This window comes from Engraulis encrasicolus, chromosome 3 (genome assembly GCF_034702125.1).
Source record: "Engraulis encrasicolus isolate BLACKSEA-1 chromosome 3, IST_EnEncr_1.0, whole genome shotgun sequence".
NCBI lineage: Eukaryota > Metazoa > Chordata > Actinopteri > Clupeiformes > Engraulidae > Engraulis > Engraulis encrasicolus.
This window is the reverse complement of record NC_085859.1, coordinates 47,827,856-47,899,944: the sequence shown is the minus strand read 5'-3', so window position 1 is coordinate 47,899,944 and position 72,089 is coordinate 47,827,856. Positions and strand designations below refer to the sequence as shown.

At 42.9% G+C, this 72,089-nt stretch overlaps 2 protein-coding genes across 2 annotated transcripts; both read right to left on the bottom strand.

Annotated features, from left to right (window-relative positions):
- Positions 1–21,963: 21,963 nt before the first annotated feature.
- Positions 21,964–42,919, bottom strand: npffr2a (neuropeptide FF receptor 2a). The gene is made up of 4 exons (XM_063195555.1): positions 42,562–42,919; positions 41,503–41,845; positions 34,262–34,361; positions 21,964–23,692 (listed from the first exon to the last, which is right to left on the bottom strand). The coding sequence occupies exons 2-4, from the start codon at positions 41,831–41,833 to the stop codon at positions 22,801–22,803; spliced, it is 1,323 nt and encodes a 440-aa protein (XP_063051625.1). The 5' UTR covers positions 41,834–41,845; positions 42,562–42,919; the 3' UTR covers positions 21,964–22,800.
- Positions 42,920–43,557: 638 nt separating this feature from the next.
- On the bottom strand, positions 43,558–48,240 carry LOC134445484 (uncharacterized protein K02A2.6-like). Its single transcript, XM_063194546.1, has one exon. The coding sequence runs from the start codon at positions 47,934–47,936 to the stop codon at positions 43,914–43,916; it is 4,023 nt and encodes a 1,340-aa protein (XP_063050616.1). The 5' UTR covers positions 47,937–48,240; the 3' UTR covers positions 43,558–43,913.
- Between the last annotated feature and the right edge of the window lie 23,849 nt (positions 48,241–72,089).

Here is a 72,089-nt window from a genome sequence, read left to right as displayed (position 1 = left end):
GACACACAGACACACACACATGCACACAGACGCACACACACGCACACACACACACGCACGCACGCACGCACGCACACACACACACACACACACACACACAGGGATGAGAGCTAAGAACAGTGAGGGACAGATAATAAAGAGAAAAGAGATAAAGTCGCAGGCGGGAAGAAAATGAGAGAGGGGAAGGGAGAGGAGAAGGGAAAAAAGAGAGCTGTAGAAAAGAGAGGAGAGATGCGTATCACATTCAGTTACTTTAATGAGTGCAGAGAAAAGACATGGATTTCCCCCGGGGGGGGGTTCTCTGCTGGAATGGATTAACACACTCTTACCGTACCACTGTCTACTACATTACCACACAGTCAACTTTTGGCTCCTGTGAAAACCTTAGTTGTGTCTCCATTGACTACTGCTTTGCTCTGTGCTGCATTTTGATCTTTTGTACGTATACTTCCACTATGAAGTCTTTGGCGAGGAGGAGAATATGGCACCTTTTCAAGGAAATTATCAGATACTACTGTAATTAAATGCTCTTATTTTGCCTGAAGCAGACTTTTTGAAATTTCCAAACGTCCAACTGCTATTTGCCCTAATTCTGTTAATTAGTGACAATCTGAAGAAAACTGTCAGAGTGTTAGGCTACTTCAGCTGGTCTATAGGCTTCAAAACCACAACCAATAATCCTTTGACTTTTCAGATTAGTAACATTGTAGGCCTATGCCTTTGTTGAACTGAGAGCCCCAATGACTGACAGCCCCAATGACCAAGTGCCAAGCTGGAGAACCGTAACATAGAAGATCAATGAAAGGCGTCCACAGAGACTGCTTAAGTGTAGGCCTCAGAAGTTTTTTTTTTATTATCTCACCTGGATGACTGCTTGATGCTAAAATGTACGTTTGACCCAGTAGCTGGCCTTGGTCCTGGAATGTTTTGAAGCAGAGATAGTAGAGAACTGTCTGCTTTGCTTGCACCCCCTGTGGAGAAGAGGCGTGGTGGTAAAGCTGGTGAAATGAAGAACAAAGGGAGGGAGGGATCGCGCCTGGTGTTACCTATATCTTCACAGAAAAAAAATGACACATGAAAGATATGTGTCAGACCAGCTCAGTTTTTTTTCCTTTCAGACTGAGTCGTTTGAGTCTTTTTCACCACCCCATGGACACCATGCGTATCACGCATGCTAAGTGGAAATAAAGGAGTAGGCTGCTTAAAGAGCGTGTTCAACCACATTGGATTCAGCAAGTAGAAGTTTCTACATGGTTAGTCAGTCAAGTTTGTAAATCGTACGTGTATGATACAGATGATGTATTTGACGTGGCATTGCATAGTGTATTATCATGTCATGTCCTGTCCTAGCATGCTCTGCTATCTTGCATGCTGCTCTGGCAGCTTGGCTAATGGGAAGTGATGCAGTACGATTTAATCTCACATGGATTGATGATATTTTCCAACATTGTGCAGCTGCTGCCGACAGTGGTACATACTGTACAGTTCATGTGTTTCATGGTCGTTTCTGTACGCATAGTGGGCCATCTAAAAATAATATGATACTGCAAAGCTGTTAGTTAGTAAATTCTTTCTGCCTTGCTTTTGTGAAGTTAGAAACTGGGATTTCAAAATTCGTCCTGTCCCACAATGTTCCTCTTGTCATTTCCAAAAACGTATCCTGCTGACAGACAAACAGACAGACAGACCAACCAACGCGACCGAAAACATACCTGTAACCTCCTTGGCAGAGGTAACAAAGTCGTAAAATAAACAATAGGGCCTAATAAACGTGGCATAAAATTCACAACTCAGTATAGACTGAGGGGAAAAAACAATTAGGAAGAAACCTGAAGCAGACTGATGAGCACCCCAGTGGAGCCCCTTGCCAGGGCTGATTACAAAAGCTTACGTGGGGTTTGAAACAGATCAGAGGAAGACAAGAAAAGAGAGATGGACACAATGTGTGTAGAGGAAACATAGTCAGGGAGGTATTTGGGGCCTTTCCCATTACTAATCTCTACCCTACCCCTACACCTTCCCCATGCCCCTCGTGCTTTCCAACGAAGCTGTAAGGTGTAGGGCTTGAAACGCAACCGCTACGAATAGGGATACCCCTTCAACAATCATGGAATGACGTGCACAGCTGTCACTAATTCCATGCATTAGGTTGACGTCAATAGCGATTTTTTTTCATGTGCGTTTCACGGAGAAAAGGGCCATCACACATTAGGACAATGTTAAACTTAGTACAATGGAATGATTATTACCACTTAAAAACCTTCAATTGTGGCGAAAATACTTAAACTTGTGTGCTGTTGTGTGTTTGGAGGGTTTGCCGCCAATTTTTAAATGAATTTGCAATGCATCCAGGGAAACCTGTCGTAGCCCTCCGTCGTGAAGCCTGGTGGTGTCCGCACGGAGGGGTGGAAAGCCCTTCGCCGTACCCCTACCCATCTGTCTGAACGTGAATCGGGATGACACTACCCCTACACGTGGACGCGCAAAACGGAGGCAAAGGGGAAAGGCGTAGGGCTAAGGGGTGTAATGGGATTCACCGTTGGAAGGTTTGCGTATAACAGTACAAGTTACAAATGCAAAGATAAAACCCCAAGTCATATATTTACACCCTTTTACACCCTTACCCTTTCATTTAGGATCAGAATGTCATTCAGGGTTTAAATATAGCATTTCAATCTCAGAGCTCAATAATATGCTGCTTTTTATTTCCAACACCAGGAAAGACAAGTCATGGGGAAGATGGAGGATAAAAAAATGAATTAATCATTCAAGGATTGAATTTTGCCATGGGCTAATCTATTTTTATATTTCATGAGAATATTTAAATGGACGTTCTGGGTCAAGTCAAATAGGATGTGCAGAGCATCCTATTTGATATGGAATTTCATTTGAGCTTTGTTTGCCCATAATATGGCTTCATCACTTCAATAGCTGGCCTTGAGACAGCAGCTAAAAGTAATGAACCATTTCACAAAAAGCATCCTTGAAGTTTTGCTCTTTGCTGTCTTGCCTCCTTTTTTCTGAGAGAGAGAGAGAGAGAGAGAGAGAGAGAGAGAGAGAGAGAGAGAGAGAGAGAGAGAGAGAGAGAGAGAGAGAGAGAGAGAGAGAGAGAGAGAGAGAGAGAGAGAGAGAGAGAGAGAGAGAGAGAGAGTCAAAAAATAGTGAAGCCTATCCCTAGAGGTCAAAGTGGAGGAGTTGAATGCGGACAGGCGATTGATTATGCTGCCTGCCTGCCTGCCAGCCCTGTGTAGCTGCAGCCCCCCTCTCAGTCCCTGGTGACCCACATAGGCGTGCAGCTGCAGGCCCAGCCAGACCACCACCATGCCACACAGCACAGCAGGGCCGCCGACAGCTCTCACCGGGCCGGGGACAAAGTGATCTGCAAGCCCCCCTCCTGTCAATACATACAATGCAATGCACCTACCCAATTTTGGCTTCCCCGCAGCACAGCACAGTGCACAGCAGAGCAGCATGATGACAAGGGCTGAACACCAGCCAGAGTCAGTGTGCTGCCACGATGCGCTGTGGCCACAAGGCAGTCCATGGGCGGCCATGCACAAAGGCTTCCTTCCTTCCATTGCTCACTGTGGCGCACACACTGTAGCACTGGGTGGGACAGAGAGTGTGTGGAGATGGCACGCACACAGGGCCCTGTGTAGAGAGAGACAGGGTGCAGAGCAGGAACAATCCCCACCAGCACAATGCTGCCGCACTTTCGAAAGACACAGTGAGAGATTTTCAGGCTTGGAGAGGCCATGAGAGGATTGAAACATCGATTACAGCATGGGAAATGAACTTTAAAAGGTAGCAACAGAAGAAAATGTTTACTGCCAAAAAAGGTTGATGCTTAGGTGCATTATTATAATCGTAATCGTGAACTGACATAGTGGGATACATGATTATTAACCCAGTAAGACATGGCCCCTGTGATAAATTATCTGTTACCAGAATGGCAATGACCACGTCATAATGTAGGCCTATTACTAAAGGCCCTGTGCACTGTCATAGTGGCGTAGTACAAACCCCAACTCCGATGAAGTTGGGACGTTTGGTAAACAGTGAATAAAATCAAAATGCTATCATTTTCAAAACATTCAATCTATTCATTAGATGGAGAATAGTGAAAAGACAACATATTAAGTGTTAAAACCGAGAAAAAATATTGTTTTGGGGGACATATGTACTCATTTCTAATTTGATAAATCCAACACGTCTCAAAAGAGTTGGGACGGGGACAATAAATGGCAGCAAATGTCGAGGAAGACTAAAAACAAAACAAAAGACAACACTTAACAGTTAAATACATTAACCGATGAGATGATTTTATATAAAAAACAGTGTTAATTCCTATCTTGGACATGATTTCACCAGCTTAAATGGTGGGTGTATTCCTTGTCATGTTTTGCAATGTTTTCCTTTCTGTAGTGCTTACAGTGTGACAGGTCTTGACCAAAAACCCACCATTTTATCACCTGCTGGTCCTTATGATGGAGCCAAACTGTTAAAACATAGTAGAGAATGCAATTTGACCTTACTATGTGGCAGTAATCGACGATCTCCCTTCAAAATATAATGCACGAGTGGCTTTTCATGCTGTTTAAAACCCATTTATTCCATTCAGCACTGTATTTAACTCTACAGATGATTGAGAACATCTTAACCAATACACTACTGCACCCGCATGCCATCATGGAGGCTGACTTTTGAAGCTAGCACTAACACAAGTTGGATGGTCCATTTTCACTGTAGCACAGGATGTGCCATGTTCTATTATTGTCAAAAAGAATGGACTTCTACAACTTCTGCTGACTTCTGTAAGCAAAGGACAGTTTCCCATGTCTTCTGGGTCTATTTCAAGTGAGCTCAGGTGCTTAGGAGAATGTTACACCCCTGTATCATTTGCACGCATTAAGCATTCTTAATATGGTTAAGTTTCAATAGCTCTAGCACTCCAGGAATTAGAGTGAGACTACAGCCAATATATATTTCATGATGTCATGAACCTATACAATGATTTTATTAACAAAAATATGTCTTATATACACTCAATCGTGGTAAATCAAAGGGAATTCAAAAATGTATGTAATAACTATGGTAATTATTCCCTTTGCATCTTTAATTCTGAGTGACTCAGCCTCTCTGTGATGATCTTATACCTGGACACGTATATTGTCCGTCAGTACAATTCATTTTGAAATGTTCTTCTTTGTTGTTTTATCTTATTCGGATGTTTACTAAATTTCACTGATCCCCTTCACTGTTGGATTTATCAAATTAGAAATGAGTACATATGTCTCCCAAAACAATATTTTTTCTCGGTTTTAACACTTAATATGTTGTCTTTTCACTATTCTCCATCTAATGAATAGATTGAATGTTTTGAAAATGATAGCATTTTGATTTTATTCACTGTTTACCAAACGTCCCAACTTCATCGGAGTTGGGGTTTGTACTATGGTAGGTAGGCTACGTTTTTTTCAGTGACTATAACAGCGTTGCACTGGAGGAACGATGTGCATTTAGAGGCTGCGATTTGAATAGTACCATTATGTCCCAATACTGTAGTCCCAAATAGTCCTCCATTATGTGAAAAGATGGCCTTTACCATTCGTGAAATACATGATACACATGTAAAGCAGTTAGAATCCATCATTCTCTGCACTACCACAAGCCACACTAAAGCATTATTTTTTTTCTGTTTGTAAAGACCTACTTGATTTTATTGGAGCTCTTCATTTTAGTAGCCTCTTACTGCAGATGGGCCCGTCGACGGGCCTATTCACTCTTTGCTGAAAACACTCAACCACTGTTCATCATAGCAACATTGTTATGACAATGCAGAGAGTCTTAACCCCTTGAGACACGGCATTATAAATGAGCTGTTACCAGAATGGCAATGGCCAAGTCGTAATGTATTACTAAAGGCCCGTGCACTGTCATAGTGGTGTAGTATAGTAGTTCACTTTCAATGTCTATTACAGCGTGCCACAGGAGCTACGTAACCAATTAAGACTTGGTCATTACCATTTTGGTGACAATAAGGTTCTGCAGGCTCTGCGATAAGGGGTTAAATAAATAGTTTCAAAAGAGATTCTGAGTGATCTCTGTAATCAGCCTACCCTTCAATTACCACTACATTAAATTCATCAGCCAGTCGCCAAACACATACCTTCACCTTCACATCTTCAGAACAATCAGTGCAATCAGTCTCTTCCTTTTAATCTGAGCGATACACTCTAGTTGAAGATGTGCCTCTAACATTGTTATGGTTTCTGAGGGTTAAAAAGACAACCTGGCAAATCACAACAAGATTTTACTGATGTGAAATGTTATCAAGAACATACCCCACTTTCCCTCCACAAATCGAGATTACTTACTCTGATGTGCACACAGAGCTATTTAAATGTGGATCACGAATCACAGAAGTCAGTGACACACTATTTGAGATTGTGAAGAATGCCAGATCAGAGAGGTCTTGGGGATATCTAGGGACATGATCAGAGAAATCCATTGTTCTTCAGGAAACAGGTGTGGACGTAGGCTTAGACTGCTTTCATTCTTATTTAATGAGGATGGCCAATTCAGCACCTTTGTGTGTCAAATCAAGTATGACATCCCGAGCTCTTGCGCAATCCAGCCAAGATAAATGAAAGCCTTTCCTTATTTGCCCTTCATATTGCACTCCAGATGTGGCTAGATGGGGATGTGAGCAGGCCTTTACCTGTAGATGAGAAAGTCACAGAGGTGTCAACTCAAAAGTAATAAAAGCAAATATAAAAAAGAAGTTTCCTTCCAACTCAGGTAAATATGGGTAAAATGTAGACCTGTGTACTTCTCTTATGATCAGCTGATTGTGCTGGTTTGATCAAGTCAAATTTACTTACTTTTGACACCTCTCAGTCATTGTGCAGAGGACAGAGGCATGGCAGAGGCATAGCATAGCACATAGCATAGGCAAAGCATAGCTAACATAGACATTACTCATCTACAAACCCCAACTCCATAGACGTTGGGACGCAAGGTTAATTGTGAATAATAACAAAATACTGCAATTTCAGAAGTCTGGTTCTGATATTAGTTGGAGAACGGTAAAAAGAAAACATATCAGCCATCAAAACTGACCAAAATTATTGTTTTGGGGGATATTCATGAATATGTAAATCCAACGTGTCTCAAAAGAGTTAGGACGGGGACAATAAAAGACAGAAAATGTTGAGGAAGACTAAAAACAAAACAAAAGACAACACTTAACAGTTAATAGCATTAACCGATGAGATGATTTTATATAAAAACAGTGTTGATTCCTATCTTGGACATGATTTCAACAGCTTAAATGGTAGGTGTATTCCTTGTCATGTTTTGCAATGTTTTCCTTTCTGTAGTGCTTACAGTGTGACAGGTCTTGACCAAAAGCCTGCCATTTTATGTCCTGCTGGTCCTTATGTTGGAGTTAAACTGTTAAACATAGTAGAGAATACAATTTGTCCTACTATGTGGCAGTAATCGAAGATCTCCCTTCAAAATATATTGCACGAGTGGCTTTTCATGCTGTTTAAAACGCATTTATTTCATTCAGTACTGTATTCAATTCTACAGGTGAGTTAGAACAGCTTAACCAATGTACTACTGCACCCCCATGCTATCATGGAGGCTGACTTTTGAAGTTAGCACTAACACAAGTTGCATGGTCAATTTTCACTGTAGCACAGGATGTGCAAGACTCTATTATTTTCAAAAAGAATTGACTTCTGCAACTGCTGCTGACTTCTGTAAACAATGGACAGTTTCCCATATCTTCTGGGTCTATTTCATGTAAGCTCGGGTGCATAGGAGAATGTGAAAGCCCTCTATCATTAGCACACACAAACCGTTCTCAATATGGTCAAGGTCTAGGCGTCAGCCTTTTTGTCATACCATGTACCAGCTCACTCATACTCTGTCTATTTTCCTCATGCCAATGACACAATTCTCCATACATAAGTTTTTATTACATGTTCCCACCTACCCCCTGGGCTTGCGTACCCCTTGTGGTACACGTACCCCTGGTTGGGAATTGGGAATGACTGATTTAGGGCCTCAGTGGAGTCTGTAATCCTCCCCTATAGTCGCAGGTTTGATACCTCTACCAGCCGGAACAGTGTGAGTGGGGGCGATAATAACCAGTGCTCTCCTGCGCCAGCGTCATGCATGGTGGAGGTGCCCTGATGCTCAAGGATAACTCAAGGTGCTGTAGAGACCCATTTAGCTCCAGGATGATTATTGCTTTAATGCACTCTGGAGAAGACTGATCGCCTAAGCCAGAAAACATTCAACAAACTAACACAGATTTTCCATTGCTTGAGATACAAAATGCCCTTGAGGCTCACTCATACTTTAAAATGCTCATTTGGCCAAAACCCACAAATAATTTCACACAAATCTAACTGTAATGGACTAACAATAGTGCATGTCAGCTGTAACCACAGAACTTTTTAAAATACAGACAGTAGATTCTGTAGATTTTCCCTCTCTTTTGTGTTTTCAGTGATCATCAGTAGTATCACATTGGCCCTAGCATGTGACTGGAAGCACATTGTGCATGGCTGTGAAACACTGTCAGATGGCCAAAGATATTATCAACAAACTGCCGAGCTCACAGCATGCCATGAATACAGTAGATCTGAGAATATGCATGGACCCAGGGAAAGACTTGCAGTCGTGAACAGACTTCATAAAGGAGATAGCATTTCACCTCAGGAAACCCTCGTTAATTAAAACAACAATCAGAGTCTTAATTATTACCAGGGTCAGTGTTGGATGAGCACAACATGAAAACAAAGTGCTTGAGACCTGGAGACCATCCATCCAAATGACCAGCAAGCTATAGAGGTAAACGGCACATGTGTTTCGAGACAGTATTGTAATAAAGGAGATAACATTTGCTTCACCTCAGCAAACTCTCATTAAAAAGTCGGTGTTATATAGGCTATAACCTGTCACATGCAAAAGTTCTCTGACGACACTGCTATCGTGGCATGCATTAAGGATGGACAGGAAGGAGGGAACTGGTGCAGAACTTTGTCAGATGGTGCCGGTGTTCTGTCGAGATTAGTTGCCTCGTCGAGATGAGCGACCGGTAGCCTTACTCGATAGGATGTTCTATCGATTTGCGCTGCCTCATCTAAATGAGCTACCTTGATTTTCCGTGGAAGACGCTTCAATCGGCCATGGTCCACGTAGGACTGTTTTAATAGGCCTACTTTATTTATTACACGGACAGGGGTGTGCAATCGTTCGTGCGGAGTTTAATAAGAACGTACGGCTGCTGACCACTTAAAAAAACGTGAGCATCTTGTTTGAGCAAGTTAAGAAATGTGCCATATGAAAGAGACTGAGCTGAGTTGGCGCAAATACAGGACTTGGACTGGAGAAAGTATTTGGGATCAGGGCCTGGCTACGGGTTGTTTAATGAAGCCATTCAATGCGACGTGGGCCTGTCTCGCAAGGCAACATTGCCATATGAAATGATGTGCTATGGGGATAAACAAGCGCGGTTTAGAGATTCCCAGATAGCAGATAGCGTATTGTGGCTTTGTTTTGGCAGATGTCTGTCAATTTATGGGAATCATATTTTCAAAACATCCCCACCAGTGCATTTCTTATTATTGTACCAAACCAGCCTTAGGCTACTTAACCCATACGAGAGTCTATGCAATTTCCAAACCAGTAGGCCTAGTCTACTGCCAATTTCAATATGCTGCTTGATGAGTTTTGATCAGCAGAGTGCTGCTGTGCGATGCGTAGGAAGGAGGCTGACGACTTCTCTCCTTTCAGGATATTTATTCGACTGAACACAGAAATATGGCCATCTACCAGTTGGGTTGAGCCCGGACAAGTTTGTTTCGAGTTTGTAAACTGCGGTTGCACAATTCGATGGGTAATCACCCGCAAAAAAACGCCGCGAGGGTGTGCGCATGCGTGGGCATGCTCAGTAGCGAAAAAGATCACATCTCAACAGGTAGCTCATATAGACAGGACACCGGGACAACCAGCTGCAGGTGAATACCACCAAAACCAAGGAAATGGTGATTGACTTCAGAAGGACCACCCCATCACTGGTGCCTGTCTATCGAGGGAGAAACAGTGGAGACAGTTGGCACCTACAAGTACCTAGGGATACGGACAACAAACTGGACTGGGCTGCTAATTCAGATGCTCTTTACAAGAAAGGGCAGAGCAGGCTCTACTTCCTACGGAAGCTTAGATCCTTCAATGTCTGCAACAGGCTCCTGCTGATGTTTTACCATTCTGTCATGGCAAGTGTCCTAACCTATGCTATCGCCTGTTGGAGAGGTAGCATTAGGAAGAGGGATGCTGGACGCCTTGACAGGCTGGTGAGGAAAGCTAGGTCTGTGATGGGCATGGAACTGGAGGATCTCACTACTACAGCCGAAAAAAGGAAACTTAGCAGATTTGACTCAATACTTGAAAATGACAGACACCCCCTGCACCCGTTTTTGGCCAACCAGAGGAGGCTGTTCAGCTACAGACTCCGGGCCTTCCCCTGCCGGACAGACAGACTACGGAAGTCTTTTGTCTCCAGGGCCATCCAGCTCTTCAACACCACACAGAAAGAGACAATTAAAGAGATTGTCATTGGTGACTGGACTGCATATACCAGCCCCCCACACTTGCAAACTGAATCTGCAGCCACTACCCCCCCCCCCCCCCCCCCAATCCGGATTCTTTTTCTCTACTGAACAGTTACATTTCACCCCACCCCCTACCCCATGGAGCAAGCACCTGCACTACCTTGGACACTTTAAGGGTTGCCCAATACAGGAGGAGAATAACCCACTACACCCCACCTCAGCTACCTCACCCCTGGAATAGCTGCTGTGACCGACTCTGTTTTTGCATTTTTATTCTTTATTGAACAGAGGGACTTCTAGCATGGACAATAATTAGAACTATTTTGGCTCTTTTATGTTTTCTTGACATGTTTATTTGATTTTTTGTGAGCGTGAATGTATGTGAGTGTGAATGAGTGTGAACATGATACCCTACCAGGACCTTGGGTGTGTGCAGCGATGTGTGTGTGTGTGTGTGTGTGTGTGTGTGTATGTGTACTCAAGATATACTTTTACTGTAATGTTCAATTATGTGTATAATGTCTTTGTGTATGTTTTGTATTTGTGCATTTATGTAAGCTGGCAGACACCTTAATTTCCTTCGGGATTAATAAAAGTACTCTACTCTACTCTACTCTACTCTAACCAAGCCTCGCGAGCCATCCTACGTACTTCCGCCAAAGGATTGGCTCCACTACGGTAGGCTGGCCTTGCTCTTCTGTGGAGTATCCAGATCGGTGGGATTTTCTTCGCCACGCCCCCCCCACAGATCTAATCAGAAAACAGCCAATAAGCGAATAAGCGCCCCACGTGGGGGAGAAAGGGGGAGGACGCTTGTGACGATGACGAAAACGTCTGCGCCAATGGCGCGCTATGTTGTTGTTGAGTAACTGTCGGCGATTGGGTGAGAGCTGTCCAATCACTTGAAACCATAACTGAGTCAAACTTCCCGCTTCCTGCAATCGCGTCAGATCACACAACTTCCAGACCATAAATACGAAATGAAATTGTAGTATTATGGTGTGGTCAGGACCCGGCTAGGTATAACCAGCTGGAGTTCCAAAACTTGTTCCAACACTAATACCCCATCTGAGCAGTTGTGAGTGGGGAGAATGCTGCCACAACTCAGTGGGAAGCTTGACGGATCAAGATTGTTTATGGTCAGTGTCGTATGTGCACAACATGAAAACAAAGTGGTTGAGAAGTGGAAACCACCCATGGGTGCTGCTAGGGGGGAAATGTGTTACAGATTCTAAGGGCCCAAGCAATGGCAAAATTCAAATCTCATGGGGCCCAAAATTTCTGGCGGCGCTCACCCATCCAAATGACCAGCAGGATAGGGAGGTAGTATAAGGCTAGTGGTGTCAACAATGATCGATCCGGCAATGCAATCCAATGCGGGGCATGGACGATCCAATTCAATGCGGCAAGTTCCAGAATCAATGCGTCATTTTTTTTAAGCTTCAATTACTTCCGTGGATAGTTCGGGAGCAAATGAATGTTAAATTAAATAAAAGTACTTCAAAGCATTGCAAGACTGATACAGACTGATACAGAAAACAGCCAATAAATTGTTGCTCAGTATCTGACTACTTGTATTGCCTCATCATGACTGATGAAACATTTGCTTTGCTTTCGAATCGGATAGAATCGAATCGAATCGCATCGCTACCTCCCGAATTGTGATCGAATCGGATCGTGAGGGCAGTGCCAATCCACACCACTATATAAGACACATGTGTGTTTCGAGCCAGCATTGTATGAGGTGACCACGAAGGCCATCTGAAATGAATGTTGACTCATTGGATGCACCACGTGTCTCTGAATCCTCTGCTTGTGGCCTTACCTCCCCCCTCCATCCCATCAACCTCTCCCCAAAACGACAATACACAGCGTGTGATTCTCACCCGCTGCCAGCTGCCACTTCTGCTTTGGCGGTACTTGTCCATTTCACAGCGAGAGATTCATCCCTCTGCTCCAAGGCTGGATGAATTGGGGTAGTTTCTTTGACTCTGACCTACGGGGTGAAGTGGCATTAGTAATTGAGGAGAGGAGTGGTCTATTCACATCTTTTGGTCTATGTGTGCAGCTCTCATTTGCTTTTGGTGAGCAGAGTTCACTTTGACCTGGACAAACCAGTATGCTGCCTCTGATTTAGGACATGCATCTTTCATGTCCTCAAAGGCTTTTGCGGCTTCCTTTTTATGTCTTCAGCTTGACTTGTTGAGCTGTATGTCAGGCTCCTCTGCAGGAGTTTCTAGGTGGTACTTATAACTCCCAGATAGATCACTCAATTCAGAAAATCATGTAGCCTCTTTGTGCAGATGGTCCCACTGGCGGGCCTGCTCGCTCTTTGCTGCAAAAAACTCAACTTTCCTTTAAGAAAATCAACCATGGTTTTACTGTAGTAACCATGGCTTTACCATGGTACTCTGAACCAACCATAGTATTACTATGGCTTATCCATGCTATTTTGGGTAACCATGAAAACCGTGGTTCCTGAGTAACCATGGAACATGCTAATTCATCGTTTAACCTTAGTCAGAAACCATGCTTAAAAAAACATGTTAATTGTGGGTTTCATGGTTACCAAAAAAAAACATGAAATCTTGTTTACAGCTGTGGTGTAATGGTTAGGGAGTTGGTCTGAAGATCTTAGAGTTGCAGGTTCGAATCCCACCCTTAGCTCTCCCTACACCTCATCCATGTCTGAAGAGCCCTTGAGAAAGGCACCTAACCCTACATTGCTCCAAGGGCTCTGTCACCAATATATGTGTTGGATAAAAGAAGCAACAGCTAAGTGTAACTTAATGAGTAATTATAAACCGTGGTAAAACCATGGTTAGTTTTATATCTAAACCATAGTCAAACCATGATTGAACCATAGCAAAAGGGAACCGAACCATGCCCTGCCGAACCATGCTTAGAAAAAAAACATGGTTGAGCATGGTCCATTTTCGTAAGGGATATCATAACAACTTTGCTATGATATTACAAAGAGCTGTAAGTAACAGACTAAGGCATGGTCATTACAATTGTGTTGAAAGTAATGTTATAACATGGGCTCTGTGCAAAGGAGTTAATATAACACAGCCAGAGTTCCATAAGGACACTCATTTGTGAACTTGAGGGCTTTCTTATTGTTGCGGTTTGATCTCGGTGTCTCAATTAGTGCAGCTCAATGCACATGGATGTGCATGTTAAATAGCTTTGAACTGGTGCTGCATCAAGTGATGATGTCTGATGTCTCATCATCACTGAGCTCTATTGGGGTTGACACATTGACCCACACTGTGTGCATGCACAAACACATGCTTGAACACATGCTCATACATATACTACAAACAGCCATGCAACCAAAGTAAAAGGATCCTTCACACATAACCAGACAACCAAATTGTGTGGGTGTTTTGTGGGAAAGACAAAGCAGTGTTGTTGCTTTCTTGATCCAATTAGAAAAATGCAATTCATTCACTATTTAAACAATGTCAATAAAAGACATGCATCCTTGCATTGTTGTCTTTCCCTTCATTGGAACACATCTTCAAAGCACCACACCATTCACTCTGTTGTTTTTCACCGAAGAATCGCACACAGAATGCATAGGTCCTCACACAGTAGGTGGATGCATGAATTATGTTGTGATATATGATTTTTGAAATGGTGATAACACTATCCATCACTTCAGTGGCCCATCGGAGACAGGCAAGGGAAATAGATTGCCACGATTTGGGCCTATATTTGATGGAAAGTGAAGGGCAGGAAATAATTTAGGAGTGAGTGTGGGTGTGCGTGTGTGTGTGTGTGTGTGGGGGGGGGGGGACTTGAACCTGGGTTTGCATGGGTATGTAGTCCGTATGGCCAGAGCCTTACCTTACCACGCCGCCCCACAGCACCCCCAGACTGTACATTTTATGTGTTTTATCACCCGAATTCCTATGGACTGTGTTGGATGCCCTCATAGATTAGATTAGATTAGATTAGATTAGATTAGATTAGATTAGATTAGATTAGATTAGATTAAACTTTATTTATCCCCGAGGGGAAATTCTTTTCCCAGTTTGTTCTGTAGATTAAAAATAGAAGTAATAATAATATAAAAATAAAAAAGTAGATACAAAATATATAAGGTGATCAAGCACAAAAGTCCAGGAGTATGTCATATGTACCTGGTATACATACCATGTGGAACTGCTCAAGAGTGCATCACAGGATTCCCAAAACATAAAAGGAACCACTCAAGATAGATAATTATTGATCAGTGATTCTGGAGATAAAAGGCCTAAACAACGAAAGGAAGTCGGGATGGTTGAGAGCCACTGACCTGTATATACAGTAGCCTATGTCATTGTTGAGATCTGAAGAAGGGGTCAGGTCAGAAACATCCCAGGTTTTGTATCTGTCTGTTATTTATTGATGTATTTTGTTGTTGTTGTAATGAATTAAAGGTCACAAATAATTGCTATTTATCACTGTTGTTTACGAAAATTATTTCATAGGCTATATTTACCAAAAACTTGCGACACTTTATGCACACTTTTCCTTCTGTATTTTTTTGCCCTGTTCATTTCAAACTTCTGGCCTGAAAAGAAATGATGAAGTCTGGGTCTTTTCTGTGGTTTTCTCCCCCATTGAATCACCTCTCTCTTTCTGTCCCACAGCGCCTGGTGTCTTCATGGATCACAGCACATTCACTCAGCCATTTAAGCCCAAGCTGCCGTCGTGGTGGGCATCCTGAAACGGCCTCGCCTCGCTGCCATCAAGTCCAACGGGTTCTGATAGGTCGCCTTACCATGTGACTTCCTTGTTTGTCCTGTCTTATTTGTTTATCGCTCATCACCCCCTGGAGTCCTAACTTGTCAAGTCAATCAGCCCTTTGCTTGTTCATATGAACGGTGATTAGAGATGCACACAGTTGAAGACTCACAAAAACCAGGCCTATACTGAACTGACAAGGCGTCTGGGTTGAAAAGGTTGACAATTGAACGCATTTATGTTGGAATGAAGGGCTCTCTGACCCTGACTGGTGCATTGTCCCGAGTCAAACTAAGGTCCAAGATCCTGGGTCCAATAGGTTCTTTCTGAAAACGTTTAGGAACCACTGGCCTAGGGTTTTTTTTTTTGTCAAAGCAAAACATAGTGCTATATTAACTAGTGCACACACCCACTAATGCAAACCACTAATGTAAAGCAATTTCCACTCTCATGCAACCACGTTTACTCTATCGTGATAGGCCTACATGTTCCCTCGAATATTTTTTCATTCTCCGTCATCACAGGTGATTTGTTTCCGTTCCCATTGTTATTGGGCAACATGTCTCATTCTGACAATGGAAATCACCATCATTATGCAAATGATCACGACCATCTTTTGTCAAATTTGTCATCGCCAAGTAATTAGGTCTAATCAAGACACATGGAGCGGGTTGTGTAGTCTACAAGCAGTATTAAAGGACCAGTTCAGTCAATTTCAATATGCTGTTGTATTGCTCACGCTACCCTTGACTTGTCAGTACTCGGTGATGCCACATTTTTTGGCTAAGCCCTTTCCGAGATATGAGTTATTCTAATGGGGGCAGCGTTTGTTTACATTTTTTTAAAAATTAGCATAGGCCTACTCCAAATATTTTCCCAAAAGGTGCCACTGTTTGCTAGTTGTCTGCTGATGTTGTATAACCTTTCGGATGTTTTTGGGAATAAATAAAAATGTTTTTTTGAAATGTAAACAAAGCGCTGCCCCCATTACAATGACCAAGATCTCGGACAAGGCTGAAGAAGAAGAAAAAAAAAACTCAGGTACTGACAAGTCCAGGGTAATGTGAGCATTACAACTGCATGTTGAAATTGACTGAACTGGGCTTTTAAAGGCACAGTCCACCTCATTTCCGGAAATTGCCCATGTGTAGTTAAGCCCTGGTAAAATGTGAGAATACATAAGATTTTTTCTCTATGTGTTTGCATTGCCTAATTTAGCAGTATAGCCATATTTAGCGTATCAATGGAAGTCTATGAAACTAAACTAAACATCATCAAATATACTTATAAACCTGAGAAGAAACAAAAGGGGCTCAAGTGCTCAGGAGACTTTGCAAACAATATTACTCATGTGCTCATCTGTACCAGGTTAAGTGTACGTCCAAAAAATGAGGAAAGAGCAGAGGCACTCTGAGATTTGGGGGAAAAATATATAAAATGCCTTTGATATGACATGGCAATTCTGTTTAAAAACACACAGGCCTATGCGTTGCGGTCATATTGGCCTTCATCAGGGAAACCCATCAGGGCATCAGGGCAAGGCTTTCACTTATTCATGATGGCGCATTGTTTCTACTGGAATACTAACCAGTTGAATGGAGATATAGAGGTCTCACACTATGTATGTGACTGAAAAGGAAAACATTAGTTCCTTTGCATCGCACCACAGTACCTACTTCATCCCTCTGGCTTTGACATTTGTTCAAGGTGAAAACGAAATGTGTGGACAACCCGCTTCTTTCTTTCTCTCTCTCGCTCTCTCTCTCTCTTTCTCTCTCTCCCTCTCTCTCTCTTTCTCTCTCTCCCCCTCTCTCTCAATCTCCTGGTATGCATGTGTCTATGTGTCTCTTGAGTGAGTGTGCACGAGCATGCAGGAAAGCTGACAGCTTTGGCTGGACCCAGGACAAAGTCATCTGATAGGGCCCCTACCCAATACATTCAATGCAATGAGGACCCAATTATGGGCCCGCCCATCTCCCTGGGCCCGGGACAACTGACCCCTTTCCCCCCCTTGTCGGCTTCCCTGCGTGCGTGTGCCCATGTGTTTGTGTGCAGCAGTGCATGTGTGTCCTTGGCTGAGAGGGAGACTGAAAATATGCTTGCGAATATGCTTTGATCTGTTATATATTTCATCTTTCCCTGATAGTTCCATTAACAGAGTGATTTTCTGATGACACCAGTGACCTTAAACAGGAAGTAATCCGCACAATAACACACTGCCGGCTGCTGACTCTAACTCTGGGTCCCTTTCTCCACCAGCTCCGTCAGTTGCATTGCAGCAGACGTGTGCAGTGGGCGGGCGGCCGGGTGTGAAATAGCAGTTTCAGGGGCTTAGTCAACTGTGAATAGATGTTTAAATATAAGCATGCCAAATCTACCATCATTCTGGCTTTTCATACCATCTGAGGCATTATCTAAAAACACAGTGGGTAGATAGCAGGTTTAGGTAGTGTTAATTCAACACTTAGAGGGTCTATATTGACACCCCCTTGACTTCATTATAAACACTAGTGTATAGCAAAGCATTGTGGTTCAGCAGCCTCCAGAGGTGCAGAGGTACAGTAATAAAAAATGATAATAAAAAATGGGCAAATAATATGCAATAATAATGAAGACACAGAGTGTAGATAGCAGGTTCAAGCTGTGTTATTTCAGCACTTAGAGGGTCTATTTTGACACTCATCGTGTTGGTCCTACTCTTTTTTAAAAATAATTTGTTTTGGCTTTCCTGCCTTTATTTGAGAGGACAGTCAAGAGAGAGGAGAGATTGACGGGGAAGGGTCGGCAAAGGACCCAGCCGGAATCGAACCCGGATTGCCAGCATAGCAGCCCAGTGCCCTACCATTAGAGCCATGGTAAGGCCATCATTGACCCTTTGAAATGCAATGTGTTGAATAGAGGTTGCAGGGAATGACTCACATGGGTTCTGGAGACGGGATTTGTGATGCAGGACACCGACACTCCGCACTTGTAACACCTTGAGAATTACCAGGGACTACCATACCAGCATTCTAAACAGGTGAATCAATGGATGAAACCTTATTGCCCCCAAGGGAATTTGCCTTGTGTTTAGGAGCCATAAAGCAAATACTTGGACATACTGACGAGAACAACAGTACATAAACAAGTCTAAAAGACAAACAGTAGCCAGTGTAGAGTCAAATAAAATGCTGGCAATAAAAAGGCAGTCCATATACAATACAATCCTATACATCTATTATTTATTCATGGTGAAGGGAATATCTGCCCTTACGAAAATCGACCATGGTTTTACTGTAGTAACCATGGCTTTAGCATGGTATATCATAGTAAGTACTCTGAACCAACCATAGTATTATCCATGTTTTTTGGGGGTAACCATGAAAACTGTGGTTGCTGACTAACCATGGCTCATGGTTATCCTTTGTTTTCATGTTTTTTTCAGCATGGTTTGTGACTATGGTTTAACCATATAATATTCTATAGTCATAGAATAGGGGGTGGAATATTTTCAAAGTTAACAGTGTGATCATCAGGAGAGTCGCTTTTACCAATAGGCAGACTAGACAATTTGCCCCACCAAATCTGTTGCATAGGGCCCCACCAAATCTGCCCTCTGTAGGGGCCTCCAATAGTCAGCCCCACCATGTCTAAATACCCACAATAATAATTCAAGGGGGGCCCATGTATGTATTTTGCCTAGGGCCTCCAAATGGGTAGAACTAGTGTGTGTGTGTGTGTGTGTGTGTGTGTGTGTGTGTGTGTGTGTGTGTGTGTGTGTGTGTGTGTGTGTGTGTGTGTGTGTGTGTGTGTGTGTGTGTGTGTTCAACCGAATTGGGTCCCTATTTTATTGTGTATTGACCACCCCCCCTTTCAAATTATTCTGTCCTGGCCCTGTGTGTGTACCCAAAGACCATGTCAAGTTTGCTGCCATTCTTCTCCATGGATAATGCATTGTGGACAGCCACACAAGCACTTTCTCAAGAGGACCAGTCAACTCAAAGCACTGTGTTTGTGTTTGTCATCTTTCCTGCATCTCCTTGTTGTCTTTATACAAACAAAAATCTGCCAATATGACAATGACAATTGTCCCTTTCTCCCATTTACAGACATTAATCGAAATCGACAACCAGGAAAATGTGGCCTTTTGTTCCATTGTCTGAGAAACAGACCGTTTTCACACTGTTTTTCACTCACATTGTCCTTTATTCATGTTAAAACATTGCTTATTTTGATCTGTAATTTCAAAAAGCATGTTGGTACATCCTTACAACACAATAACTGAAACAGCACTGACCGAAAAGATACAAAAAAAAACCCTGCTTTTATTTTATTTATCTTTGAAATAAGGTACAATTATTCAAGGTCTGCATTGTCACCCTGCTGTTTGATTCACCAATTTGTATGATAGTTATTCAAATCACATGTATCACTCTTGTGATGACTATTAGACTGTCATACTGTCAAGATAATGAGAATGGAATCTTCAAATACTGTCACGGAAAATGCATGACTATTGCCTTGTAGGAAAAGACACTGACAAATCAAAGCATTACCAACTAGAAAGATCTATTGAACAAACAACAGCTTGACATGATGGACAATCATGAATGGGCAATACTGCCGAAAAAAAGAAATATCAACTGGAAAACAAACGTTAAATAAAAAATAGTCCAGGTCTAGTGCTGCATTTCCAGAGCTGTGATGCTCGATATGGAACTCTACTGTAAACAGCTCATCTAACGATCCGATGCCCCACTTTCCAAAGAGTTGTATCTGACACAGTTGTAAAGCAGTCGAACGGCAACACACCCACATCCCCTCCAGTAATAGGGCTGCCAGTCTTTCTACACAGTCTTTCCAAATTGGCAACAGACTCTTAAATCGGCACCAGCTTTTAACATTGTGTGTGTGTGTGTGTGTCTGTTTGTCTGTCTGTGTGTGTGAGCACTTATGTGTGGTCTTTTGGAGCTGTGAGAAACACCCTCAACGGCAATCTTTTACATGCTCACAAAGCATGAAAGATGCAACTCAAAACAACTCCACTGTGCCAGTCACAGGGGCCATGGCCTTGTTCTGTACGCACTGTGCCTCCGTCCTCGTTCGTATGAGTAAACATCTGCAGCTGTCGCCCGCCAAGCTTGCTGTTTCTTTACGTATGTATTTGTTTATTTATTGTTTATGTTTTTAGTTACATGTAGAGAATGGGAGAAAGCACACAACACTTCCTTTGGAACTGAGGGAATGTAAATGCAGGGCCTACCAGCGCTGGTAAAATAACTCAAAGCATCCCAGCAATAAACATTTCCATTTGAACTGAGGAAATGTAAATGTGCCAGCCGGTAAACGTAGCCCATTTTCATCAGCACTGCAACTCCCTAGCCAGGTCCGCTGCAGCTGCAAGGTTCAGGGAGCGAGAGAGAGGTTGTCATGCGGGGCGATGATTAAGACGAAGCACATGCGTCAGGATGTCACAACGCTGATGATGACAGACACACTTGAAGGCTCCGCATGAAAGGCATTGATTGGAAACAGCACTTCAAACGTTGAACCGAGGAAGAGAGTGTCCTCCCTTCCAGAGGCAGTCCTTGAATGTACAGTACATGAATGTAAGCTACCTGCTGGTTATCTCATCTCGGCCATGTGAGCTCGACAAGCCCTCCTCCAGGGATAAATGCACAGGCATAAATTAAGGGCTTGCTGAAAATCTTTCTTCGAACTGATAGAAAACCACAACTGAGGCACTAACCACAAGCACTTCACAGATCAGACACAATATGCTGCATGATCACGCTTCAAATGGTTTGAAGAATGTGCTTCTGATATTGTGCGAAATAAATTGTGGAATTTTTAATTATGTGAGTGTTCAATGAATATGAGATCCGTCTCCCAGATTGCAGTACAGCTTCTGGGCCGAGTTGGGCCAGCTTGGATTCTCTGCGGAATCACTTCCAAATTCAAGGGGAAAAGGGATACCAACACTCCCTGAGTATTACTAAGTATGCTTCCTTATAATTATTATTATATATTATCAATAATTGCTTGTGTATTGGGGGGTGGTGGCATTTGTGATGGTTGATGGGGATTTCAAATTGTCTTTTGCCCAAGGCCTCATACTGAACAAATGTTCCTTGACTACAGCATGTGCCATACATGCCTGTCTTCGTCTTTAGTCTACAGATATACTCATTTTACAACTTCATTGTCACATTAAAGCTGGTTTAAATGCATGTCATAAGGAATGTTATACAGTAAAGGGCCCACCCTACATGCCAACGCAGCAGCAATGCTTCCTGAGCATTCTGTGGCAAGAGCTCTTTGTACGATTCTCTTTACACAAGATTATGACAAAAGAATTGGAATGTGAGAGGCTCTTTGCATCGACAAATAAGACGTGGGTATAGCTGAAATGCCAAGAACTGCTTCAGAGTCTCCAGCAAAGTCAAATGAATGTTTGAGCTAAAAGCTTAAGGACTGGATGTGCGCCGAGAAGTAAAGTCACGATACCATCATCAAAGTCATTGCATTTCTCATGCATTTTTGTACCCAGATCTTTTCAAAGAGGATGACTGCACATAGTATATTAAATATACATGAGTTGCGCTTCAGAGTGGCACCTTTTTAAGATGAATATTTTTTTTATTTTTATCCATTGGTAGGCATTTAAGATGTTTTATTTTGCACTTTAACATTCCACTTGAAAAATATAAAAAAGAAGTACAAGACATCGATACCCTGTTTTCAGTATTAAATAACACCTAGTACTGACATTAAGACAGAGAGAGAGAGAGAGAAAGAGAGCGAGAGAGAGAGAGAGAGAGGAAAACAGATAGAGAGAAAGAGAGAGTTCACATAGAGGCAACGGCTTGACATTTACTAACTGATGTCCCCGTAGATTTATTCATACCATATAAATGTAGTTGTGCTAATGCAGACACTAATTGCACTTTACTTTCCATTTAGTGGGCCCTTCCTCTTGCGAGTCTCATGCATTTCACATGAGGATGCTCAATCCTGTTGGGATCTGATATAATACGGGTCATTTTCCAGGCATTACAGAGATCTCTCCCGTGCTTCAATGACAGGTAGTAAAAAAACACTGCTAGCTCACCCTCCTACCTTAGCTGTACAAATACGTAATGTGAAATTTCAAAACAGCCACACAACCTCCCCCACCCGTATTTTTTTTATATCAAGACCTACTGTAGGTTGTTTTCAGTAGTAGTACTGTAGAACAAAAGTAGTTTCCACTTGACTTATTATCCTTGATCCGACATTCTTTGGAGTAATGAGTCAATAACAATATTGGGTTCATGAGTAATACGACACAACCACTACACACACACACACACACACGACAGAACAAGTAAAGTTCCATGTAAGATATGTAATACCAATAGCTGCAATATGATTGCACTTAGCATGCCCGGCCTGTAGGGGTCCCATCCCCCCCGCCTCAGAGGGATGCGCCATCTTTATCACTGCTCTGAGAAGCCTTCTCCAGGTCCTCCATGATCAAGTCCTGCTCGTTCACCTGGTTGGCCCGCCGCGAGCTGTTGTTCTCCAGGCTGTTCAGAGAGATGGGCTCTGTGGACGGCTGCGGATTGGCCGGCAGCACCAAGTTGCCCTGGAAACGGTGCGAGTACGTCCTGCGTCGGTGCCCGCCACCGCCACCGCTGACATCTCCGCCACCACCCCCGACGCGGCCCACGCACAACTGGAACTTGAAGACGGCCTGGAAGCCGCGGCGGAAGTTCTCGTTGAAGAAGCCGTAGATGATGGGGTTGACACTGCTGTTGAAGAAGGCCAGCCAGTGGGCGAAGGGGTAGATGTAGATGTTGATGACCCGATACTGGTACTCGGATAGGCTGGCGTAGTCCGTCAGCATCATGAGCGTCCAGAGGGGTAGCCAGGAGAGGATGAAGAGCAGGGCCACCACCAGCAGCATCTTGATGACCCGCTGCTTCTTCTTGGACATGGCGTGCCGGTTGTCGTGCCCGTTGCCGGGCTTGTCGCTGGTCTGCACGGCCGTCTTGAAGAGGGTGATGCCGATGCGGGCGTACATGATGACGATGAGGGACAAGGGCGCCAGGTAGATGTTGGCAAAGAGCACCGTGGTGTAGATCTTCCTCATCTCCTGGTTGGGCCAGTTCTCGCGACACCAGTAGAAGGGGCTGGTTCGGTTGCCGTCGCCCAGGTAGATGCGGATGGTCTGTTCTTTGGTTACCTGGAGCATGACGCCCGACGGGCACATGATGGATATGGCCAGCACCCAGATGATGACGATGATGAGGGTGGCGGTGGATATCGTCAGCTTCTGCTTGAAGGGGTAGACGATGCACCGAAACCTGTGGGAAATAAACCAGAGGGTTATGAGATGCTCTTTCCTCATCTTTTTATCATGAGTCCCATTTTCAGATTTAATTTGAATCAAATTGCTGCAAAGCTATTTATTAATGGGTCTTCATCACAGAGGCACAACGCATTGTAATCATTTCTGTCCTTGAGCACAGGACACTGCTTAGGAAACTGATTGGAATGCTGGAAGCCTTTATCAACGGGTGATAATAATAAGCCGTTCTGATGAAGCATGACACGTAAATGATTCATTAGCAGCACCGTGAACCTCGGTCGCAATCCCTGTAATTAAACTGTGCCATTGAGGCGTGTGTAACAAATATTGGCTGGCTAATATGGTGCTAATGGCTACAAACAAATCAACCAGGGACCTACTGTACAGTACTGCTGTGATAACAGTCGTCACAACACAACAAACACGAGATTTAGCTAATTATGTCTGATAATACATAAAATAATTTAACATAACATTAAAACTTTCCATTCTGAGCAAAGTTTTGCAGACGGAAAGTTACTGTATATGTTTTTGTGGCCAGTGTTGTACCTGAACTAGTTCAATCAAATATAGTCCAAGAACTACTTTATAATTTGGGCGAACATGAACTGAACGCTCACAATTTACTACCTGATGAACAAACTATGACCTAGTTCATTTGCCTTCGTTTAATAGGGTGCCACATTTCCTTAGTGTTCAGGTGAAAACCCAGCCAAATACATTTCCAAGAGCCCCAATAGTATAAATTACATCACATCACATCACAACACATCTCATCATAACACATATTCACTGTTCTGATAAAAATGAGTTGCTGTCTGTGGTTTTATATAGGCTTTGCCAATGATATTGAACAATACAGCTTGCAACAACCTTTTGCAAAAAAGAACCATTAACTAGTTCATTTTTGGAAACTATGAACGAAATCTTAACTATGAATGATTATGAACTATGAACGAGCTAGTTATTTTTGAAATGTGTGATCTGAACTTTAAACTACTTCCTGTAGAAAATGAACTTTACCTACACTGGTTGTGGCATCACATGCTAAATGAATCATAACATAAGGGAGCGTCCTTCTGTTCCCTGAGTCCTATATTCCCCAGGTCCTGTGTTCCACGGGTCCTATGTTCCCCTGTCTTTGTATGGGAGTGGGGAACATAGGACCCTTTTTCTAAAAACGGTTTCTGTGTTCCCCGCATTGTATGTTCCAGGTTTTCAAATTGCGCCCTTCCCAAAACCATCCCTAAACCTAACCTGTCAGAAATGCAATGTTTCTGAGTTGTACGTTTTTGCCCTGACCAAAACTATCCCTAAACCTAACCTGTCAGAGGTGCAACAACAACCTGCGCTTTGCCATGCGGCAGCAGTCTACTTGGAAGCAGCGGGGAACATAGAACCACCTTTTTTGAAAAAAGGGTCCTAAGTTCCCCGCACAGTATGTTTCAGAGTTTTCAAATTGTGCACTTCCCAAAACCATCCCTAAACCTAACCTGTTGTAATACTTCTGATGTTTATGCTGTGTAATGTTTCTGAGTTTTCAATTTGTGCCCTGACCAAAACTATCCCTAAACCTAACCTGCCACAGTTGCAACACCAACCAGCACTTTGCCATATGGCAGCAGTCTACTTTGAAGCAGTGGGGAACATAGAACCCTTACATGGTCTTCCAAGGTCACCACCAGTAAGAGGTTGTGAGAAAGTGACAACAGGTGCACTAGTGAGACACCAGGAGAACGGCCATTTGGAAAAAAAAGTTTGAAGATTGCAATCTTCTTTCTGATTGATTCTTCTCTGGTTTAGTGCTTTGTATTTTCATTTCAGTCTTTCTGTGTACAAGAGATTGTTCCTGCAGGCTAGAATAGAATGTTCAGCTCTTCCAAGAATCCAAAGGCATTTGTAGTTGCAACTGAGCTTGCAAAGGCGGTTTACGTCATTGGATCAGTTCAAGTTGCTTTGATGAATCTCACTCTGAACTCCTTGCCTTGTTCTTAGTGCAAATGAATAAAACCTGAACTACTAATAGCATACTGTTACTGTATTACTGACATGATTAACTCATATATTATCCAATTTTGTAAATAATTTCAAAATTTCTAAAATGTCACCGTCATTATCACAGACTACGGAAATGAATTAATAAAATGTCACCGTCGTTATCTCACATTACGGAAGTCAATTAATATTGCTGAGTCAAATGTCACCTCACCAATGTTGTGGAATTACCCAGCTGCATTTGTTATGGGCCTACACAGTTTGCAGTATTCACACACGCATTCAAATACACTGTGTGATGTTAAACACTCTGCCTATCTTGTCAGGAACAGCCTGGGGGGTTACTGTCCTGCTAAACGACACTTCAACCTTGTCAAGAGGAGTGGGAATCAAACCAGAGATCCTCTAATTTCTGCACGACTCCTTCACCTCCTGAACTAGTGTTAGGGATCGGTGCACATTATAAAAAGTGCAGTATTAATTCCATACTCTGGGACCAGATACAGTCGAGAAGATATCAAACCAACCCTCTAAGTGTTGATTTAACACTGTATTTTTAGTGTGTGATCTCCATTGGGATCCATGCTTACTGCCTGCAACCATAAATGTTGATTAGGAGATGGAACCAGATTTGGCTCACACTGGTGCTTACCCACATTATCTCAATTTGTGATACTGCAAAGCTATTAGACCCAGTCTGCAACAACACAGGGCAAAACTGAGTGGTAAACCCGAAGCAGTTACACCGATCGGTCTGATATTGCTTCTAGCTTGACAGGCTGTTTCACACTGTGAGTCAATCACACTGTGATGAAGTTTTGAGAGGAGATAGCCCCTAGAACAGGGGAGTCAAACTCCAACCTCAAACTGTCAGAGGGCCAAAATCCAAATCTGGAACGAAGTCACGGGCCGAACTCAAGATTTATTTTACAAAATTGGCCATAATTGTGTATGCATGCATTTTCACATCCACATTCTTTCCTATCATACGCACAGGGCAGTTCAAATGTGCCTCCACACATTGTGTTGCATATTAGTGTGAGCTGTTTCATTGGCCTGGGCCCACACATATTCCTGTGGCACACCGGATTTCATGTTCATACACTATGCCTTAATGATGTGTTTGGGCCACTCATTTGAAATGATCTCACAGGCCAAATAAAGTGACTCCGTGGGCCAGATTTGACCCCCTGGCTTGAATTTGACATCCCAGCCCTAGAATACCATCCACCTTCTCCCTAGTAGAGGCTGTTGCTTGTGATCGCAGGCATACAGGGCATGGGCAGCTGTATGCCTAGAGAGAGTTGGTCTTTTGATCAATGCATTGCAGATTCGAATCCCAACCAGGCCAACACAAGAAGGTGTATCTCTACACCTTCGTCCATGGCTAAAAGCACCCTTGAGTAGGGCACCTAACCCCACATTGCCCATGAAACTATAACCAATACCCTGTTACAGTATACTATATGTAACTGTGAAATTGCTTTGGATAAAGTGTCAGCTACTGTAAGTGGAATGTAATGCTGCTTAGGAGGGTCAGTCAAGGATAACTGATGAGGTCAATTGCTTCAAGGGCACTACAGAGGACTACTGTAGTGGAGGTAATCTTCCTAGCACTTTATGAGGAGAATTGGATCACGCCATGAACCGAGATTCACATCTCATGCCAAGATAAAGACTACAATTCCAGACGTTCACATCCAGCTGTCAGTCACTAGAAAATTACCTCTCCAAATTCCACAGTAATACACAGCGATTCAGGGGCCATTTTCAAACATTTTGTTCATTCTCATCTCTGCTGCTATTGAAATGTTGCCTTTCAAGCAGCGTATGGCAGTGTATGAGTCATATTCTGTATATTACAAGATACGGGCTCAAAGATCATGCCAAGGAAAACAAGATATTTATGGTCTTTCCTCCTGGCGAAAGTAGAATATGTAGTCCTGTTGCTCATGCATCAGTAGCCATGACCTTTCTGTCTAGCAGGCTTATGGAGAACAGCGTATAGACAAAGTAAAAGTAGAAGTAAATTCATGGTGTAAGTGCAACAGTAGCACATCGTATTACATTGCTGTATATTTCCTGTGCACTTTGTATCTGCTAGTGATGTTGGCTATGATTATGTCCTCTTTTGAAAGTCGTTTTGGTTATAAAGCATCTGCCAAATGCAATGTATTGTAATGTAACGTAATGCGGTTACACCAGTTATTCCATTGTAGGGCCTACCTAATAAGGTGGTTAGACATTGTTGTAATTCAATTTCCTTGTATGACCTACAGAGCCAGCGGGCCCATAAAGGGTGGTTTATGCCTCGAGATCAGCGTCACTGCATCATGATGCAGTGAGCCGCGCAGTTAACGTAGTGAAGCCCCCCCCATCACGCAGGTACTCTGGGGCACCTCCCCAAAATTGTGTCTCGACGCAGGGAGCGACGGCGTGAAAGGGCGAAAATAGGTCTCTGATTGGTCCTCTCGACCAGCCTGCTCTGTCCTCGAGTCGAGAACAAGCGCTACTTCCTTGTTCTAACCTTCGTCGGTCTACGGACTGTGAGCTCTTCATTAAATAAGTTGCCCGTGCTTTGTTGTTTGATTTATTTACACGAACCGAAGACAAGTTACGACGCTGAAGTTATTTGGACAGTTGAACAGTGGTTCCGAGGTCGAGGAAACATTCCGCTTCGTCCTCGACAAATGAGCCACTTCTTTGTTCCAAACTACTACTGTGGCTGCCAGTGCGATCAAACATGCACGTGATATAAAGATTTAATGTTTCATTTTCATTCTCGTCGAGTCTGTGATGCTAAAAAACAACCGACACGTCTAGTTTACTCTTTGTATTGAAGGCAGTTTCAGCGTGGAATGACATCGCGCAGACCGTGCTTCAAAACAGGGCATAAACAAGAATTAACTGCATCATGGCTGCGTCAAGCTCACTCTGTGGCACAAGTAGGAAGCATAACTGAGCCTTAACGCTCACTATGCTCTCTGCGTAGGGCCTCGCGTTGCCCATGACGTCACCTACGTTGAGGTAAAACATTTTTTTAAAAAAAAATAGGCTAATTTAAAAAACGATGAACTTATTATTGATTCCGTCACGTATATAGACCTAGGGCCTACGCGGTTCACCACTTCTTCTGTGGTTAATTTCGGATGGAACAGGAGTGAGAATCTTGAGTGAGAATCTCACAACAATGCCGAGTTCCTGCCCATGTCAGTCAGTGCGCATTACAAGCGTTCCTTGCGTTACCGTGGGAACTTAAATCCTTCTATGTAAACGAATCAACAGGAAGAATCAAGAAAACTATGTCTTGCTGTCAATGTCTTACTGCTGTTTCGAAAGCTGTAGTAGCTGCCTAGTTGAGAAACATCAGCTGACTTCTAGCCCGAGAAACGTGAGTGCAATCGAATCAACGGAGAAGAGTATGAGATAGGAAGGGGTGCCGTGTGTGTGTGTGTGTGTGTGTGTGTGTGTGTGCGTGTGCTTGCGCCCGCCCGCCCGGAGGAGAGGTGAGGAAAGGGACGGGTCGCGCGTCTGTGTGTTAAGATGTGTGGATTGACGCTGAGATTATGATCTGTCTATCTCCCGAATATTTTATTGAATAATTTACTCAGTAGCCTAGTCCTCCATCAAGTCGGTTACTCTAATCAGCTCGCCAAAACAATGAAAGTCTTGTATCGTGCACCAGCCCCGCTTGCAGAGGGAGATGGAGAGTGATCAACAAACTTTTAACAGCGAAATACGACGCAATATGCTAAACTCCGCTTGGAACGTTAACTTTGTGAGGATAAATGCAGCCTGTTCATTTTACTCCTGCTGGCGAGAGAAAACTTGTGCGCGCAGTGTATTACCTTCCTCACCTACTTCTGGATGACTTGATTTTTTTTTTATAGTTAGGGGGGCCCCTTGGCATATTTTTGCCTAGGGCCTCACAGAAGTCAGAACCGGCTCTGATGACCTATGCAGTGTGAATATGAAGAAACTGACAATAAAAGCTGACTTGACTTGACTTGTCACTGAAAAATGTAATCCAACCAGTGCAGAGTCAGCTACAGCACTCTAGAACTATAGACCAGTTACTCATTGTACAGCACTCTATAACTGTAGACCAGTTACTCATTGAATGTACTTGTTTTGAAAGGAAACTATCGCAGTTTTTTTTCGTGTTTTACTTCTTCTTTTACTTTGGCCACCTCTGGTGGAGACATGCCGAGTGTGGAATCAGGTATACGGTCATTAGATATGGCCTCGCAATTAAGCAAGGAGGTGGTGGGCGGCCTTTTTTACTGGGGTCTGTGCCCGGAACATAAGGTGCAGCTTGGAGGAGACCAAAGACACATTCATCAGCAGGGGGTTAAGTAAACCATTATTGGAAGGCAGGAACGCTCCAACACTCATTTTCATGCAAAGCGCCTAAACTATGGAAGGTGGTTTTATTTTTTAATGCCTTTAGAGGCCTTTCCCCTGGGGGGGGGGTAGGGACTAATCTTGTGCTGGACCACAAACAACTCAAAATGAGAGCTTGCAATTAAAGTCTGGCTGTTGTTATTGGTGGGGTTTGTGTATGTTTTGATTAATTTTCTTTTATACCCCTGATGACTCTGATAATGACAGCTGGGTTCAGCTTGGCCTTTAGTCAGGCGCTTATTGAGTTTTCAAAGCTAATGAAGGCTTTGAGGTTTAAAACACATTTTCTGAGCCTACCTCTCATAACATTCATTCTTTCTCACTGGCAGTTTTCAGGGAACCACTTCCAATACACGGATGTGATATCGTGATATAAATGACAATAGTTAATCCATCATCCACACAAATACACTAGTAGCTGATTTAGGTTACAATTTCCTGTGTACTGTTACCATAAATTGGATTAGATTTACTTTAATCTCTTTTTATGTGTTGGAAATGGACATAATAGCTATCTTAAAGGGGAGGATTCAGCCTGTCCAAAAGATTCATCTTTCACATCATGTGAAATGCTGCAGGCAAACCCCCATGCCATGTCGTCGCTGTGTTGATGATGGTGCCTGGAAATGCGTCCAACAAATGAATGGCCCACTGCACCACTACTCAGCCACTAATGTAAAATCAATTCTGCCCAGACAGCCTCAGCAGCCCAGAAGTGTATATGGAAATGGCTGTTGAGGGGGGAAAGGTGTGTATATTATGGGCTGCCAGAAGTGTCCCCCCTTGGGGCCCCTCACCCTTTCTCTATCAGGGTTTGTTTGGCCATTCATTCAGACATTTCCTAGGCAGTTCTTCTGATAGTTTTCTAACGAAGCTTTCACCAGTGCTTCGGACTAAGAATTCTATAAATGAAAACAATCTGCTTTTACAGTAAAAATACACATATTGTAAAAATAAAATGAGGTGATTTAGTTATGAGATAAATATTACAATGTGAAATAAAAAAAAATTGGTGCAGTAATATCATTACTGCTCGAAATCCTCTCCACTTCCCCCTGACACAGTACTTTTATCAGTAGAATGATTCTACTACTACTTGCTTACATAAATGATCCCTTTTTTGACATTCAACATATTTTTTTCTCAATTCATTATACTATTCCTTTATGTTTGGCCACCAGTTGCCCTTGCCACTGAAAAGAAGGAAGCAGTGCCTAGACTAAATACAACTCTACAGTGTGTTTTTGAACTGCGTTTTTAGCTTGTAGGTACAGTTCACTAGGCCAGGACTAACAACAATGGGCTCCACCTTTGCCGGGCAGAGAGGATCATTTGCTGGAGACACTCTATACACTGAGGCACTAATACAAGCACAACGACAGCCCTGCTGTGCCAAAGAGAGGGCTGCAAGAAGTGCAAGCAGCAATTTCAAGCTGACAAATGGCATACAATACAAAGCCCCCTAGGTGAAACCATCCACAAACTGATTTGTCCACCAGTTTAATTCTAACTCAACAGAAATAAAACCCCATTCATTTTCAATGGGGTTTCATTTCTGGTGATTTAGAATTAAACTGGTGAGTTAGCGCCAAAACGTGGCATGGAAATCTACAGGGTATATTGAAGAGTAAAGTGTGGGACACCAGGTCAACAAACAAGAACAGCTGACAGCAAAGCATCAAGGATATCTGGGCTTCCATAACTCCCATGCACTGTTTCTGCCATTGACTTCAATGTTAAACGCATCATGGCCGTTATGAAGACAGAGAGAGTCCTAACCAAGTATTGAACATTGCATGTTATGTAGAAAGTACCAAATTTCAACTGATTTAATGTGACCCGAATTTTGCTGAAGAAAAATGTGATTTTATTACAACATTCTAATTCCGAATTCCCCAATTCATGGGTTTTTTGAGCTGGAAGACCAAAATATGTAAAAATAACAAATTGAATGATTGGAATAGTTAAAAAACTCGGCCATGAATCTATAATCCATGACAGTTTAACATTATTGATGGAATTATGGAAATAAATCAACGTTTTCACGCTATTCTAATAAAGTGGCCTGGAGCTGTAAAAGCTATATAAGGGATTTGTGCCCATGTTAGAATGGGGAAGTAAACTTGAAACGGTGACATCAGCAAACAAATCATGATAACAGTAAATGTCCTCTGTGACACAGAGTGGGCAGATGTCAGACGTTTTACAAACACATAAGACAAACAGTGGAGAGAAAACAAGAGAGGGATGAACTAAACAAACAAAGAAAAAGTGGAATGCTGGCCCTGGTATACGCTCACCACCCCCCAGCCCCAACCCCCACTTCCCCCCTGCGTATGCACAGCTGGAGCTCTCCAGCTGTAGCCGTGAGTGACGCTGCAGCGTTGGGCAGCCCAGCTGTTGGGGTAGAAAAACACGGATACCCCAAGAGCCCCCCTGCAATGCGGCCAGCCATGCCACGCTGACGCTGAGTGGGGCGGTATTGATGAGCAGGGAAACACAGTTTGAGAGGGGAATTGAGGAGAATAGAATATGGGGGGGGGCAGGGATTGAGAGTGAGAAACAGAGGGAGAAATAGATGGATAGAGGAAGAGATGGAGGGAGAAAACGAAAGCAAGCCACAGAGGGAGCGGTAGAGAGAAAGAGAGGGAAAAGAGTGTTTGAAAGAGAGACAGATAGAGAAACAGGAGGAGACAGGGAGCGAGGAAGAGAGATAGAGAGAGTCTGACAGAGAGAGAGAGAGAGAGAGACAGAGAGAGAGAGAGAGACAGAGGGACTCACTGACTTCACATAATCCCCTTAGTAATCACAACAAATGCACAATCTGGTCGGGGAGCTCTATAGCTCTGCAGGTCAGCATATCTCCCTCACATCCTGCAGACGCCTCTTCCTGGGAGCTGCACTGGGGGAGAAATAAGGCCTGGGCACCTTTGGCTTAAAGGGGCCCCTTATAATTAGCGGTGCAGAACTGACTCACTGGTGGGCCCCGCACCCTCGTGGGCCCCTATTTTCAGATTTGAATTTTATTTCATTTTTTAAATTATATTATATTTTTTTTGCACATTTCTGAAAATAGGGGCCAACGAGAGTGCGGGGCCCACTGGGAAATGCCCACTATGCCAGATGGCCAGTCCAGCCCTGCCGAGCGCTCAGTGACGGCATGCCTGTCCTCCCGCCAGAACAGCCAGAACAGCAGCCCTGAGTGGGCGTACGGGATCGCAGAGAGAGAGCCCGTATCATAGATAAAGCCACTGCAATAGCAAACACAGAGTGATGCACTGTCAATTGCCTGTCTTAATTACACGGCTGTCACTGACTGATTACTTTCCCTTTTTTTCTCTAGTGGCAGAACAGATGACTATATTGGCCTTCGAGGGAGGACCTCCACTAATGCCGGCTGGCAGATGAGGCCGGACTGGACGAAAGCCTACACAGTACATTCTCAGTGTCAATTCAACTCCTAGTGTGTTATGGCGAACACTATGTGTATCAACATTGAGTCTCTAATTGTTGAATGAACACTGCAAAATGTACAGTGTGAGATATTAATGGATCCTGCTGTGTCTCTTGCAATGGCTCTACAGCGACCATTCTGCCATATGTTAGAGTCCCAAATGAGTGCTATCAAATCAGGCTGCTTTGAGTGCAGAGTGATAATCCAAAAACAGCTGCATCACGGATGAAAATGTGGCAAGAACTGTGTGACAGACAGATTGTTCAGGTTCAGTTTCAGGTTGTCTGGCTGATGCACTGAGTTTGTAAGAGGATGGATAACACTTCTCCTTCTGCAGTCTCGTCTACATGTATTCTACCATGCTTTTCTTATCTTGTGAGCCAGAGTGAGAAAGATCCCGTAAAACGCACAGCACTTTTAAAACAGCACTTTTCCTCTTTGGAGGCAGTAATAGCTTTTTGGGAAAGTGCTGCATATCTCTCAGTGTGTGTGCACCGCTACCAACAATACGCCTGTCTGAGTTTTTCTCTTCCCTGAATGTCATCCAGAACAATTTCTGGAAAGTGCAGGCAGGTTTTACCCATTATATCCCCTCGCCCACATACCCCCCCCCCCCATTTCATTTTACCAACGACTCTCAAACTTAACAGTCCCACATACCCAGAAAAACAACTTGTCATGTTGACAGAATGAAAGCGTTGGCTATATTACCTGTCCACAGCGATGGCCACCAGCGTAAAGACAGATGCTGACACTGAGATTCCTTGGACCATGCCGCTCATTTTGCACACCAGGCTTCCAAATGGCCAACCTGATGGTAGGAAGGGGAAAATCAATTGTCAAGACAAATCCAATCTACAAAAACTGTTTTTTTTCCCCCCATTATTTAATTATTCCTTTCATTCTGCATTTTTTGAAACCCAAACGTGACTTGAGTTCTATCAAGTACACCTTGAATTTCGGTTCACACAGTGAAAATAAACTGTACATTTTTAACTGGTTTAGACACAGCGTTATAAATTTGCTGTTACCAGAATAATGTCAATTTTCTTCTTGTAGCAGGCGTCACTCTTAATTATTTCAGTCTCTGAGGGTGCTGGCCCTACTATGCAAGGTGCGACCTCCTTCTTGAAACACTGTTACCAGAATAGCAATGACCCAGTCACAGTGCATTGCTAAAGGCCCTATTTTATGTCATAGTGTATGGTGATCAACTTTTCAACGACTATTACCGTTTGTATTATGGGGCTACAGTGTTGGAATATAAATCTTCCAGCTTGGTACTTCCTGCCTGTAAGTAAAGTAAGTAGGGTAGTTAATTTCCTTATTTTACCGTCACTACTGTATATACTGTATTACTCCAAACCAACGTCCTTTTTCCCGTTTTCCCATTTTGTAAGATATACAGTGGGAGTCACTCTTCTTGTATCATGCTTTCTTCACTGCATCATGATTGCTCCTTCATTGCTAGGTACAGCTCGAAACACCTTGGAAACCTCATGGAATTCTCATGGCAATTGTAACCTTGAATTGAATTGAAATGTTGTATTAAAGTTTGATGGAATGGACAGTGTGCGGGATTTCTTTACACTTGACCAAAAACCCCACTGGGATAATATCCTATGCACCTGTCAAACTACAAAGGTGTGCAAAAGCATCATTTTGAATTGCATGGTATGCGGATAGAACGAGGGGAAAAAAGTTGCTACTACTGTACTGTAATCTCATCCATTACGATGCAGTGCATGTGTACTAAATGGTGGGGAAAGGTAGTGGAGGACTTTAAAAGTCAAGAGGAGTATTTTAAAGTCAATCCGTTGAAGTATTAGAAGCCAGTGTAATTGATGCAGCAGAGACGTGTGCAGAGATTACTTTGTGCTACTGAGTTTTTAACGAGATGAAGTTGAGCTTGTTCTGAATGCCTGATGGTAATTGCATCACCGTAGTCAATATGAGATGTTACTAAACTATTCACAAGCTCTTCAGCTGAGTGTTGTTGGGTCAGTTTTTTTTTTTCTTTTTAAAGATTTTTTTTGGTGGTTCATGACCCCATTTGACAGTTTGAGAGGCAGACAGGAAGTGAATGGGGAGAAAGACAGGAAGGGGTCAGCAAACGACCCGGGCCCAGAATCGAACCCGGGTCGGCCGCACGGCAGACGAGTGCCCCACCGGTTGGCCACGGCAGGGCCATGAAAGGGTGTCTAATACTACTCCAAAAAAATTGTGATTATTAATGGCATCACCGACAGTGATTGAATTTATGTTGTTATGAGCATGGCACCACTTGTTAAGTTCGACCTTCAAACCGGTAATTTGTCCTCATTGGATCAAATCTAATTTTAACACACATTGTGCACTCCCTGAGCCCATTGGCCCACTTAATACAGACATGATTTTAAGTGTCACATTCAAGCTAAGTGGAGTCACTAACGCTGGACGGGAAAAATGCAAACATTTCTTTCTTTAGGTATTTTGCCATTCAGATGGAGCACCATAAAATACAGAGTAAAATTCATTAATGCCGCTGAATAGTGCAAGGCCAGGGCAAAGTAGGCCGTAATTCAGCTTTGCAGAACATTATTGCAAGTGATGTTATTATCACTGAAGTTGATCACAGCAGCTTCAAAGGCCTGTCCTCCACTCAGGGGTGGATCTAGCCATGTTGCGGCCCTAGGTGAGGTATAAGCATGGGGCCCTCAAAGGCATTCTTTAAACATTTCACCGGAAGGAGCAAGGGTGCTATTTTATGTTTAGTCTCAGATATATTTTCGATTACTTTACATAAGTGACAAGTTAAGATCAGGCCTACATTTATTTGTTGCGACTAGTGTGACGGCAGATTTGGTCGGGGCCCTAGGCAATTGCCTAGGTTTGCCTAATGTTAAGTCCGCCTCTGGCTCTGCTTCATGGCTATGCCATGCAGGCTAATGGAAGTTTCTGTAGGTCTTAGCTCTGATACATGCAGTAGAGGCCAAAGGTCACGGCTGTAGTCCGTTGGTATAGTAGTCCATAGTGGTCTATTAAGGCACAGTGGGTGCTTTGGCCTAATGGTTACCATTAGAGGGGTGGTCTTCACAACAGAGGATTGCAGGTTCATATCATATCATAGCTGTCCAACGGAAACCTTGTACGACCTCTACTTTGGAAAATATATACGGTATTCTATAATCGTTCTTTATTCATTGCAAAATATAAAGCAGCACAACTGGTCAGTCGCAAGTTATGTGTATGATACATTATTAATAACAAACTATAATGTTGACATGATTATTTATTGCGAAAATGGTGATTTATTCATTAATAAGTGAAAACAACAATGATAGTGGAGATTTACAGCTCCCTCTGCCTCAGCGAATGGCCGAAGTGCCCTTGAGCAAGTCACCTGACCCGGCACTGCTCCAACAACAGCCAATACCCTGTACAGTATGTAAATACTGCAATTGTACGTGACTTTGAATAACAGCGTCAGCTGAGAGTAATGTTATGTAGTGTAATGTAATAAAGAGTGTGTGCCCTGCTCACAGGCTTCAGACGTGTTTTGTATGTACAGTGTCACAGTACAAAAGGGCATTAAGTGGGGATTAGCAGCAGCAGAATAGCTATGTACGTAGGTATGAGCCTGAGCTGGATCACATGAGCGAGTGGTTGTGTCTGCCTACTCTACTGCTGAAAAAAGATGATTGCACTCTGTACAATACACACTTGCTACACATACAGTATACTCCCACCACTAATTTGGCTGTGCATAGTACAGTAGTTTAGCTATGTTTCCTTGCATTACTGCTTTCTCTAGTATGGTCCACTTCTGTATAGAACCTCTCCCTCTTAGACTTGAACTCTTAATCATTTGATATGCTGGCACATTTGTGATCATGACTCTCTATTCATTGTGCAGTTAAGTGTGGAATGACAAAAAACCCGGATGCCTTTAAGTCTACACTCTGGATGAGCATATTAAACCATGTTTTGATTTGAGGCCTTGACAAGGTATGGGCAGTCATGGGTAAGCGGTTAGGGTGTCGGACTTGTAGCCCAAAGGTTGCCAGTTTGAGTAATTAACCAGTGCTCTCCCCCATCCTCCTCCATGACTGAGGTACCCTGAGCATGGTACGGTCCCACTGCACCGCTCCCTTGGGGAGGCATAAATGCAATTCCGTTGTGTGCAGTGTGCAGTGAACACTTGTGTGCTGTGGAGTGCTGTGTCACAATGACAATGGGGGTTGGAGTTTACCAGTTGGGCTTTCACTTTCACCTTGACTAGATAATTACCATTGATTAGCATCACGTTCCCCAGCAAAATGTACAGATACGGTATACCTGGATCTTCAGGCAGTTCCGCTTCAATGGTAATAACGCGTTGGGCTCTTCACCAACTTTCACCAAGAACGAAAATAGGCAAACTGCCACTCAAATCTGACAGGGTTAAACTAAAATGAAAGCATTCAAAGTGTTTGAGAATGAAAGCCATTCTCTAGCCTCCACTCCGCCCCAGTTGAGTGATTCATTCAGTGATTATTTTGTGTGAAATACAGTGGTCAGCAAAAATGAGTACACTCCATTGAAGAATAAGATTTTGAATAATATTTCAAGTTATTTCCAGAACATGCATAGAGTAAGTTAAATACATCTGTTGAGCTTATAATAGAAAAGTAAGGTGAGCAATTATAACTTCAATTACATATTTTTCCATTTTTGTGACGTGATGGTGGTGCAAAAGTGAGTACACCCCTATGAGTACACCCCATAGAGAGCACCATGATCTGCTTCAGTAGTAACAGTACATGTTGACATGCATGTCTCTTTCGATGAACTTCAGCTTCCCAATGTTTATGACATTCATGCAGCCCAGGGCCGTCGTTAGGCCTATCTTAGGGGGGCTTTAGCCCCCCCTACATTAGTATTAGCCCCCCCTGAAACGATTTTCCACAAAAAAAAAAAAAAAAAAGTTTTTTATTTTATTTTTTTTTTTAACATTTTTCCAAAAACAAATGCAGTAAAGCACTGAATACGAACCATCAAGTTAATCTGAATACAAGTTCATGGTTGCTTATTTATTCTTTAATGCCACTTATATCCCACTGCACAGCAATAAAAGCAGGGTGCACAGCAATGTGTTATGAGGGGGGGAAACAGGTAGAGGATTGTGTTTTGTGACTAAAAACACCTCAGGAAAAGTGTAATTACTTACACGGATGAAATGTTCAGACCCAAAGTACCATTTTTTACTCACAATTCCCTTGTAATAAATCAATTTGACATTGTCTTGAAATTATAGTTGAGCTTTAATATTTGTCTTAGCAGTTTGAAAACACACATGAACTGATTAAAATAGCTACTAATGGAGTAAAAATGACCAAATATCTGCCGGGGATGCATAGTTTTCCAAGTAAGGAACCTGTTTGAATGAATCGCTTCCTGACCACTGCTTCTCCTGGAGATGCGCAGTTAGTAACTCCTTAAAGTTCCATGTCCTTGTGTAAATTATGCTCTCTGCATTTTTATCTAATCATTTCAACTTCCGTACATAATATTCATCAGTTGAAACATTTTGAAATGTTTTGTTTAGCTTACATATAAGGAATGTTCATTAAAATGTGAATTTAAAAAAAAATCACTGTAACTAGTGTTTAAAAGTCGGTATGGTGCTCTTAAAATAGTTGTTCAAGAAGACGCTTTTGCACACCACTGTAGGTGGGCAGGTGTGTAGGATATTATCCCAGTGGGGTTGTCATTCAAGTGTAAAGAAATCCTGCATACTGTCCATTCCACCAACAAATTTTAATACAACATGAAGAAGGTCGGATGACCAAAACAATGTATTGAAGTTTGTTGGTGGAATGGACAGTGTGCGGGATATCTTTGCTCTTAAAATAATTAATTCATAGACAAAACCTTAGCAGGTGAGCTGAAAATTTTTCGGCGCGCGCATTTTCTTCCTCTGGGGCTAAGTCCCCCCTGTCTCTCAAACCTAGTGACGGGCCTGATGCAGCCCCAAACCATGTGAGTCCCACTACCATATGCCTGATTTTAATCAGGGCACTTTTCTCTGTTCAACTTACTAGGTTAGCACCACACATGCTTGACATCAGCTAAAGCAAATTGGTTTATCAGCAAGTTTACGGCAAAGTACCATCATTCTGATTGGAGTGCATTATTGCACTTGGGTCATCCCTGCAGTTGATCACAGTAGCTTCAAAATGCCTGTCCTCCACTTTATGGCTACGCCATGCAGGCTAATGGAAGTTTCTGTAGGTCTTATCTCTGATACATGCAGAAGGGGCCAAAGGTCACGGCTGTAGTCCGCTGGTGGTCCATAGTGTTGGTGTCATCAGACCACAAGATATTCCAGAAATCCACATCCTTAGTCTATTTGTCTCTTATGAGGCCATGATAAACAAATATCCATTACATTGTGTCAAGCAGTGTGGTGGTAACCAAGTGAGTGGTACAAAGAAGTGTCCCATGCTTTAAATTCAAGCAAGGTAGTGGGACTGACATGGTTTTGGGCTCCATGGATGCCGTCAACATTGGGAAGCTGAATTTCATCAAAAGAAAATGCATGTCAACGTATGCACTGTGACTAGGGAAGCAGATCATGATCCTTCGCACTATGGGCTTGTAACATAGGGTGACTCACTTTTCCACCATAATTTTACAAAAATTTACAGTACATACATTTAACCCATGAAGGCACAGTGATATAAATGTGCTGTTACCAGAATGGCATGAGAGAGAGAGAGAGAGAGGGAGAGAGAGCTGTATTAAGATGGCATGGCTAGGCTAAAGGTTGCTGTGGGGCCCCCTGGAGGGTAAATTTCGTCACAAATGTTCATACACAGTTTCATAATTACACGCTAGTAATAAGGGATAACATGTCTGCCAACTGTTCTCAACGCAACACAATTTTAATATTACATCTTTTCACAATTCTGTGAATTTTCACTTGGGCAATCAAGGGGCTCCTGGCAGGTGAGTACCCCTAGGCTGCAGCTATATCTAGCCTGTGCATCAATTCGACCCTGCTGGTCAGCTTTGTCCATCAGTGCCTGAGAAATCAGTCAGCATCATGGGCCAAGAAGAGCAATCCGTGACTGAGCGCTCCACTATAATGCCCCCCTGGGGGTAACCATGCCAGTGATGAGGTGAATAAAAAAATCCCTCTCTCTGGGAGGGCATTCCATCAGTTAGGGGCAGGGGCGTAGCATCACATTTTGGGTCCTATGTACAATCAGCTCCAATGGGCCCCCCAGCCATATATCTTCATAAATCGGACTGTGTGTGGGCCCCCTATACCCTGGTGACTACAGTCATACTTTACGACCCTGAAGGACACCCCTGGTTAGGGGTGCACAAAGACGTACTGCCTATCCAACCCGCTGAGCGATGCCTCTGGACACTGACAGAAGGCGATTCTTGATGTCATTCATTGTTAATGCACAGCAGCCGTTGAGCAGAAAGGGAATGTAGTCTAACTGAAACATTTAAGTCACTGAAGTTCCGAAATATAGTGAAACAATGGTGGCCCTCTTTAAGAGCTCAACTACCAAAATGTGTGAAGTCGGCTTTGCCACGCGTTTCAACTCCCACCACCTTGACTTTCTCGGCATGCCTTATTCCTATCTGGCACCAGCCAGAATTCACGTGGCGAGAGAGTTTAATGCAGACGATAAATAATCCCTCTTATTTACTGTGTGTTGCAAGGTTTTTAAATAAAATGTAGTCCTTGTTATCTGTTGTTCTACTATGATTAGTGATGTTACCTTTTCGGAAGCCGTGAATGAGGGAGTTCTGTTACGTTTTATTGGATGAGTCAACTCTATTGAAAGAGTCAGTCAGTGGCATAAAACAACGGGAAACACTATTGATTTACAAATGGGCAGTTTAGCACGCGCTCAAAATAAACTTTGAGCAGTACGTGCTTGGGAAACAGACGACGCCGGCGCTTAGCCTACCTGTGATGATGTTGTCAAGAAGTGTAGTTGGCATGCAGAATATTCCAACCAGAAGGTCACTGATGGCGAGGTTGAGAATGAAAAGGTTGGTGACTGTGCGCATGTTCTTACTCCTGAGCACGATAAAGCAAACAACTCCGTTGCCCACCATGCAGACGAGAAAGATGAGCAGGTAAGAGATGACGAAGACCGCCGCGGTGCCCGGTTGGTGGAGGTAATATCCAACATAGGTGACATTATTTCTTGGCGCGAAGTGCTCCCGTGAGCCGTTGGGATAAGTCCAGTTATCATCATCTGGAAATGAGAAGTTTGACTCTATCCTTTCGTTCATTTTCAGTCAGGCCTGAAACAAATTGCAATGAACATCTTAATGATCAGTATTGCATTATGGAAAGTTGTTGCATTTATGGAGGACGTTGAAAATGTTATCATGGAATTATTGAAATGAAGGCGTGTCTCCCACTGTGAATAAAGCCCTTTCCATGTCCCGTTTAGTTTAAGCAATGCTTCAAAGACTGTAACAGCCACATGTATTAAATGAAGGAACCTAACTGAGTAAAGCAGTGCTTGTGCACTCCAAACGACCTAATTAATTCTGATGTGCGAGGGAAAGCTCCGCGTAAAGCAATGCGCGCATCTCATGGAACGGGACAATGCGCACGGCGCACTCAGTTTGCTTTTTAAACGAGCATTTTACACTGAACAGATTATATGTTCATGAAAACAGCAGCCAATCACTAAACAGTCCAGTAACATGTCCAAACTCGAGAAAGTAAAAAAAAAAAAAAAAAAAAAAAACCTTTACAAGTTTGCGCGCTTCGAGGTTAAAAGGTTTATAGACACATTAAGGATAAAGCCGGGGAAAGCCTGTACAAAATTCCACCTATTTAAATCACGAGTATTTATTGTACGTCCATCCAATGTAGATCACTGGCTGATGTTGAACATTGTGAATTTCCACTAGTAAATGAGCTTTGATTGAATCAATTACTCAGACAGTCCTAGTGGCGAATAAATACCAATGAAAACAGCAAAAAAAATCTGAGAAAATCTGTATACCTGTACATGAACGTCCAGGAGCACTCCTCCTCAAAGCAAGGGAGGTGGAAAACAAAAGATGACTAGTGGTCATACATGTCCTCTGTTGGAAACGCCTGAAGAACTGGACACCAGTATGTTGTCAAGTAAAATCCTTCAGAAGTATTTGGCAATAGTTTGAACTTCCAGTCTCTAACTCTAAATTGAAAAAGGAACATTTGTTTTGAACGCCAAATAATGCGCTTGCCATCAGTGTGTGGCGCGGAGAACATGTGTCCTGCTCCGCAGTCAATGTGGTTTAACCATCTTCCCACAACACGCGCGCGAGAGACCGAGAGAGAGAGAGAGACCGAGAGAGAGAGAGAGATGGCACGTGATGATAATGTCCATGCTTCACGCGGAATCACGGTTAGAGAGGTGGACCAATTCTTGACAAGATATTTTGTTTTCTTTTAGAGTCATTATGTGTAGGTTCCCCCCGCGTAAATGATAGCAACTTAGTCATTCAATGCCACCAAATTATTACAGCTGACTCATTTTGAAGTCGACCTGTGTTCTATGAGAGAATGGACAGGTGTTTCATATCGTGTCGTAAAAGCCACGCTTGCACAGAAGGCGATGTAGTTGAGTGTGACAGTTAAAGGCAGTGCCCTGACGTTATTCCGGTGGGGGCTAGCAATAGAGGGCGCCGCGCGCCGTATAATGCCTTCCATTTGTCATTGATTTCCATTTCAATTATTGGGTGTAGTGTATGCCGGTAATTAAATAAATCCGATGTTTTATTGGATTTAGAGCTGTTAAATGGGTCGGTTTAACACGTGCTTGAATCAAATTACACTTTACAGCAGAGTCCCTAATAGGGCTACACATATACAGTAGAGACACAGGTCACATATAATATTTCATTTCTGTGATAACGTGTACTAATAATTATAAATCATAATGTCCGTCCAAAGCATGTCCTTTTATGCTTCTTTATTGTACACACTAGCACAACTATACAACATGTGTCTTGTCTGTCTAATGTCTAATCCATGACTAATCAGTTACCTTATGTTCCGGTCTATATGTATTCTATAGGTAGACAATGGGTAGGTTATCCTTCTTGTGGCGTGGGGGTAGTGAAATTACATATATACTCAATTTCAATAACAACTTAGAATTTCTTAAAATAATTTAACTCTGTTACTTTACTTCTCTTAAAGGTTAAAGTTCAAATGCAAACAATTAACTAAAAAAACTCTTATGGCAATGTTTGTTTACAATGTTTTTTTGTTTTTTTTTTCTTCTAACTAGGAAGGTTGGGTAGACTGCCAAGCCTTCCAGTGTATATCCCAGAGCGTATTCTGACTCTTTCTTGAGGGATTACACTTCTAACTTGTAAAGTCTCTCAGATGAGCAGGAGCCTGTCTGGTGCGCGCAGATCTACGCAGCACAGGTGTCTGTTGAACTCCTGTCTCTGGCAAATGTTCAGCTGGAGGAGGAACCTGGGCTGACTCAGCAGGCTGCTCAGTCACTTCCCCTCCTACTGAAGTTGGAACGACCGGGTCTGCAGGCACGAACTCCACTGCTGGCGCTGGCAACTGCAGGCTGTCAGGCTCTCCTCTCTCCTCAGGACTGGACATGTCAGTTGATGATGCGTGACGCTTGCGAATCTGGTCGACGTGACGTCTCATCACGCGTCCATCTCCTGTCTGTACTGTATAAGATACAGGTCCAGTGTTCTCATCGACTACTGCTGGTATCCACTTGGGACCATGGCTGTAGTTACGCACGTATACATCATCTCCAGATGCAAAACTTCTCCACTTGCTGTGTGCGTCATGATGTTCTTTTTGTTTGAGTTGTTTCTTACGAATCTTTGACTTCACATCAGGCAGCAGAAGATCAAGTGTGGAACGAAGTCTTCTCTGCATGAGCATTTCAGCGGGAGACAAGCCAGTTGTACTTTGTGGTGTAATTCTGTAGTTGAACAGAAATCTGGCTATTTTTGTTTCCAGTGTATCTCCTTTAATTTTCTTGATTCCCTGTTTGAATGTCTGAACAGCTCTTTCCGCGAGACCGTTGGAGGCGGGGTGGAAAGGTGCGGATGTTTTGTGCTGTATTCCATTCTGCTTCAGGAATGTCTCAAACTCTTGGCTTGTAAAGCATGTTCCGTTGTCAGATACTAAAGTCTGGGGTAGACCATGTGTACTAAAGCACTGTCTTAGCTTCTCAATAGTCACCTGACTTGTTGCACTGTTTGTTTGGTATACATCAATCCATTTGGAATGTGCATCGACAATGATCAGGAACATCTTTCCAAGGAAGGGACCTGCATAATCGATATGCAGTCTGCTCCAGGGCGTTTCAGGCCACTCCCAAGGATGAAGCGGCGCCCCTGCAGGACACTTCATGTTTTCTCCACAGGTGAGGCAGGACTGAACTTCCCCCTCAACTTCAGAATCCATTCCTGGCCACCACACGTATGAGCGTGCTAAGCCTTTCATCCTGGACATGCCTGGGTGTGTGGAATGCAGTTGTTTCAGTATGATTTTCCTTCCTTTCTTCGGAATCACAACTCTCGACCCCCATAGAACACATCCATCTTTCACACTCAGTTCTAGCTTTCTCTTACTGTAGGGTCTGAATTCTGTATCCACCACCTTTGGCCATCCTTTCATGCACCAGAGTAACACTTGTGACAGTGTCTGGTCTTTGGCTGTCCACTGTTTCACCTGAGCTGTGGTGATAGGCGGATCTTCCATCACATCCAGCATAAGGACTTGTTCGTTGTCATCCTCTTCCTCTGTGTGTGGCAGAGGCAACCTGCTCAGTCCATCTGCGTTTCCATGGTCTTTTCCTGGTTTGTAAAGGATTTTGTATTCATACGCTCGTAGCAAGGTTGCCCACCGTTGCACTCTCGGCGAACACATTTGAGGAACTGGCTTCTTCTCATGGAAAAGCGATATCAGCGGTTTGTGGTCAGTGCTGATTGTGAACATTCGTCCGTAGATGTATTTGTGGAATCTTTTTATTCCGAACATGATGGCTAAGCCCTCTTTATCCAGTTGCGAGTATCGTTTCTCGGCTGGTGTCAGCGTGCGTGACATAAAACCTAGGGGTTTCTCACTGCCATCTTCCATGATATGGGACAATACGGCACCTACTCCGTATGGTGAGGCGTCGCATGCGAGTACCAATTCTCTGTCTGCTGAATAGTGACTCAGGACTTTGGCTGATTTCAGCATCTGCTTTGACAGTCGAAAAGCATCCTCCTGCTCTTTGTTCCAGGTCCACTGGGACTCTTTTCTCAGTAACTGGTGGAGTGGAGCTAAGCGTGTGGCTAGGTTAGGGAGAAACTTGTTATAGTAATTCAGTAGACCAAGGTAGGCTTTCAATTCAGTCACTGTGGTTGGCTGTGGAGCCTCTTCAATCGCTCTCACCTTGCTTTGCACTGGGTGCAGGCCTTCCGCATTGATAATGTGACCTAAATACTCCACCTCGTTCCTTAGGAATGCACACTTGCGTCTGTGAAGTCGCAATCCGGCTTCCTTCAATCTCCTCAGTACCTCATCCAGCGTGCTTAGATGCTCAGCTTCATCTTTCCCAGTCAAAAGGATGTCATCTAAATACACCGCTACTCTAGGCAAGCCCTGTAGCAAGCTTTCCATGGTTCTCTGGAAAATTGCTGGAGCAGATGACACTCCAAAGGCAAGCCTATTGTAGGTGAACAGGCCACGATGTGTGTTAACTGTTAAGTATTTCTTGGACTCTTCATCCATCACAATCTGCTGATAAGCATGACTTAAATCTAACTTGGAATACTGTTTCCCTCCTGCTAGTGTATTGAACAAATCTTCCACTCGGGGAATGGGGTATTGCTCTAGAGATGAGGCATTGTTGACTGTTAATTTATAATCGCCGCAGATCCTGACAGAGCCATCCGGCTTCAGGACAGGTACGATGGGTGCAGCCCACTCAGCATACTTTACTGGTGTTATGATGCCCTCTCTCTGCAGTCTCTCAAGCTCCTCTTCAACTTTTGCTCTCATGGCATACGGAACTGAGCGGGGTCTGTAGAACTTGGGACTAGCTTCAGCTGACACTCGAATTGTTGCTTTCATGCCTTTTAACATGCCTAACTCTTCTTTAAAAACATCTTCGTGCTTTGAAAGTACTTGCTGTAGCCCTTGTGCCTCTGTTCTCACATGTTTAATTTCATCCCACTTCAGCTTCAGTGTTTCCAGCCATGCTCTTCCTAGCAAACTAGGTCCAGTACCCTTCACTACCACTAGGGGCAATGTTTTCACTTGCTGGCCATAGATCACTTCCACATCTGCTACTCCTACAACTTTAATTTTCTCTCCAGTGTAAGATTTCAGTGTAAGCTTGGTTTCTTTCAGTTGTGGGCGCTTGTTCTCTTCCCACATTTCATTGAATTTTGTTTCATTCATTACACTCACATTACATCCAGTGTCAATCTCAAAGTTTACTTTCTTCCTGTTCACTTCCATTTTTACTTCAAATGGCTTAACTCTCCTGATTGAGGTTTCTGTTTTAATGCAAGCTAACAAGTATGTTTCTTCCTGCTCTGATGAACTATCATCCTTTTCCCTCTCACGCACCTTGTGTGCTTTCTGTGGGCGTGCGCGCCGCTCTTCTCTGATTGGTTTCTTTTCATCTGTGCGCGAGCTCCCTTTATTTTTATTTCGACAAGCTTTGGCGATGTGCCCTACTTTTCCACAAGCGTGACACTTTGCTTCTTTAAATTTACACTCGGCAGCACTGTGTTGCTTTCCGTGGCATCTGTAACACTCTTTCTTTTTCCAATCACCCTTTCTCTCCTTTCCCTCCGTTTTCACGCTGTTGCAAGCCAACGGTGCTTTGGCGTGAAGGTCTTGCACATTTTTACTGGCGGTCTCGGAGGCTACGGCCATTTCGAATGCCTTCTCGAACGTTAAATCTGGTTCGGACAATAAACGCCTTTGAATCCGATCATCATTGATGCCGCAAACGAGGCGATCTCGTAACATTTGCTGCAGTGTAGTGCCAAAGTTACAATCATGAGCTAGTCGTCTCAGCTCGGCTACATATGCACTCACAGTTTCACTAGGCTGACGGACACGAGAGTCAAATTTGTATCGCTGTACAATCTCGCTTGGCTTGGGATCGAAGTGGTCTTTCATTATGGTTACTATTTGGTCATACGTTTTAGTGCTGGGCTTATCTGGACTCACCAAGTTCCGTATGAGCTTGTATGTGGCTGGTCCCACAACGCTAATGAGGACAGCTCTTTGCTTATCTCCATCATCAATGCCATTAGCTTCGAAAAACTGATCCAGAATCTCGCAGTACTCTTCCCAAGTCTGCTCCTTCGAGTCAAATGCTGACAGATTCCCTACCGTCACATTCATCTTCGTTTCACGTGCTCCGGTCCTGTGTCCACCCTTTTGTTAGCACCTCTCGTCTTTCGTTCGCCACTCGTTCAATCCACCGTCATCCTCAGTCAAGCGCTGGTCATTTTCTTCCAATTATCCTCGTCGCCAATATGTGATAACGTGTACTAATAATTATAAATCATAATGTCCGTCCAAAGCATGTCCTTTTATGCTTCTTTATTGTACACACTAGCACAACTATACAACATGTGTCTTGTCTGTCTAATGTCTAATCCATGACTAATCAGTTACCTTATGTTCCGGTCTATATGTATTCTATAGGTAGACAATGGGTAGGTTATCCCTCTTGTGGCGTGGGGGTAGTACTACATATTAAATTACTAAGGATACTACACTTTCAGAAAGATGTAAATGCAAATGCATGGCACAAAATACTATCGACTCACAGATTCCACTGATTCTGTTTCTACAGGCCTTCTTTGGGGCACAGACTTCAATGGGCCTATCGAAAACGCTGTGGAACCCCATTGTAAATTTGACCAGCTCCAATCAGTTTTATTGTGGACATGGCAGTTCACATAACTCTGAATAAGAGATTTGCAATACAGTGAAGACTCTTAAACGAAATGTGATTGATACAGAAGGCCTACAGTAGGCCAGATGTTGACGGCGATGGCTTTACGTCAGCAGCCTGTTACAAATCTTTAGCTGTCCGAAGCATCAGTTCCACAAAAGCAGTATCCATGAATCAGAAATTTCCTTCAGGCGTGTTTTTCATGTCTGGAAAGTCATGGATTGTCATTGGTTTGTGGAGAACATTGGTGGCTGTATCAGATAACTGAAAACCAGGCTATAATAAATGTGACCAAGGGCAAAACAATTACAGCTTCTGCTCTGCTCCGGAATTATAACATATAGAATATACCAAAAGAGGTTCCCTGGAAAGATTTGTGGATGTCATATTTTGAGGGATTTTTCCAAGCACCATGGTGTGTTTTTCTGAGATCCGCCTGCTATTATCAGAGTAGTCCACCTTGTCTCCTGTCACAGTCACAGGTGAAAATCGTAGCTTACCTCTGAAGGCAACAGGACAAGAAGCTAGCCCTAATTAGAGACGGATTATGACAGTAAGGGCCAGACAATAAGAAAGCAATATGAGAACATAAATATAGACTAATAATGAAGTGTTTTTTTGTAGCACGGAGGTTTGGGCTTCAGGACCTCCTTGTCTCTTGAGCCCCTGGACCTGGGCCTGGGCCCGGTAGACCCCTGCAGTAACCTCTCCTTGGCACTGATGCATGCCACCTGCAGAGGGAGCTCACCAGTGGCTGCTGCTACTTAATGGGTATTTGTCAATGTGAAGTGTCCTGGCCTTTCTAGGACGAGTAACGACCATTTATCGTGGATTTCACCACGACTCGTCCAGTCCTGTTCCAAAGTGAAGCATGCTTCAAAATCTACCAAGTGCCACACTCTTAATTCATAGAATTTCCAAGGCTGCACTTGCTGTATCCTTACCGTGACAAAATACCCAGAGTCCTTCATGTTTCCACGCTCACGCTAGGCATTTTACTTACAGGTGTGGGAAAGCCAAGCGCAATTTGGTTGGTACCATATGTTGTTTTCCGAGATACTGTAAATAGCTTAAAATATCTCAACATAATTTGGTCATTGTTCATTCATTCGCCCAACTCTTTTGGAAGTTGTAGCCTACACACAACTAACCAATAAATATGCCCAGTCGGTGCATCAATGAGGAATGAACTGTGTTGTTGAGACAACCTAAAGTCTTTTCTGTTTTTTTTTTTCATCGGTGCACAACCAACATGGGAAAGATGATGGCATGGCTTCCACCTTAAAAGTGGAAATTACGAGGGTGTTGTATTAAAGTCCTTTCGTTGTCGTAGTAACGTAAAACACAACGGAGCCAAAGTTTATCCTGACAATTGTTGTTAGTGTGCATGTTTGAAAATGCCAAACGTGTGTCTTACCATTTTGTGATTCACATTTGGTGGGATAGTGTAATTTAAAAAATAGCGTCCGTTTCTGAGAGAAATGAACTACAATTTATCGCCGCTGATGAAAAGGTCAAAGGTTATCTCATGAAGTCCTTGAGGAGCATGTGTGTGATTTGGTTGATTGACTTAATAGTCTAGAGGTCCCACCTGCAGCTCAGCACATCGTGAGACAGCATGCCACTCACCATGAGAGGTGTGGAGAGAATAAATTGGCACCGGCTTCCTGATACCACCAGCGTGTTAAACTAGTGATGAGTATTTTTACTGCCAACCTTGCACCTGCAAATTGGTGTTTGGGGTTGTAACCCGAGATGAAGATGGAGCACATACTGTACATACACCGGAGGCAGTACAGTGTAGTGTGTTGCTTGACAGTCCTTTCCTCAGCAGATCATTCTCTTCTTTTTCAAAAAAATGTTGGGTGGCTTGTTGTCTTTATTTATGTGACAGGACAGTGAAGATATGGAGAGGGAGCGAGCAGGAGAGAGAGACGGGGGAAGGGTCGGCAAAGGACCCGGGCCGTAATGCAATCCGGGTCGTTGGCATAGTGGCTCAGTGCTCTACCATAAGGCCATGGTAGGGCCAACAGGTCATTCTCACTGTGGAGTTCAGTCAATACCAAAGTACCTTATGCCTGTCAAGCCAAGCATTCAAAGTATAGCCTAGTGCCGCTCTATTAGCAAAGGAACCAGCAGTGGACATTCAAACAGGGGTGCATTTCTCAAAAGAGAAGTTGTTAGCCCGTTAGCAACTTCGGTAGTTGCCAATGGGAAAATCCACTGAAAACAACAAAGTAGCTAATGTAGTAAGCAACTTTGGTTTCGAGAAATGCACCCCAGTTCAAACTACTTTACTGCATGTAGGCCAGCACAGTCATGTCGTGTCACTGCCACTGAGCTAAGCTCTTCCTAACGACTCGCTACACAGATTCAAACAGAAAAAAAAACTTGTTGCACAGATAGTGCTTTTATTGGCGGACGCATTTTGTGTCCTTTGGGTATAATCTCCCATGGTGTGGTGCTAAACCAAAAATATTTCCTACTGCCAAGCAGGTTTGTCTAGTGTACTAGGCTAGGCTTTGGAGAGCTGTGAGGGTTCAGGTGTTTCTCCAGGGCAAGACCACTCCAGGGGTGTATTTCTGGAAAACGTAGTTGTTAGCAGTTAGCAACTTCGGTAGTTTTCAATCAATTCATTTACACGGCTTCCATGTCAGCATGAACATAGTGCCAGTCAACATAGTCGAGCGCAGTCAACACTGCACCTGTTAACACATCAATATATCACCGATATTCTGCAACTCCAGCTATTGAAAAGATCAGAGCAGATTGACAAGAGATGTTCTGGGATCAATTTTGGAGCTTTTACATCGCCCTTAATTTGCAGCTAAGGCCATTCGGATCACAGCACCGACTGAGGGCTATGAGGGTCATGTTGCTGGATCAATTTTGTAGCATTTACATACATAGGTTTCTTGTATAGCCTACATAGGTTTCTTGTATAGCCTACATACATTCATGGCAGCCGAGGATTACTCTGCAACCTCTTATTGTTTGGCAACTGCTGTCACTCAAAAAATGTGCTCATGTGATTGGCTGTTTAACATCTTGCCCCTCCTCACAGCACAAATGTTTGTAAATGGGAAACATATATGCATCACGGCATGTGGTTTTTGTGCATCACGCCTCAACGTGAGGGACAACATGAATCTGAACTGATCGAACTTGGTCAAAATATGTCATTCATACAGGAGACAGTAAGTTAACAGAAATTGTATCAGATCAATTGGACTGCTCGACACACTGCTATTCAGCAGATTGACAACTTTGAAAGATACATACAAAAGCTTCATTTGAAAGCCAGCAGGTTTTCTGACTTGTTAGCATTTATAATAGCGGACAAGAGGAACCTAACTAGCTTGGTCTAGCTAGCACAGCAGGTTTAGCAGTGAGCACCACTTGCAAACTGGAGATTTCGTACGTGCTGTTCAAAATCAGCGACAGGAATGTATTGCCTATTCATACTGAATTTGACTCATCTGATGTGTTTTTTTGTGTCTGTCTGCACATAGGATTTCTATATGAATAATGTTTATGTCCTGGAGTGTACACGGGAATCATTTAGGAAGGTCTTTCGTTTTCCCCCCCAAAAGGTGCGGATTTGTTAGCCTGGTTTCTACCAGACCTCTGTGTGTGTTTTTAGCTATGGAGCCCCTAGGTGGCGCTCCAAACACACGCGCCGTAGTAGCAGTAGTAGTGGAACTCATGAAGCTGCGCAGAACTACAGGCCAGTCAAGAGCCAGGCAACGGATTTGTGTGTTTAAAGAGTCAAATGCTCGGATGGCCTGTTATTCGCATAGGCCACAGCAATACCACAACTAGTTACTAGTATAGTCATTACCACGATCATCCTCATGATCATCATTAGTCGGAGATGTCGACAACGAAACTAGAGAAAATGGAGAGAGGTGAGTGGTGGAAGGGAAAAAATCTCAAGACAGAGGAGATATCCCATTCATTATCCTTGTAGACCTTTTGAATTAGAAGCTTAAAAAAGTCAATACGCCTTTTTTTTTTTAAAGCCGATCAATTTACAAATGTCTGTGGAAATGACTACAGCAGGTCATATATCGACAGATGGGGGATGCATGGGGGCTGAATCGATCAGAACATGGTCTTCCAGAGCACTCCCCTTGGCTGGTGTACACCCACCCACACACACACACACACACACACACACACACACACACACACACACACACACACACACACACACACACACACACACTGGCTACACACACACACACACACACTACTGCTCTATGTGTGTGGGGAAACGTGCTCTAGCCAATTTGCTGCTACTTCTCAGAGTCCATATTAATGAGTGGTCTGCCAAGAGCCGTGTGGCACCATTAAAAATGTACAGCTTTGACAACTGGAGCGTTTCATGATGCATAATGCAGCCTCTGCATATGGTTACAGTACTGTACTGCACGCCCCAGCTGGACCACCATGTGTTAACACTGCGCAGTGGGAATGGTGCACTGTAAAAAAAATGCAGTGTTAATTCAACACTTAGAGAGTACTCTAGGACCAAATACACTCAACTACATCGACCTCAAGAGTTGAATTGACATTGCATTTTTTGTTGAGTGGGATTTTTCTTTGTCGACACGGGATGAGAATTCCCTATTATGGATAATGACTGTCGTGATGCCTGTTTAATTGTGGAGGATGATGCCTGTCAAATAAATGTTCAACACCCTGTTCTGTCAGCGGTGTGCACAAATACTACTGACTTGCATTGGGATGGTGGGATTTTAATGCGGACACAGCGTGTGAGAGTTCATGCGAGACAACTCATGCGAAAGTTTGCTCAGCGATGATGCTGCCAGCCAAACAAATATCAATTCTCTCATTTTTGTCGGCGGTTTGCAGCAACACAATTGACATGTTTTATTGTGGAATTGTGTAATGGACTTTTTCTTATTGGTTGGAGATGTCAAGCAAGAGATGAAATACATGCTAATTATGAGGTGGTGAGAGAGTGATAAGGGTTAATGCTACATTTCAACACATGCATTAATGAACGCTACTGACAAGTCTGAGTAGTATAATATTGATGACTGTGCATGATGAAGCACTAACTCCTCATTTAGAGTCAGTTAACCCTCATCAGTCAGCAGGTCTATATCCATGCTGGGCTTCATCATAATTTTAAATACTTGTAGGCTGTAGTTTTGCAGAATGTATTACCTCAGAAATTCTCTGCATTTTATTCACTAAAGACTCTCTTGCTGGTATGGGATTTTGAGGAAGGACCAACTTTTACACATGGCATAAATTGTACAGAGTTCTAAGGCTAAATTTCTTTTCAATTCTGATGAACAGTATCATATCCACACCAATTTATTTAATCAACTGGTAATTTATGGAATTAATGTAAATGTGGTATGTACCGTTTTCTTAACTACAATATTCTTGTCATCTATATCTAGAGAGAGAGAGAGAGAGAGAGAGAGAGAGAGAGAGAGAGAGAGAGAGAGAGAGAGAGAGAGAGAGAGAGAGAGAGATTATGATAGAATTTGGCAGTCGTCCTGAACACCTTATGTGTTAGGAATGGCGATGTATTATGTTCCCATGCAAGTGTCATTTCCAAAATTTGGAAATGTCAACTGCAGGCAATTTTTCTAGAGGAAAAGGTTTGCACTCCAAAGCCATCAATCTAAGATTTTGGGTTTGTTGATTCAGTGCTTTCTCTCTGACTGGTATAACATTGCAGAAGTGCTATAGCGGATTTTACATGGATTCAGCAAATTTCTCTACCTCCACGCTGGCACACAAGCATGAGGCTCGAGCGTGTGGGCCAAACCTAATTCGCAGATTCATGTGCAGGCGTAAGACTGTCAAGCTAAAGGGCGTTCCGCACAGAGAAAGAGGCAGAATGAAAAACAAGCTTGTATAACACAAGGTTTGACCTCTCAGGAAATGATGAGTGAGAGATGTCACGAATAGCCAAGGCACCCCCCTTGCAGTTGCATAATGCCAAGCAGAACAAGGGCCTATATATCGCTTTCCTGTTAGGGCTGTAACGATATTGGATCGAACCGAGAAATTGCGATACTCAGAATCACGATACTGTATTGTGATGTAAGGAGGCAGTATCGTGATATGCCCTTTCAAAGTTTTGTAATCCTTCAGTCCAGAAAACAACCATATGGATTCAATGTGATAGTGCTTCCACACTTCAAATGAGAGGCATTTCAGAAATCGTGGGGTGTATCGAACCGTAGGTCAAGAATTGTGATACGAACCGAATCGTGAGTTGAGTGTATCGTTACAGCCCTAGCATGCATGGAGGTCGGTCTTAATTGCATTAATTGGTCCAGCAAGCTTCGTTATGTCCCAGGGGGCCTAGAGAGTCATGTCCTTTGCAGTCTGCAGTGAGCATGCATGTGATCCTTCTCGAACACAAGGCCACGATTGTTCATTTTCAGGGGAGAGCTGTTATCTGTAATGTATGGAGAAGCTGTGTTTCCTATATACTGTACTTGCTGTTTCTCCAGAAATGAACTGTTATCAAGCATTTCTTTGGCTGACTTCATTGATGAAGTTCACTGCCACTTCAACAGCATTGCTAAACCCCAACCTGATCAAGAGGATTATTACGGTACAAATGCAGTAAACTAAACTATTAATGTGGAATGAGCTTTACTCAGCCATAATATACAAACAGTAACAAATGCCGTGTTAATTCACTATCATGAGAATAGCACTTGGAGAGTTGAATTGGAAGCTGTTTTGAGCATATATGGCTCCACAGTGCTAGTTCAACACTCAAAGAGTTGACTTGAACAACTCAAATATGACTGTATAGCTTTCTTTTTTTTGCCTTTTTTTGACAGGACAGGAGAGGCAGGAAACGAGTTGGATATGAGAGAGAGACAGGGCCGGAATCGAACCCGGATCGCCACCCAGTACCGTTAGGCCACAGCAGGGTCATCAGTACCGTATATTTTAACTGTCTTGAAATTGTAAAGGCCCAGGTCAAACTCTGCACACTTCATGTGTTTTCATGGTGCACCACCGCACCACATTCCTATAGGGAAGAACATTATACAGGAAGCGTCCTCATGTGTAACCCCTGAGATCTCATCATGGTCAAAATGGCTTGAAATATCTTATCATTCCAGCCATACTTCCTATAGCACCCAATAACAGATACATGTCAGCCCATATGAAAAAGAATTATATGATTCATATACTGCAAACATGCATGTTCCTTACATGAAATCGTATAGAAAAAATGTGCCAGATTTGCAAGAGTCACTTATACGTTTTCTAATATATGTCTATCATGATAGTCGATTATGGCCCCTTTTCGAAAAGAAATACTATATGGAACTTATACGCATGCCATATAACATGACTGCATGCAGTATAAATTCTTATAAGAGTTTGACATGCCAACAATGCATAATACTATATTATATTGACTAAAACATAGGAGAAAACTACTATATTCCTATAGTAATAATGCACGTTTTATGTTAAAATCATATTGAAGTCTTATTCAATTTACGTGTGGGACTCTGACCGCTACACCAAAGAGCCAGGCTCGTTGGCATGTTAGTCAGAACACACCCACAACCCTAGTGATGGTCACTCCATCACATTGCCTTCTCCTTCGGGAAGCGCACGCGTGCGCTTCACACACTCATGGTGTCCCTCACGCAACTGCCCATCATGCTTCTCCCATCCAATGTGCCCCATCATCAATGCTTCACCTATCACTGAGGTCCCTCACACGGGGGTAACCAATCCTGGGGGTCCCTCACATGGAATTATGGCTCACACACCATGGGTACGCTTCCGATGGCCTCACGGTACCATCCCACTTCTGACACCATTCATAGCGAAGGGGAGTAGAGTTGCCCAGCTGGGACTTGAACCCAGACCTTCTGGGGTAGTAAACCGGGGCTCTGACCGCTACACCAAAGAGCCAGGCTTGTTGGCATGTTAGTCAGAACATACCCACAACCCTAGTGATGGTCACTCCATCACACGTATGTTCCGTACATGTTCCGTAGTTGGATTTTACAGACTTCCTATATTAAGTTTATATGAAGTTTACAACTTGAAATGTAATATTCGTATATACATTTTATAAAGTTTATACATTTAATTATATGCAAACCTGATTTAATTTGTACATTTCTTAAACAGTTTCTGGCACCAATATTTATATGAATTCTGCACATTTGTCATATGAAGCATGAGACTTTAAATGTAATATTTGTATATAACACAGGCCTAGACAGTCTAAATAAGCTTCCCGGAAAAAAAAACAACCTAACGAAGAACTTCACTCATGATTTTTTATTTGTCTTTCTTGACTGTCACTTTGATTATATATAGGCCTATATTGCCTAAAGACAAATGTGTGTATGTGTGTGTGTGTGTGTGTGTGTGGGGGGGGGGGGGGGGGGGGGGGGGGGGGTCTGTCCCACATTGTCCCTCCGAAGCATACCCCTTGTCCCCCCTTGGACTTATTAGCAGGTGGTCACCCTAGCTGGAAATAAGCTACAACAAATATTGCATGGTGCACCTTTAAATATGGCATACACATAGGGCCTACTGTAACATATACAACAACATGGCACAAATACAGCACACATCTGATTGGCATTCATCCAAAAACAGCACTATTTTCCAATCTTTTTACTTATACGAAATATATAAGCCCATAGTAACATAAATCGTGTATGGCATATATTACTGAAAATGAATAAAAAAATAGTTAGATTTGTATATGTGGGTTTGTGCCTTGTATGACCCTTATAATATTCTTATGGAACAGATATAATCCATATGCGTTTTTAATAAGACTTTTTCATATGGGAGACTGAGCCTGTGTATTTCTTCCAACGGAAAAGAAGGACACTGAAGGTTAAAGAGTTTATCTTTGTAAGAGCTATTGAGGAGCACAGTGCTTGTGTAGAGTACAAAGGTAAATTAGCGGCCTGATTCCTGCCATGTGTGTTTTAAAGGGTGACTTCTGCCAATTTTGACATGCCGCTGTAATGCTCACACTACCCTGGACTTGTTAGTACCTGTTTTTGTTTTCTTCAGCCTTTTTCGAGATCCGGGTCATTTTAATGGGGGCAGAGTTTGTTTACAGTTCAAAATAACATCTTGATGTATTCCCAATAACATCCAAAAGGTTATGCAACATCAGCAGACAACTAAAAAACAGTAATACCTTTTGGGATAATATTTGGAGTAGGCCTATGTTAAGACGGTTTTTAATGTAAACAAACAATCTGCCCCCATTAGAATAGCTCATATCTCGGAAAGGGCTGAGTCGAAAAATGCAGCATCACCGGGTACTGACAAGTCAAGGGTAGCGTGAGCAATATCAACAGCATATTGAAATCGGCAGAAGTGCTCCTTTAACAGTCCTATTCACATTCCCACAGGTCCATAAAGCAATCCCCAGCCATCTGGATGCATGATAGCAGGCTGAGAGAGTCAGTGAATCACATCATGTCTTTGCGTCTCTGCTATACTGTATATTGTGGCCACAAATAGCTGATAAGAACAAACTGGTTACAAATAGCTGGTTACAAACTGGTTTTTGCCCTTCCCTTCCAACCTGTCCAGGTATGTGAAGTGACAATAAAATACCCTTACCCGTTAGGAGTTAGTCATGTCCCCGCGCAGGAAAAAGGAGGAATTTAGAACCCTGCATGTATCTGATTGTTTAATGCATGAATATTATGTAATGTAATATGGTGTAATGTAATGTATGGCATTGCGCAGTAGTGTCTTTCCATTTCCAAATCACAATTTACAAGCTGTTGTGCAGTCGACAAACAAAGCTGGAAAAAAACTGCATTGCAAACCGTTTGAATCGATACTTGCGTGATGGGTGCCTCTAAGAAACTGACTGGGAGGGAGCATGTCAAAAGGCCTATCTACAACGTTTGGGGTTATACACTCATACACTCTGCCTCTCTGTGATTTAAACTATTGGTCCTGTATTTGTCTTTATATATAATGATGTATTGCTGTGTTTATCCCCTGAAGCAGTCAAACTGCACGGTTCTGTCATACTTGTTTTTTTGTGACCTTCTTTAATTGCTGTGTCAGCAGCCTAGTGCATGTGTGCAGTGTACATTAATGCTCTGCTTGCTACGGTAAGCTGAAGAGCCTGGAGAGTTGCGCAGCATCAGAGATGGATGTCCTTTCTTCTTAGCTTTGAGGTGGAAGCACAGAAAGAGCAGGGATGGATTACTGCACGGGCCTGCTGGGCCCTGGCTCAGGGGCCCTAGAGCCAAAGGGGCCCTGAAGCCCAAGCCTCCGTGCCACAAACAAACCCACTTTATTATTTTTCTATATTTATGTTCTATATTGTTCTAAAATTTGCTTTTTACTACCGTATTTTCACATTTTCTCGGGTGAGAAACCCCCGAAACAAAGCAACAAAGGCTCTACTATCTTGTAAGCACCCAAATCTTGTGGAACTTCGCAATTCCATGAAGAGGGGGCCTTTCTTTTTGTCTGGCCCAGGAGGTTCACATGTTTCACATCACAACACTGGCTTATTAAGTGACACCGTGAGAACCTTCTGATTCAGGGTCAGGCTCCGGTCATCACACACACACGCGCGCGCGCACGCACACACACACACACACACACACACACACACACACACACACACACACACACACACACACACACACACACACACACACACACACACACACACACACACAGCCACATGCGTACAGACATCACCGTTAGGCAAGCTGCTCTAATTTCCCCATGGACCGATTATATTCAGGCGTGTTGGAACGTGGCCAGGGCTGGACTGGCCATCTGGCATAGCGGGCATTTCCCGGTGGGCCCCTATTTTCAGAAATGTTTTTAAAAAAATCTTTTGAGATTTTGAAATCTGGTGAGTCAGTTGTGCGTCGCTAATTATGAGGGGCCCCTTTACACCAAAAGTGCCCGTGCCCTATTTCTCCTTCAGTCCAGCCCTGAACGTGGCCAATTGTGCCCTGTAACACAACAGTTAGTAAACCCCAACTAGCCTCAGCTTCACTACACTACTCAAGTGTTTAAAGACAGCTTCCACGTGCCCACAGATATTTTGGAAGCCTCCTGAATGTGTGCAGCGTGTGTATGTGCGTGCGTGCGTGAGATACCGGTCCAATTTCAGGTGGCCCCATCTTCAGTCTGATTCTCTGCAGTAGTTTACAATGTTAGTTATAATGTAACAAAATCAACAACAACAACAAAACATGATGATGATGATGGTGATGATGATGATGTAATAGTGTCCCCTTGGGAATGATTATTTATTTGCCAAGGTATGAAATCAGGTGTTATGTGCAGTAGAGGTGCACATGGATCAAAAGGGAGTCTAGCATCATCCCTCCAAGGACATACAAGGCCAGATGAGTCATTCCCAACACATGCCAAAACATTCCAACACTGCCTCATTACATTGTATGTATTTGATAGCGGGCCCTTTCAGATGACTTTGTCCTGGGCCCAGAAAAAGCTGTCAGTGGCCCTGCCCCAACCTGCTGAGGGGCTTTTAGATCCGACCCCACATCCAGGAACAGATGGGCCCAGAACATCAGAGGGGAGGCGCTGCTCACCTCAGAACTGTTTGAAATTCAACTATGACTTGCAAATATGACGCAAAGTCTGCAATACCTCTCATCTCCCCAAAACTTGCACACTTAGATGCTTGAAAGCAGAAACACTTGGCTGTACACATGTCCTTTTGAAAAATGGAAAATCACTTGTTATTGGCGGTACAGGCAGACAGTCTTATTTCATTTCCCTGTCTCTGCCTCTGCCTCTGCCCCTCCGTAATTGTACTTTGTGCAAAGTGGAATTGTTGCTAACCATAAGCAGAGTTTGACTTTTGCATCAGGGGGGCAAAAATATAATAGGGATCATATAATGCGATTCATATTAATGTCATACAAGGGTGTATTTTCATCAAAATATTTCAAATTTCAGTACGATTACATTTTTACGATTTATATTTTGCTATTCCCTTGACTGAATGTCATTACATGTTTCAGCCACCGGGGGTGGGGGTGGATGGGGGTGCAGTTCCCCCTTTCCCTCCATCAAACTACAGTATGCCCATGTTGCTAACCATACACTGATAAAAAAGGATTTTGAGGGACAGTACATTTCACTGACAAAAAAGGAATATTTTTTACCCCAACAAATTAGGTTGCTGAGATTACTCTGATGCAAGGGGTATAATATACTCACTCTACCTATAAATAAGGAGTAGGGCTTGGTACTGGTGAGAAATGACTAAACTATACCTAATTTGCATTCATACACTTTAACTAATACTAATGGCTAGTGTCAAAACTACCGATAAATGACTAAACTTCACCCAATTTATATGTGTTCACACCTCACAGAAGCTTTAGCACTCACGCCTTGAACATTTTCATACATGCACTTATAAATGCATGAATTAAATACCATTTGACAACCACGACATTACCAGAACTGATGCTGACACTCAAATTATGATTGGAATGTTCCCACAGCCAGTCATATTTTAACTCATCTGTGATGCCCCATGGTGCGCCCTTTGTTAGCAACCCAAAACAAAGTGGTCACAGATGGTCTCACAGCCGACCAATGGGAGTGGTGGGGGAGTTCATGGTTGCTTTTGTTCTTTGTTTCTCAGCAGTTCATCATCAGTGAACCATCCCCACACCTGACCTGACCTTGGTTCTTCTCACATGGCACAGTACCAGGGCCAGATTAAGATGGTGCACGGCCCCTAGGCTACAGGTTGCAATAGCCCCCCCACAAAAAACCTAGCAAAAACAAAATCATGACAAAATTACATAAACAGTGTGATAATTCTGAGCCACGCACACACACAGACACAGAGAGAGAGAGAGAGAGAGAGAGAGAGAGAGAGGAAATAAATGTCAGTGAGCCAAGAGTTATATTTATACTACTAAAAGAGGTGGTGGCCATCAGGAAAAAAATGAGTTGCAGAACCAAGATTGCAGTAAAGGAAACTAGATTGCATTCTCACAGAAAATGCTGGAAGCGGGCTTGCCTTTTGGGGCAGAGATGAAACAAAGTACTATTGAGAAAACAAAGCTAAAAGAAATGTTGGAAAAAATCCATCCACCCAGTCAGAAGTTATGGGCCAAACAATTCAGCCATCTTGGATTCAGCCATATTGAAAGTGTTGTAGCTCTGCGTTTTGGGGATATACTAAATGACATACATGGTATTTTAAGTTGGCTAAGGAACACTGATATAATATAATTGAACATATGATATAATTTTGAAAATCAACATGGCTTTGAGCGGGATTCGAACTCACAACCTCCATATCTGTAATCCAGCCCCTTTGCCATTGATATTAAATGACATACAATACATGATATTTGAAGTTGGCTAAGGAACACTGCATATGATATAATTTTGAAAATCAACATGGCTTTGACTGGGGTTCGAACTCCCAACCTCCATATCTGTAATCCAGCACATTTGCCATTGATACTAAATGACATACATGGCATTTTAAGTTGGCCAAGGAACACTGCATATGATATAATTTTGAAAATCAACATGGCTTCGGGTGGGGTTCGAACTCTCAACCTCCATATCTCTAATCCAGCAGCATTCCCATTGAGCCAAGCAGCTGGCTGTCTTAAACATCCCAGCTAGACAATATCACATTGCATTGAAGAGCTGAACAATAGCCTACTAAATGACATATACGGCATTTTAAGTTGGCCAAGGAACACTGCATATGATATAATTTTGAAAATCAACATGGCTTCGGGTGGGGTTCGAACCCTCAACCTCCATATCTCTAATCCAGCAGCATTCCCATTGAGCCAAGCAGCTGGCTGTCATGCACAGTCCAGCAAGACTATATCACATTGCATTGAAGAGCTGAACAATAGACTTCTAGAATGGTTGCGCACCTGCTCGTTAAGAATAGAATGTTGAGAGACAGTGACAGTTGAGATGGAACCCTGTATTGGCAGCACCTGTTCTGATTGACTGTATGGTAGTTAGTATTGTGCTCTAAGCAGAGGGCAAAATGAGAATGAGTTTTTTTGTCTTTACAAGATCGTTGTAAAAAAACTAAAAGGAGTTGGCACGTGTCCTTCGCACAGATCGGAGTCATGTATGTGATCTCTCTAACAGTCTTTGAATGAAGTTTATAGGTTAAACGGTTCAGGCACAAATGGACCTCTTGTGGGACATGCGCTGATCTCTTGAAAAAGGCACTTTTGGGAAGAATGGAAACCTCCATAGACCCAGCCCTGTCGTTTTTAAAACACCTGCCATTTAAAAAGTAATGGGAGTTGGGAGATGAAACTTTGACAATTTGTAGACATCCCATAGAGCTCGCCAACAACGCATCAACTAAACTTCTAGGTGAAAGTGTTGATGTTTTATGACCGAAAAAGCCTCCTACACTCTAATCTCTAGAGTGGCGGAACCTTGGTTCATGAAGGTTCTACCATTGTTTTCAATGGGGACCCAAGCTTGCACAAAATCGCCAAAAACGGGAAAACGACAAGAGACACGGACAAGCCTATTAATATAACTGATCTCCAAGCCGAGCCGGTCGTTTTAGTGTTTGAACGGTGTCTCTATCTCGAAAGGCCTAGGAGGAGATCCATTTTCTATTTTTACTGCCCTGCACAAGACCAATAATAAAATAAACAGGACTTAGAGATTACTAGAATCGGGCCTTGCTCTGCAAGCCCGCTTAATAATAAAAAAAAAGAATGACACATTTCTTACATTATCAGCTGTTCTCCGTCAGGGAAATTTGCTGCTCATTTCAGAAATAAAGAAGCTTCTAATTGTAATTGCGAGAAACCGGAAAAAGGAATGTGGTAGCAAAGAGAAAGCGGTGTGCATACTGTACACTATATGCTATATCCAGTACTATAATGGGACATACAGTAATTAGGCCCACCACTTCCATGCATTCTGCATTCTAAGGTGCAGCCTGTGCATCCTCCACATTCTGCAAGGAAAAAATAGCCACAAGTGATTGTCCTTTGATGTGAAATGATCATGTGAAATCTCTCTCTCTCTCTCTCTCTCTCTCTCTCTCTCTCTCTCTCTCTCTCCCTCTCTCTCTCTCAAACACGCACGCACACACTTATGCATGCATGCGCGCACAATGGTACTTGATGTACACTGGCACTGCAGGCATAACGCTCAGATAGAAAGAAAACTTTCCTTACAGAATGTATAGCCGACTTGCGCATCAGAGAACCTATGCTTTTGCACTATACAATTACTTTTGTATGTGAAAGACGATGAAAGACTACTTTCAAACATCCTCTGTGTGAGTAGGTCTACGATTGATTTGTTTCGTTTGTGCTCTAAAATTGCTCTCTTTGAACATCATGAGCAATTGTCTCATTTGTAGGTTACTTTTCAATACTGAGGCAATCTTCTCTCCATACATTCAACTCTGCCCTGCTCCCACATTGAAGATCAGGGGCAGATCTAGCCATTCGGGCCCCCAGGCAAAATATACACATGGGGCCCTCAAAAGTCACTATGAAGTTTTTGTGCCATTTTAGTGTTTGTCTCATTTACTATATCTTCGATTACTTTACATAAGCAACAAATTAAGATCAGGCCTACTTTTTTGCAAGTATATCTCGGCTGGTGTGAAAGTTGGGGGCCCCTATGGATGGCAGATTTGGTCGGGGCCCTAAGCAATTGCCTAGGTTTGCCTATAATGTAATGTCTGCATCTGCTGAAGATAAAGAACAAGGTATTTGGTCAGAAAATGACTATTTATAGGGATTCCCCAGTAATCTCATATTATTCATACAAAAATGATGGGCTGAAATCTGCCCACCAAGTTAATCCCCTTTTCAGATAAATGATTTATATAAATTCTGAATATTTCATTCCATCACAGTAGTCACAGGAGCATTTTTTCTGAGGTAGGGTCCCGGTCTACCAATCAATCTTCCACTTAGACACGATATAGTTTCTTTCACTGAAAAACAAAAAAAATCCTTCTTATCCTTGCATGATAAGAAACATTTCATACTCTTACAGATCTAACTAATGCACTGCATGGCTGTTTTGAGAAATAAGACCATTTTACCGTGCTTAGATGATCTTTATAGTGAGTCAGAAAGGATAGGAAGGCTATAGCAGATGATAAAAAATATAATTAATCGAAGGGAGAACATTTAATTTCGGTGCATGGAATTAGTCATGAATTATTGATAATCATTCAAAATTCTCATTAATAATTATCTAAATCTGAGAGCCAGTGAATTAATTCATAAAACGGCAGCACAATTGTATGCAAATCCAGGAAGTAAGTCTAGAAAGCACATTACTATGCCCTCATCCATCTGGCCTCGGCCTACAGCTATATTTTACACAAACAGTATCACAGAATCTGCACACCCCCTTGCATTCATGTCCAGAGAGCCAATCGCAGATGCTGTTTGGTTAAAAAAAGAAAAGGATCAGAGCTCAATCTAGTGCTGTAAAACAGATAAGCTGGAGGTGTCATATGCCTTGCAACCCATATGCAACCGTTTCAGAGCTACTGAATACGTCTCCCTTCTGAAAATGCGAAAATCAGGATTGTGCATCACATGAGAGAAAAACACTGTGCATACTGCCACATATGGTTGGTTGTGTCATGCATGATACAAAATGGAAGAGAGATCCCACATGTGTGAAGGTACACTGTGAGATCCTGCATTCTTCTGTCAATCACATAAACATACACAGCCTGGCCAAAAAAGTTGGCACCAAAAATTGTCTCACACTGTTGAAATACATCTGCTGATGCAACTGGACACATCATTAGTGATGTTCCTAGAATCATTGGGTGTTTCGGGTCTTTCAACATCATACAGCCTCATCCAGGAACCCAGCCGGGGTTGATCAATCCCCAACTTGTGTCCAGTTGGCTGACTAACTACTACGACTCCATGACTCGCCTCTCTTAAGCCACAGTCATCTTGAGGCCCTGTCTGCTGCTTCGGTGGTGTTGCGGATGGCTCTCCTCTTCTGGTGTCAGACGATGCCAAAGCCTCCAAGTGCATTGGCCAAGGACTGAGTAGGAAAGCCTCTGCAGCCTACCTCAATTGGGAGGCACTTAGCCCTCCACCCTGATTGCTGGCAGTCACTGACCAGTCCTGAGTACTTGGAAAGCTTCCTTTCAAAGGCTTCTTCCAGGCGGTCCTCCCACGGGACTGACAGCTCCAGCATGATGACTTGTTTGGTGGCATCTGACACAAGTACAACATCAGGGCGAAGATGGGAACTTAGCACTACCAGCTGCCAGTCAGGATTCCTGCTGGTGCTCTTCCGGATGGGGCAACTGGTTCTCCAGCTTTAACGAAGGCAATGGCTTTCTTGGGGGGGGGTAACTGCTTTGCCCTTGCCAGTCCTGTGCTGATGGCTTGGCGGACTTGGCCGTGCCTCCACCGGTAACGCCCTTGTCCTAGCGCTGTGGAGGAGCTGCTTAGGACCTGTTCCAAGGTGCCTCTCTTAGAACACAAAGGGCAAGCTGGTGACTCTGCTAAGCTCCAAGTGTGCAGGTTTGATGGGCTGGGCAGCACATTGTATACAGCCTGGACAAACTAATATGTTGCTGTACCACCTTTAGCTTACTGGAAACATATGCTGTTGCACTGTTTCGATAAACTTCTGCAACTGGATTTATTTCCATCTAGCATTGTATTAAAATGGCCTCTCAACGTCATTTCATTAATATTGCTGTGTTCCCCATTGTTATTGAATGTATTACGCGTTGGTCCTGTTTTAAAAAACGTTCTGGTTGCTTTGTTTCAAGCCGTTTATGCATGCTGGCAAGGTGGCTTGTGAAGAAACGAGAGGGTGTTCTGGGTTTCTCATGGAAATGCGTCTCTGATTGGCTCACTCCTCCTGCTCTCGTGGAAATGCGTCTCTGATTGGCTTAGTCCTCCTGTTGTCCTCCAGATTGTAATGGGAAACAGAGTCGCCACTTCCCCGGGTGGTACTGCACTGTAGGGGCGCCAACGGAGGCATGCAGGCTCCATTCAGGAGTGGGCATGCTGTATGTATACGGCTTTGTGCTGTGTGTGTATCTGAGAGTAGCAACCAGCTGATAGCTAAACTAAGCTATGTTTCGGGCCACCAGACGTTGCTTGTTTTGAAAACAAGCAGAAAAAAATGAGTCGACATGTTTTTAGGAGAATGGGGCGACATAAACCTTTGTGGACAATGCCTTCTTTCGACGTGACGCAACACAGAAAGGCTTTCTAGATTCGCTCGTTTCTCTGCATTATTTATGTCAATTGGGAAACACCGGGAAACACAGCCAGGCGAGGTGACGCACCGCTATGAGAGCCTTGCAAGTGAGTTTAACTTTGGGTGACCGTCCGATTTTCAAAAGGAGTGAGTAAAACTGTGTTTTATCGGAAGTTGGCCTTTAAGTTTTCACCAAGAGTATTTTTTTCACCAGGTATTGATGATGGTAGAGTTTGAATGCTGTGTAAAGCCCTCTGACCATTTTGTTGGTGGTGACTTTCTTTCTGGCCATGCTGTGTAGTAGGCTAATACCAAAAGAGATAGCTCCAGCATATGTCAAGAGCCTCTCCTCCACTTCCCCTGAAAGAAAGGATCAACCATGGAAAAAACACTAAATTAAATCTAGATTCCACCTCACGACATAATTTGCGTGTACTTTTTGTTCCATCCAAATCCCTGGCTCATGTCAGCTCTGACAGCAGGCTACCTTGGTCAATTACGTTTAAGCACTTGGGAGTCTTACAGGTTATATATCGAGCTGTCATACAATCCTTCTGAGTGCATGGAACAGAATGCATGCATAATTGAATAGATACCTGTACAACGTTATGGTTCATCGAGCTGCAAAGCGTTTTTGCTAATTTGCCTGTTTCTTCTTTATCTTTCCGGAATATGATTAACATTAGCGCATCACAGAGCAACCAAGAGCAATACACACAGGTATGAAGTGGTATGCCGCCACAGCAGCACATAGTAAAACTTCTGTATTGTCGTGCAATGTATGTATGCGTATGAAATGAGGTGATGCATGTGCAGAACAGAGCCAGCCTAGAACCGATGGCCACAGCATACACCAGCATGGGAGACAGATGATGTGCTACCAAGTGACCGAAAACGTCTCGTTTCTAGCTAAGACAGTAGGATATCTGGATGAGTCTTCAGGAGGGAGGCTGAATGCTCCACGGCGAGCTATGCTTTCACCTTTTCCATCACATACTAAATTTGTAAGCGTGCTACTCCTTCTCTGCAAAAAAAGTTGTCATTATAGCAATACAGTGTCATATGCATCGTTTTAATTGGACATGCAGTATATGTTTGATGAAAAGGGGCCATCATTTTTTTAAGTTCATTTTTTAAATTATTATTTTATTTATTTATTTTTATTATATTATTTACTTTTTGCTGCAGGGGAGGATGGATATTCAGCATTGACTGGAAAAGTAGCAGCAAATTGGCTAGAGCACGTTTCTCCACACACATGCTGCATTAGTGTGTGTGTGTGTGCACTGAGGTGATTGTGTTGTCCATTCACTCCCGCTAAAAAGACTGATTGAACATGTGGCATTCGGAGAGGTGCATCTTGTCACCAGGCTTGGGTCCCCCAACCCCCTGAATAACAACTCACACTTTACTACAGTGGTGGCAATTTTGTTTCAAATGTTCGTTCCTTTGATTTTTTGCTTGGGGCCCAAGCTCAGCCTAGATTCACCTATGGGCATTTGTGAAATGTTTAGCTCATGGATGCACCCAACCAACATAAATTATAAATAAAATTTGAACGCTATTGCCTAAAATGATGTTGCCTCAGGCGTTCTGTGCATAAATCACCACTTCGTGAGTCACGGGGGGGAATTTGTAAGTGGATTTTGCTGCTCACATTGTGGTTTTATAGCAGTAATGTCTGACATTTTTTCAGGGAATTTATGGTTATTGACTTGCTTCAATTCCTCTCTGACTTGTGTCACCATAATGTTGATGGCACAGGGAGGCAACACCAGGCAATGGGTGCTACTACTGTATATCATATATTGCGAAATTGGTTAAAGGCTCAAGATATTTCCACTGTATTCAACTCTATTAAATACATTTTTATTTCAGTCTATTATACATGTATTTTCACAAGCCTATATAATTGGTCGTACACCATCCCTGACAGATCATTAAACGTGAATATATTACAAACCGGTGCACGGTATTTGGATATGTAAATGACAGGGAAAAATGCTTCTACTGTCCACTTTCCTACATGGCCACTTTTTCAAAATGAAAATGCTTTTTATTTTTACCACACACTTTGGAGAAAGGGTCATACAGCATCCTGAACAAATCATTAAACACGAATATATTGCAAGCCAGTGTACAGGATTTGGATATGTACTTGTCGGGGAAAAATTGCTTCTACTGTCCACTTTGCTTCCTAGCCCCTTTTTCAAAATGAAAGTGTTTTTTTAATTGTTGCCACACACTTTGGAGAAAGTGAGAGGCACATGTGAGATATCCAAATTAGCATGGCCCGAGTTTGGAGTGTCAGTGTGTCTGATCAGCTTGCCAGCAGAGCTCCTGGCTGTGTGCTCTCAGACACAGCGCTGAGCCGCCCCTGCCAGCGACTGTAGAGATGATTAGTGAGCACATTTCCGCTGGCTTCACATTCACACACCCACCTCTGAGTCATGCCAGGGAGGGTAGGCAGGCACGCATAGACTGGTGTGGCCTGCAGCACAGTGCTGTACGGCTGACACACAGCATTGGGAAGATGCTCGCAGACCAGACACATTCCTATGTTTTGACATGTGCAGGAGTGAAAAAAAGACAATAAGTAAATACAAATAAAGCAGTATTGGTGACTATCTATATGCAACTTCAAGCTGTATCTTACCATACAGAAAAAAACACTATACAACACCCTTACATAACATTCAATATGCAACATGCAAGCATTGCAACATGAAAACATTAGCCAGGAGGAGAAACAAAAACAAAAGGCAGAGTACAGTGTAAGGGGACCTACCGGTATAGAAAGCATATAGGCAACTGCACATATTCATCTGAAAAGTCTTAGTTCTGCAGAACTGAAACTTTCAGTTTTAACATTACTACAATGTAATATTAAGATTGGACTATATAATTATCATACTACGGTATATAACATTGATGATTTATGTTTAATATCCCTTTTGTACTGTATGTCATGAACACTCATGGCTTGAAAAATCATGATGAATTAAATTTTTATGTCTTCTTCCTCGTGGAGCTAAAGATACACCGTTGTCAAATGCAAAATGGCAAGTTGTTTGCGCATTTTTGCTTTTCATTAGAACGTAGATTCTCTTAGTGAGTGACTTCCTGTCTCCTTGATGTGCACCACTGAAAGATCAAAACCTCCCCTGATTGATCATCAACACCAAGTCTCCAGAAGCCATATGTGGTATGCAAACATTTCCATAAATGTATAGTTCTCTTAGTGAGTGACTTCCAGTCTTACATCATTGTCTAACAATGTTGAAGCAGATACGGTAAGTACAATTTAAAGATTCAGACTATGAGTCGTGCCGATCAGACCTTGCTGATGATAACCTTAGACAAACTGAAACATTGCTTCAGAAACACATCACTTTTTCAATCACCCATCAGACCACAATCATTTAACAGTTTATTGTTTTATGAACAGATGGTCTCGCAAAGCACGCACCACAGTACCAACACGGCGAAAATGAAAAGACCAACTGTTTCTCTCACGTTATTTTGAGAAACAATTTCATTTGTCATCAGACGCAATGTTCCACAATCAAGGCAGAGCCCAAGTCACTCGCAGCCTGCCACAGAGAAATGATTTACCGCATGACCACCAGCCTGTGCCAGAGCATGCCAGTGGCAGACTGTTCCACAACATGCATGTTTGGCCACCATAGTCATTGCACCAGTTTAGCATTCATCGACCGAATGAAGGTTAGGAGCAAAAAGACACAATGTTGAGTAAAACAGAAACCTGGTACACCTTCTTCATTCAATGACTTGCCTGTGTCTCAAAAGGGGGGCCTTTCTTGTTGTCTTGCCTGGGGGCCGATGATGTCGTAGTCCGTCCCTGTGTATAGCTTCAGAGCTGTGTACAGAAATGCTAGAGATGACTTGTGTAGCTTTGTATGGATTGGCTTTTTGCGATTTCGCATGTAATGTTTTGATCATAATTAAATGTTTTGTATGTCAGAACATATATTCATTTCATTTTAAAGTGGCTTTGAAGTATGATAGATGTGATTGTTACATTCATGTACGAATACAGATTGGTATCAACCTTCTTACACAGAACAGTGATTGTGATCATTTGCTTTCCTTGCCTGCCTTGTTGCCTCTAAAATAATACCCTTGGCTGGTAATGAGTCTTTGAAAGCCCCAGTGTGCAATCCTGCTGTGTAAATAATTACTTCTCAGCTCTTCAAGGCTAAATGTCTGGTATTAAAATGTGCTTCTAATCCAATGTCAAACAACAACAAAAAATAATTAATATGTTGATTTAAAAAGGAATGCAGTCAAGGTTTGCCCCCCCGGACAACTTGCAACTCTTTCCAACTGTCACCTTCATTTCTGCCTATTTACCAGTCAAACACCTACATTTTATGCATTTCGAACCATTTGTACAAAAATACTGTAAATTTTCCATTATAAAGACCCTAAATAGATCGAAAGAGAGCCAACATCTTTAGGTAGGTAGGCTACATTCAAAATGTCACATAATATATAATTGAGGCCTACCATATCAAAAATGGAAGAAAAAATGCCCAGACCCTTTCATAGCTTGCTGAAAATATAATAGCCGGCATTTTGTCAAGTTCACAGAATCTGTCCGAAAGTATGCATTACAATGGTCCAGTCAGACAGATGTAAAAGCTACGTACATTTCTAATAGTTACCTTTCCCTCCAGTCCCATCATTGCCCATCTCCATCATGTCTGGTGCTATAGAGCGCCCGCCTGCCTTCCCTCCAGCCTCTTTGTCTATTGTGTGGCACATAATAGAAGAAAGTGTAACCAGTATAAATAGGAGATAATGGTCAAATAATGATATGTTTTGTTTCTGACCTTTCAGAACAGGCAAGAAAAGGAAAACACTGATGCACTGCTGATATCCATTCTGAGCAGCACTGGCTGGATTGACCATAAGGCATACAGGGCATTTGCCCAGTGGACTGTTGGTGATGTTGGCCTGTTACTCCCCTCAATGCAGTGATATCAGTCCGTTACAGCTGACCTCTCTGACTCAGATTTAAACTTGAATTTTGGCTGTTGTGGTCAAAATGACTCGTAATAGATTACAAAGCCTGTTTTCACAGGCTTCATTGTCCCTCTCAATGCCTGGTGGACGCGTCTTGCCTGAAAATGCCCGTCCTGCTTTTTCATCCCAGACCAGCCCTGTCTGACACTGGTAAAGCCCTTTCATAACAATAAACAGCATGTGTTTTGCAAGCTTGGCTAACTGCAGCTAATAAACCTGTCACCTCTATAATGGGTGGTATATCAGGGGAGATTGTCGTATAGCGAAGTGCAAATGACACGTTA

What these genes read in the sequence shown, in the direction of transcription:
- npffr2a (XM_063195555.1), bottom strand. Translation starts at nt 41,833, where the DNA reads ATGAACGAAAGGATAGAGTCAAACTTCTCATTTCCAGATGATGATAAC. An exon ending in TCTTGACAACATCATCACAG is followed by an intron (nt 34,362 to 41,502) that starts GTAGGCTAAGCG and finishes TCCTACCATCAG; the next exon opens with GTTGGCCATTTGGAAGCCTG. An exon ending in GTGGCCATCGCTGTGGACAG is followed by an intron (nt 23,693 to 34,261) that starts GTAATATAGCCA and finishes TATTTCCCACAG; the next exon opens with GTTTCGGTGCATCGTCTACC.
- LOC134445484 (XM_063194546.1), bottom strand. Translation starts at nt 47,936, where the DNA reads ATGAATGTGACGGTAGGGAATCTGTCAGCATTTGACTCGAAGGAGCAG.